This window comes from Cololabis saira, chromosome 2 (assembly GCF_033807715.1).
Source record: "Cololabis saira isolate AMF1-May2022 chromosome 2, fColSai1.1, whole genome shotgun sequence".
NCBI lineage: Eukaryota > Metazoa > Chordata > Actinopteri > Beloniformes > Belonidae > Cololabis > Cololabis saira.
Window position 1 is genome coordinate 6,926,344 of NC_084588.1, and position 72,089 is coordinate 6,998,432.

The 72,089-nt window shown below is 41.0% G+C and overlaps 1 protein-coding gene across 1 annotated transcript; it reads right to left on the minus strand.

The window, feature by feature from the left end:
• Positions 1–8,825: 8,825 nt before the first annotated feature.
• Positions 8,826–34,011, minus strand: vstm2b (V-set and transmembrane domain containing 2B). The gene is made up of 5 exons (XM_061708550.1): positions 33,340–34,011; positions 32,739–32,926; positions 31,920–31,949; positions 30,927–31,374; positions 8,826–10,545 (listed from the first exon to the last, which is right to left on the minus strand). Exons 1-5 carry the CDS (start codon positions 33,410–33,412, stop codon positions 10,457–10,459), a joined length of 828 nt encoding a protein of 275 aa, XP_061564534.1. The 5' UTR covers positions 33,413–34,011; the 3' UTR covers positions 8,826–10,456.
• Positions 34,012–72,089: the final 38,078 nt, after the last annotated feature.

A 72,089-nucleotide genomic window follows, 5' to 3' on the forward strand; every position in this document is an offset into this window, starting at 1 on the left:
CCAAATTAACATCAAAACCTGATACATTCTAAGGCCACGTTTACACATAGCCGGGTATTTACAAAAATGGATATTTCCCCCTCTACGTTGTGCGGGTGCTATGAGCCAAACCTACAGGGGGCAGTGTAACGAGAAGCATAAAGTCGTACTAGCCAATCAGAATCCTGGAAAAAAACATCAACAAATGACACGGGGCCAAACAAATTGTAAACACAGGTCGCACACATGACATTGGTGACGTTTCTGTTGCATATGTGACGTTCTGAAGCCTAAATGTCCGTTTCCCTCTGTTTACAAGCAAACGTGAAGATGGAGTTTTTGCAAATCTCCACTTTCGCCGGTTTTCAGAAATGACCATTTCTGGTGACTTTGAGCTTCGTTTTCATGTAAACGAACGGCCAAAACGCATGAAAACACCACAGATTTTGCTACGTGGAAACGGGGCCTAACATCAAAACTTGATACATTCTAAGCTGGACTCAACCCCATAACTGGAAAACATTTCATGCAAATCCATCCATAACATTTTTATTTCAATTTTATTTCTGCTCCTAACTTTCCTTTCTTTTTTACTTAGTAAAAAAACTGTTTTCCTGTCTGATGCCTGAGATTGCATTCTCATTCCTACACTTACTCCATGTTATTCGTAACCTTCCTCAGAATGATTCCTTCTTGGGTACAGCATCTGCAGATGCGGATGCTGTACTGGTCTGTTATGGTGGCAAGAGAGCTGATTTGGATTATAAACTTTTCAACCAGTTGATCTGTGTTAATCATTTTTCCAACCCTTATCTATGGATGTGAGATTTAGGAATATCTCTGGGAAGACACAGAAAGAATGAGAACACAAATACAAGTTGCACAAATGATTTTCTTTATTTATCTTTATATTAACTAACCCTTGGGGATAGGAGGGAGATCTCAGTCATCCGGGAGAAGCTCAGGCTCAGGTGTTTCAGATATGTCCCATCAGACGGAGGCATCCGACCCTGTCAGTCTGACCCCAATAAGCAGCAGAAGATAGGTAATCTATTAAGTGCCAGATCTTTTTTTCTTGTCATAAGATGATATTCCCTGGCTTTGTTGTAGGATTGTTGGGATTGTTTTTTGTAGAGAGCGGTAAGCCTGAATCGTGCTCCTTCACCTACCACACGATTTCTTACACTTTGATATGGGTCCCATCTGTGATCTATCTGAAAGGCCAAAACATACAAGGAAAGAAATGACAACACATATTAAAATGATTTGGTAACACTCTTAGATAGTCTTAAACGAGGTCACTTTGTCTCAAAATTCTATTCCAACTTGCAACACTTGACTACAGGCAGACTGTCATTCTCACGGAAATCATGTGAAACTCAGTTGAAAACAACAATAGACAGTGATACATGGGATGAAATTTTACTCCTACCTTCGGAAATATCCATATGCAACGGACTCAGAGAAATTTAATATTTTTTTTTAATATTCTACAGAATGTCTATATATCTCCATATATGTATAGTAAATATACAGCAGGGGCCTCACCAAACTGTCAAAAATGTAAGACTATTTTAGGAACAAGATTGCACTGTCTTTGGGAATGTGAAAAGATTGAACGTTTCTGTCAAACTGTATGTGATGAGGTTAGTGTGATAATCGAACAACAATTACAGCCAAACCCACTACTATGAATATTGGGATGTATCCCTGAATCACTAAGATGGCATAAAAACACTATACAGTTTTTTGCTTATGTTGGGCCGAAAGGCTATTATGACTAAATGGGTGCGAGGAGAACCTCCCTCGACACATCTGTGGAAGTCGATGATAGCGGACTATATTTCTTTGGAAAGACCGAGATTTGGAATTAATGGTCAGAGGAGCCTTTTTACAGCAAAATTCGGCAAGGTGTTGGAGTACCTGGGAACTGCCTAAATTGTTGGACTCACTAAGAATCATTGGTGTATATGTATTCTGGATCTGCTACATATTTCAAATTATTTGTATATATACTGCACTGGACATGTATAATTTTGAAAATGTATACTAAAAATAATGTTAAAAAAAAGATTTGGTAACTGAGAAGGTCATTCTCTTTCACTGGGCATTTTGTCAGTGAGGATTACTGAGATTACTTGAGTCTCGGTGACAGCCACTGATGGAACTGCTGTTGTGTAAGAATAGACTCACCTCAAGCTTACTGCAGTCTGAGTGCCTATGATTTATGAATGCATTCCCATAGAAAGTACTCCAACTTCCTATTTCCCAGTCCTAGAGCACCACTGATTTACATGTTTCCATGCTCTGACACACCTGGCTCAAATGTATGGGTCAGCACAAACTTGTCCAGACCTTGATAACAAGCTAATGACGGTAGCTGTACCGGAGGACCTGGATTGTGAAACACTATATTTGTCCATTAAAATGAGACAGTCACCCCAATGTTCCAGGGATTTTACATTTATTAATTTTTTAGAGTGGTTGTATGAGGTACTTATGAGAAGTTAATGTCTACTCTGCAGTAGACAGCTATCATCACAATGCTCTTAGCTCAGCTCCCAACAGAATTCTACCCTGTGTCTCAGAACTATGAGGTACTCGAAATGACAGTCATAGAGAAACAGATATTCACCATCTAAAACAGCTCAAACCTAATACAGTTTTATAGTGATTTGAGCACACACTTTATTGAATTTACAGCACATAACTTTTGTACCAGTGAGACATTTACTTTGTCACTGCCTTGTCAAATGAAAACCCTTCATGGCGCTCAGTGGCAGTGCCAAGATCATTTTGCAAATTATCGTGCATACAGTGATTCCTCACAGTTACTCTTCAATCCACTCCTCACTCTTCAACAACAAATCCCTGTAAACTTTATGAGCTTTGGATTCTTTTATAAGGCCCTCATTGAGAGAGCTCCTCTATGGTCGCTGTAGCTGTTAGCCGGGAGCTTGAATTATGCTTCTGCGTCATGGCTGCGCAGAACTGGTATTTATCTCTGTGCTTATTGTGTTTGCAGGGCTCAGTAATTACACTACCAAACATTAGGTGTAACTGCAATTTTTTTGTTCAGTGCTGAGCTTCATTATGTTAACTTTGTTATGCTCAGAGATGGCAACTGAATATAGCAGACCTTATCTAAGTTAGATAAAATTTGAAATGTTATTTATGAGTTCCAACAGTTTTTTTTTCCTATTCTTTCTTCCTGTCTTCCTCCAGCTGAAATTACATCAATATATCTATCCAGTTGAAAGAAGCAGAGAAGAAGCTGTGATCATAAAAATATGACAGGAAATACAAAACTATTAAGTGGACCAGTCAAATTAAATCAAATCAATCTTTATTTGTAAAGTGATTTTCATGCAAATATAAAATGCAACACAAAGTGCTTTACATAAAACGTTAAACATAAAACGTATTAATGCCAACCCCCCCCCCCGGCCCACACACACACACACACAGACAGACACAAGCACGCTACAGTTCACACAAGTTACACACACAGACACATACGCATCTATGGATGTGGATATGGCTGAGCACTGAGGATCCAGGTAGGAAACGGTATCAGGGAGCCGTCCACGACAGGAGGTCTCATAACCCACAACCACAGAGACCATCCCGGCCCGGGCGGATAGAGGAGCACCACAGCGGTAAAGCCGTGGTGCAGAGCTCCACAACCATCCAGGCCAGGACGACCCCCAGGACGACACCCCTGCAGGCCAGAGTCACTCCCAGCATGGAAGCTCCCCATGAGGAATCACTGGAGCTAAAAGCTATAAGAAAGCAGGATAAAATAGGCTATGAAGTTAAAATACACACTAAAAAGAGTTTAAAAAATATAACATAAAATCCTAAAAATAGGTCTAGAAAGCAAGACTTGCTAAAACAAGCACAAGAACAACTTAACACCATAAGACCTGGGTTAAAACAACAAGAACAGCTAGTTAAAACAAGGGTATAAAAGAAAGACTAAAAGGAATCAGCTAACGGCCAATTTAAAAAGGTGAGTCTTGAGCCTGCTTTTAAAGCATCATCAGTCTCTGCGGCTCTGAGATTCTCCAGCAGGCTGTTCCACAGACGTGGGCCGTAGTAATGAAATGATGCCTCACCGTGGGTTATGGTTCTGACTTTGGGAATGATTAAAAGGCCGGTGCCGGAGGACCTCAGGGTCTGCCAGGGTTTATAGGGTAAAAGCAAATCAGACAGATAAGAAGGCCCGAGACCGTTAAGAGATTTAAAAACGAATAAGAGAACCTTAAAATCGATCCTGAAGCACACGGGGAGCAAGTGCAGTGATTCTAAAACTGGTGTAATGTGAGCCCGTCTTCTGGTCTTCAGCTGAGTTTTGTAGTAATTGGAGACTAGAAATGCAGGGCGTTAGAATAATCAATACGACTGGAGATAAAAGCATCAGCACCTCTGTGTTTGCCCGAGAGAGAAATGGGCGGACTCTGGCTATGTTTTTAAGGGGATAAAAACCTATTTTTATTGTGCTTTTGTTATGATTCAGCTCAGTGTCAAAGATAACACCCAGATTCTTTACACAATGTGATGGTTTAAAATCTTGTAATTTTGGTAAAAGTTTCTCTCTCTTGGCTTCAGGACCAATAATTAAAACTTCTGTTTTGTCCTGGTTGAGCTGTAGAAAGTTATCTGCCATCCATGACTTTATTTCTAAAATACAGGTAAGAAAGGTATCAATTGGTTTTGTGTCTTTAGGAAACACAGCGATGTACAGTTGTGTATAGTCAGCATAACTATGGAAATTGATGCCTAGCCTCCTGATGGCGTTCCCAAGTGGAAGCTAAAAAGTATTGGGCCTAAAATCGAACCTTGGGGTGCCCCGCACTTGATTTTATAGGTTCTTGAGGAATATGTGTCCATACTTCCAAAAAATTGTCAGTCTTAGAGGTAGGAGCTGAACCAGTCTAAAACGTAACTAGAGACACCCGCCAGGTTTCTGAGTCTATTTAACAACGTGCGGTGATCTACTGTATAGAAAGCAGCACTTAGGTCCAGTAGCACCAGGACTGAAAGTTTCCATGTTACACCTGATATCATTAACAATCTTTAACAGGGCCGTCTCGGTGCTGTGGTTCGTCCTAAAACCAGACAGATATTTCTCTAAAACATTATTACTGTTTAAGAATTCACTGAGTTGGATAAAAAACAATTTTTCTAAAATTGTACTTAAAAATGGTAAGTTGGATACAGGTCGGTAGTTATTAGGAACATTGTCATCTAGATTACTCGTCTCAGGAAAGACACCTGTTTGAAGAGAGCAATTCATGATTGTTAACAACTGATCCTCAAAGAATCCTTAAAATGATTTTAAAAGCAATGTGGGAATCGGGTCTAAAAGGCAGGTTGTTGGATTCACTTGGGAGAAAACTCGACCAAGCATATTAGCATCAACTAGAACAAAACACTACAGTGTTTCCTCAGGTAAAATCAGTGGTTCAGGTGCGTTACACACTGTGTTCTGTTGTAATAAAAGACTTGATCTAACAGCATCAATGTTGCTTCTGAAGTGGTCTGCAAAGTCCTTGCATAGGAAAGCTGTTGGTGCTATGGAGGACTTGCTAAAATCAGCATTAACTAAAAGATCAATGGTGGAGAACGGGATTTTGGGGTTGTTTTTGTGATAATTTATGAGTTTTGTGAAGTGGGAAGGTCTTGCCAGTTTGACTGCGTTATTGTAGGTTATGAGTTGTTCACAAAGTATCTCATAGTGAACTGTAAGTTTGTTTTTTCTCCATTTCCTTTCAGCACTCCTGCAGATTCTTTTCAATTTTTTTAACTTCGTCATTTCTCCACGGGAGTGTTGGTTTGTTTCTTACAATTTTTGTTAAAAGTGGAGCCACTAAATCAAGACTTGATATCAGTTTTTACTTTTAAAATTGTCGACAATAAGATCATAGGGTGCAGGTAAAATTTCTACAGAAGCGCTGTGTAAAATCTCGATAAAATTTGCAGCCATTTCAGGAGTCAGATATCGTTTCGTCACAGTTCTCACTGGGGGTTCCTGTTGGATAAAACTGGTGATGTTAAAAAGACACAGAAATGGCCAGACACAGCCAAGTCGACAACAGAGGACACACCAGTGGACAGACCATGAGTTATGACCAAATCCAGGGTGTGCCCTCTGTTGTGAGTGGGTTGTGTGACGTGTTGTTTAAAATCCAAGCAGTTTAAAAGGTTTAAAAATTCATTAGAAATAGGATTAGACTTTTTATCTATGTGTAAGTTAAAATCAAAAGTTATTATAATATGATAGTGTGAGGTGTTTAGATTGACAGTAAGTCTGAAAATTCACTAATAAAAGAGGTAGAATGCTTGGGTGGTCTGTAAATTGTGATAGGCTACATAAGGAGTACTAAAAACAAAGGCGTGGTACTCAAATGCAGTATAACTGGGTAGTATGATTTATTTCATTATTAATGAGTTTACAGTAATAGAGGCAGTACCCCACAACCTTTTTTTACCCCTCCTAATAGAAAATAAAAAGTTAAAATGAGGTGGAGAGAAGAATGGGTGCATCAGTGCCCAGCCAGGTTTCTGTTAAAAAGAGACAATCAATCTTATCTAAAATCAGGTCATTAATAATCAAAGTTTTGTTTAAAAGAGACCGGACATTCAGGAGTGCCATGTTAATGGTCTGCGGTGAGTTGGGGTCCGTGATGGTTAATGGAAAAGGTGTCCGTGGTCTGGTATAAATGAGATGATTATGATTTACTTTACCCGTCTGGGTCTGGTGGAATCTGTTGGAAATGATGGGAGGAATGGAAAAAGTGCTCTGTGACTGAGAGCAGGTGGGAAGTGACGGTGGGGAAGGCGATGGCTCTGATGAGGGGGTGTACCAGGTGTGCAGTCATGCATGTGTTGCTGGCTGGACAGCATGCTGCAAATTACCTGCTAGTAGCCGGCTCCCCAGCCAATTCGGGTGGACTCCGTCCCGTCTGAAGATGGGCGATTCCAAAACAGATTAAAATAATCGATAAAAACTAAGTTGTGGAGTCTGCAGGCGGACTGAAGCCAGGTGTTGAGACCGAGGACTCTGCTGAAGCGCCCGGTTCCGTGAGACCGTGCAGGGAGGGGGCTGCTGATAAAAACTGACTTTGTTTTAAAAGATTTTAAAAGGCTAAAAAGAAAATCCTGTTTTGTCAGCTCGGACTGCTGGCGAGCCGTGTCGTTTGAGCCCACATGGACCAGAACCTGTGTAACGGAGGCCGGGAGCAAATGCAGCAGTCCGGGTAGTTTGTCCAGGATAACCGGAACAGTAGCACCAGGTAGGCGGTCAGTAACTGCCTACGGAAACTCCTAAGGAACCTCCGCTTGCCCTGGGCGGCACGGGCGGCGCGGACTGCGGGGAACGGTCTCCGCTCCATGCGGGGGATCTTGAGCCCGGTTGGGGTGTAGATCTCCTGAACGCCTCAGCATTGCGGCCTTCAGAAGCCTCCGACGTGAAGCAGAGGTCGATGGCAGCTCCGTGGCCGCAGTGGAGTGGCCCGCCAAGACACCAGGGAGCAACGGAGGGGATGTCGATCCGGCAGGGTGGAGAGTCCTAGTCGCCTCGATGTCCGACAGCCGAGTAATAGCTGCAGACCTGCCACCGGCCGATAGCGAGGAGGAGGCCACAGCAGCCTCACCGGCCGGGTTTTTTCCCCAGCTGTGACAAGACCTCAAAGCGGTTGGAAAGCGAGTGGGGTGGTGGGACAGCTCGGACTCCGAGTGAGGTCCTTGTACGGGCCCGGACCACCACCTCAGACCACGATTGCTGGTGGTTGGGAGTCTAGCAGGAGGACGGCCGCGGCCCAGAAAAACCCACATCCAGGCACTGGGTCAGCAGAGCCTCTTTGCTCTTTAGTTCATAGGAGAGCCGACGATTTTCCTCCAACAGGTCAGTGATTGTTTTATTTGCTTTCCTGAGCATTGGGTCAGCTCCATGAAAGTCAGTTACAGGGGGCATGGAGGTAGCCATCTAGTTTTCAAATCCAATCAACTCCAATTATTCCTCTGTCCTCCTGATGTTGATATGACAGTGGCAAATGCAAGGTCCTGGATATGCACTTGAATATTCACTGGTGTGGATTGGCTGAAGGAGCCAGGAGCCACAATGAATCATAACAGAACCCTTTCAGTCTGTGGTAAATTTCTTAAGGATTTCATGTTTTCCCGTTAATATATTAGTTTACTTTAAGTCCAACAAAAACATGTCTCCGAGTCACAGTTGTTGGTGTTCATGTTAACATGACGGGTAGTTAAATTTCAGGGGAAGTGCATGTCAGACTAAACCCTGGGTTGACTGGCAGCAGAGGCTTCACCGTCCGGTCGTACCATGATTTTGCTCTGTCCTTAGCATGATCTGTGGTCCCAGTGGAGTTTCAGAAGCGCAGCACTTTCCAGCACATCCCATTCAGCTGGGTTTGTGAGATCAGAGAGGTTTACCCGAACGTTTCCAGGTCGCATGACAATAACATGGGAATCTGCTCACTTGTCCTTTCTGCTATTATCAGTAATTTTGACTAGTAAAAATTAAACTCTCCTTGACGGAAGGTTGCATGCATTACTCATATGTGAAACTTCTGCTCATCAGCAGATGTAAATTTATTTCACATGTATTTCTACACCTTAAGTCCTGTTTCTGCTCAGAATGCTTTCTCACCGGAAGACCCACATCAAGGTTTGCTTGATTTGAAATGAAACCTCCCTTTTTGGGGGTCTCGATGCATTTGTTAGGTTTTTATAGACTTAATTTTCTATAGTCACGCGAGATGAATGAACCACACCAAGCACAAAAACAAAGTCAAATTCATTTTAAACCAAGTAGAGCCCAGAGGTGTGAAATCCCAAACACAAAAGCCAAAATATACCTATAAAGTACATGGTGTAAATCATACAGCACAGTATGAGCCTCCTGAGGAAAAGCTTCAGTGGATAATTCAACATTTGACAGACTGTTTTCCCCTTTTTGTGATATAAAAGAGCATAAATGTGGTCAGTAAAATATTTATTAGTTGTTTTGATGTGTAAAATGCATCTTTGCCAGCTTCATCAAACTGTACAGCATTCACTGTAGACCAGAAGCCATTGTTTGGTTTCTGCCTGCCTGTGAATCCTTTTTCAATCGTTGCTATCTTTGAAGTGGCTGAACAGCCAGAGCCTGGGGATGACCTTAACTGTTTTTTTTCTCCCCTTCAAATCTTGAGAGGAATGACAATACTTTGAACCTTCCAAGCTCAGATGTAAAAGTTCACCATATTGTTAACAATGACAGATGTCTGCTGAAGATCAGGGCATCAATATTTGAGAAACATCTCTCAGGCCAAAGTCTGAGAGAAGCATCTCTGCGGGGAGGTGGAATGGCTGAGTAAAAAAGGAATACATACTATGACATCTCAGTTTTGGTTATAGCAGAGCAGATCCACCTGCACAACACCAGCTTTAACCGTAGGTTTGTGAGGATTACAGTCAGTCACAGTCTACGTGTTTCCTCATAGTGTGGTGAAAGGGTCATGCATACAAAACGTTTGTAAGCCATCTTTTATTATAAAAACAATAAACCTTCATCTGAACTGCTGTTGCAAGTTACCAATAAATCTTTTTTGTGTCATAGAAATGAAATGTGTCACTTTTATCACAGTAGATTCAATAAAAATAAACATTTTTGGAGGTGGTTAACAATAACAATGGTAAGGTGTGCCTTATCTTACTCAAAATATATCAGCTTATCGTTTACATCATGGAACACAGCTATGGGAACAAATGTGTGTGTTTTCTGTCTGTGTGTGTTTACGTGTGCAGAGGAACGGGTGGACATTAGACTAACGCACATTTTGAACAGTAGCTTTGTATAATGAGGAGGCCTGATTTGGCTGCAGAGGAAAATGTCAGTGATCGACAGGTCATGCTCATAAAATCGCCGCCTCCAAAAGAAGAAAAACACAATATGGGGAGTGCATGTTTTTCAATACAACAAATGACTAATGACTACTTTCAGATGTACAGTCAACTCACAGTGCTGTGACATGTGTGGCTAGACATAACTCACAGTGGAAACGCTGCAAATAAGTGTGAGGATGTGAGTGTTTGAGGAGGACAGCAGATGAAGCAGGGCAGAAGCAGAACTGCACATGGATGCACAGGCTGCGTGTAGATCACTAATGATGCTTTGCATTCACTGCAAGCTCATTTCTCGTCCACTATCTGCTCAATCAACTGTCATATTGCTACAACTCCATGTCATGTCTGTTAGGCATCCTTTCTCCTCCACGGTATCCATCCCCACTCATCCAGCTCCTGCATCCTACATCGCATTTCTTTAGCTCCCTGCAGTGATGCGCTGCAACAGCATAAATTGAATAAATGTGACCTTTTTTTCCCCAGTGGGAACTGACTGCTGCTTGATTTCTGTTTGGTATAGAAAGCGAGAACTTGCAGGTTGAAATCATTTTTTACTGAAGTCTTTTCAATGGGCCAACAGTAGAGGGAGGAGCTTATGCAGGAACAGGAGGCTGATGCAGAGGAGGGGGTCCATCGTGCTCATCATGCTGCAGTCTGGATGAAGAAAGACAGGGAGAACATACGGAAAACTATTAGGACATTATTTTAGAGTAGAAATCACCTTCATCCTCATCCACTGCACCAGCTGAACCTGCATGCTGAGACTCTTGATAATAAATACCACAGAAAATTACCTGCAAAATTAGTGACCACCATCTATAACAACTTATTCCTTTTTAGGGTCATAGGGATCTGTTGGAGTTGCTCACGACACATAAAAGGCAGTCTGGTATTGAGCACAGTAATGGTGGATTCACACTGAAAGTGTCAAAAATCGCCTGACGCCTGGATAGCGCTGCTTGGTAGATTCACTGAAAGCCTATCGGCGCCTGCAGTGGGTGGGGCTTTCAAGCTGCGCTGCAGAACTGGAGGGAACAAAGTGCATATAGTCTACATATATCTATATATAGTGTGCACATCTTCAGTTTCCTATTTCACCATGGATCACACTTTGGGAAGCCTATTTTAGCGTATTTCCACGTAGATAATAGTGAGTTTGATGTTCCTTAACAAGGTTGGTCCTGGATCAACAGCAACCTTCGGGGGGCCGTTGGTCCCGGTGAAGCTGCAGTCTGTCTGCAGTGAGCACTGACACACGGTCGGAGCGGATTTGGTCATATTGTTTAAACTGTGTTTTGTGATTAATAAGCACGGTTTTTTATTATTTTGCGTTGGATCGATGTAGCAAATAAAATCGCTCGGACCATCCAGCTCCTCAACCATCAGTTACTGTTTCACATGAGCAGTTCAGGTAAAAAGGGCAGTCAAATCAGCAAAAATGGCAGTTTGCTGGATGAAATATATTAATTCCTGATAAAATAAGTTTGTTAGTGCACAGCTCTGCTCATGTACGCATGTGAATGAGGGTACATTTGTGTGTACATGAAAGTACAATCTGCATTGAGGCTTCATGCTTCAGGAATCCCGGTCTGTGATTGGACGCTGCCTCTGTGCTGCTCATTTGCATAAAGTTGCAATTTTTCAACTTCAAATTGACGCTCTGGACGCCTCCAACGCGCTGCTCCCGACGCCTCCGACGCCTCTGATGCCTCTGATGCCTCTCGCACCGCCCTTTCATAAAAAATTAATGGCAGCCGGATGCCCATGATGCTTGTGACGCTTTCAGTGTGAATCCAGGGTAAGTAATAAAGCTTTTCAGTTGTTATTTGGCACCATCCCTGCAAACATGTTTTAATGTCTCATCTCTTACCTAAATAATTCAAAAACTGTCTTCAAATTTTATTAGGGAGAGGTCAGAAGTACAAGCAGGTATTTTTACCCTTTTCTAATGTATGCAAAATGTGGTTTTGAAAAAAATAATCTCTAAAATCTCAGAGTACTTTTCTGCATCAAAAGTGCCATTGAATAAGTGTAAATGACCTCAGCCAAAGACACTGAAATGATAACATTATTTCCAATAGTAAAGACCACATAATTTCCATTTCTGCCGATACACTCTATTAAGAGTTCATACACGATGAACTCAGAAACATTAAAGCATCGGATTAACACCAAGCTCCTTTTATGTATGTTACAGTTTTAGGTGGCTTTTGTGTATTTTGTTGTGTATTTTAGTAAGTCTGTGTCAATGTGGTCATTGATAAGTGATGGTTCTTGACAAGAGACCTCAAATATCAAGGTTATCCATATTAGGCTGGTGCTCTTGCCCTTTCCACTATAAAATCACAATAGATTACTTCAATCATTAAAGGATATTATGGGCTGCAGAAGGGGAAATATTCAAATAATTAACAAGCTTGCTTTGAGGACCATTAAACAGTTCAAAGCCTTTGATCGCATTTTTGTTGAATGGCGAAAAAGAAATCCTCTGCCAATCTTTTCTCCTAGAAGCAGTGAAAGCAGGGAGAAAGCAGCGACTTAGCCTGCCATGGATGCTGATTTTAATTCAAAATTGTCCCCTAAAATAAACTAAAATATAATTTAACTTGGGTCATAAATATGTGGAGGGAGCAAAACTGCCCTTTTAGTCAATGCCAGTACTTTGAAGTGGATGCTTTGTATGATCCAAATGAGCATAATCTATTGTGGTTCCGGGTGTGTGTTGGTGTAGGACGGGAAAGGAGATGTACCAGTTTTGTGAAAAACCATCATGACTTTTGAAGTATCAGACTTTTGCAGGCTATGGAAATTCCACCAAAGGCAGTTTGCTCATTTTTTCTGTGCAAGATAAACAAAAATCTTTCTTTGATTGGCTACACAAACATAAACAAACCATACATCAATGAATGACAAAGAAAAGGTTTACTGAGGTTCTGGCATAGTATACGTATAAAGTGCTGCGTTTATGTCTCAAAATTGCTCAAAGAACAAATGTTTATAAACTCAAACGTGCACATGTAACTTGATTTAGTTTGAATATCCTGCTCATACGCAATGTTTAGTACCATCGGCTAGAGACAGACATTTATGTTTAATATGCCACTCGAGTGAGCTATGTTTGGCAGCTTGTGCACGGTGGACTGATGATCACAGTGTGTATTTGTGAGTGTGAGGTGGGATCCTCTTTTGTTATATGGCCCTTGGTCATACGTGCAATATAAAGTGCAGATTTGCCTTAATTATTAATGAAATTTAAATGCTGCCTGTGGTTCAGATAGAATCACAGCAGCGGTGGCTCGTATTGGGTACACACTCTTTGTCCGACAGGAAAGAACATTTTCTAAAGATCAAAGAAGGCAAACTTCGGGTGGCAACACGGGGAGAAACACAGGACTAACCAAAGTCAGTGTGTATTTTTTCATGTGCCAAACTTTTTTTTTGGGGGGGGGGCGCGGGGGGGGGGGGCATCCGCTGCTAAACCAGGAAGCAAGAACGCATGGAGGCACACGTCGAGCACTGTAAATCTCTAACAAAAACCACAAACGAAAAACGAAACCAGCACGGAGCCGACCAAAACACAAGCAGCAACTGTCCCAAATCTCGAGATCCAATCACAATCTGAGCTAAGCTACCGCAATTAACTAACCCCAAAAACTACAGAGCAAGCATGCAGGTGAACAAGCCAATGTGTATGTCTATGCGTGTGTGTGTGTATGTATATGTCTGTGTGGCTATGTGTGTGTGTGTGTGTGCCAAACCTTTAGACTGGAAGACTTTGTTTAAATGTCAACCATAAACCTGCCACAAGTGTTTAGCATTGCCACATTAAACAATTAATAATTGTCTCGTAAGGAGGGAACCTCCTCTGGTAAGGAGAAAAAATTAAGTAATATAAATACTTATCAATCTAAAGTCGTAACTTCTCACTGAAGGAATTTTACCTTCTTCTTTCCATCCAAGCTGTCTACTAAGAGAGTTCTGCCATGTTACCTGCCGATGCTCAATGTGAGGTCATCACCACAGTTAGTGCCCAGGAAAACCATAGGTTTCATCCAGAGAGAAAAGTACAGGATGGGAAATTGTCTATTTTGAGTCAATGTTGCCTTAAGAACAAGTGTTGCATGTCTACAAAATGATGCAGATTTTGTCTTTGTAAATACTAGCTTGTGTGTAGGGAAAAGCACACTCATGGGTTGTGTGTGCACATCAGTTATGCACATGTGTCAGCGCTCGTGGCTTGGAGCAGCAGATAAGGGACCGAAAGCTTATCAGGCAGGTAGCTGAATTAATATTTTGACTCACCACTACAGTATATATAGAAGCTACCTTTCAAGACATTTCAGAATAAATAAATAATACAGGCTAGGTGCTACAGATTGTAATGTATTTTCTGGCTACTCAACCAAACAGATGGAATGGAACCAAGCATATTGAAAATGTGGGTTTTACACAATCATGAGGAATGACTCACCGTATAACTATAATTATAGTCTGAGTCTAGCCTGCCATGATCAACAAGGTGATATGGACACAATAATTCAGCCCTCTTATTTGGTAAAGTTTGTCTTAGTGCTTCTTATGCTACTTCGAGCAGCACAGCCTACATCTCAGTTTGATGTCCTCAAAAGGCAAAACATTGGAATGCCATCAATTCAGTTCAGTTAAGTCTCTTCAGAGATTCATTGTCAAGGTGTATTGCTGTTGGGAGGAAGGATCTGCTGTAGTGGTCTGTGGATCTGAAAAAGCCTCTGACTGAAGACACATTTTTTTGCTGAATCAGTGTGTTGTGAAGAGGATGCTCAGGGTTGTCCATGATCTTTTTCACTTTATGAAGTATCTTCCCTTTGCAACATCATCCCCAGAGGCTCCAACAGTTCCCAGAACAGAGTCAGTCTTCTTTATCAGTTTGTTCAGTTTCTTTAAGTCAGCGGCTCTGATGTTGCTCCCCAACAGATGACTGCAGATGTGACTGCACTCTCCCCAACAGACTTATAGAAGATATTCAACATCTGTCTGCAAACACTGAAAGACCTAAGCCTCCTTAAGAAGTATAGTCTGTCCTTTTTTATAAAACAGTATCAATGGCGTATATCCAATCCAGTCTGCTGTCCAGGTGAACACTAAGGTATTTATACTCCTTCATGAGCTTTGCTTCTTCTCCCACGATGGAAAAACAATTCGACCTAATCCTGAGTCTCCTTAAGTCCACAATCACCCCCCTTGTTTGGATCACATTCAAGATGAGATGATTATTCCCACACAATCGCACTAAACGATCGACCAGTCCTCTGCAGTCAGTTTCTTCTCCATCACTGATACATCCCACAACTTCAAAGTAATCAGAGTACTTCTGCAGGTGAAGAGACTGCAACTTGTACAGGAAGTCTGAGGTGTACAGCATGAAGAGGAATGGTGAGAGTACAGTCCCCTGGGGTGCTCCTGTGCTGCTGACTACCTGGTCAGACACACAGCCATTCACTCTCACAAACTGTGGTCTTTATGTCAGGTAGTCAATAATCCAGATTGTGTGAAGATATCCACCTGTGTTGTCTGGAGTTCTTTTGCATAGTAACGCAGGCTGGATGGTGTTAAATTTACCGGAGAAATCAAAGAACACGATCCTCACAGTACTGCCTGCTTTGTCCAGATCACTGTGGTTTTGTTTAAGCAGGTGTGCGATGGTATCTTCCATTCCAACCCATATGATGACAAGCTAACTGCAGTGAATCCTGGAAGACGCTTGTTTGCTTATTCACCTGTGCCAATAAAAGTCTTGGCCAAGGAGTGGCCAACAAACACAATCGTATGGAAGTGAAGATGTACCGGTATGTTACCATAACGCAACCATGTGAAAAATGTCTCCACAGACCCTCATGGGATATAGGACAGGTCATAAGTGTTTGCATCCTTAACCCTTGTGCTGTCTTCGGGTCAAGGAGGGAGGAAGGGAAGTAGGGAGGAAAGAAGGAAGGAAAGAAAGAAAAGAAGGAAAGAAGGAAGGGAGAAAAGAAGGAAGCAGGAAAGAAAAGAAGGAAGGAGGAAAGAAAAGAAGGAAGGAGGGGAGGAAATAAGGGAGAAAGGAAGGAAGGAAGGGAGGAAAGAAGGAAGGAAGGAAGGAAGGAATGGAGAAAAGAAGGAAGGGAGGAAAGAAGGAAGGAAGGGAAAAAAGAAGGAAGGAAGAGAAAAAAGAAGGAAAGGGAAAAAAGAAGGACGGAAGGGAGAAAAGAAGGAAGGAAGAGAAAAAAGAAGGAAAGGGAAAAAAGAAGGACGGAAGGGAGAAAAGAAGGAAGGGGAAAAAAGAAGGAAGGAAGGAAGGAAGGAAGGGAGAAAAGAAAGAAGGAAGGAAGGAAGGAAGGAAGGAAGAAAAGAGGAAGGGAAGAAGGAAGGAGAGAGCAGGAGGAAAGAAGGTACAGGAGAATGAGGTCATTTTGACCCAAAGACAGTGCAAGGGTTAAAATGTGTCCTGCTTGCAAAAAAAAAAGAAAAACTCATTGTGTGGCCAGTATGGTGGCCAGCCATGTGTTCCAGGTGGCCACAGCCACCCCAGGCCACCCCCCAAATCTGCCACTGCCTGGACTACACCATTAGTTGTTGAAAAGCACCGCAATTCCGCTGTCCCTGCTTTTTATGCTCCTCTTTAAGTCTCTGTCAGCCTGTATCCTCTGAAAGTCGGGTATAAACATGATGAAGTCGGGGGATAGGCTCCTGCAGCCTAACTCAGTGAAACACACATTACTGCATTCCCAAAACTCCATATTTCTCCTCATTAGTGCTTCAAGCTAATCCATTTCATTAGTAAGAGATCTGAGGTTTTCCAGAATAACAGTTGGGACTGCTGGTTTAAACTTCCTCTTCCTCACTCTCCCCTTTGCACGTGGTCTACTGCACTATGTCTCCTCTCCAGCTCATAGGGGATCACAACAACTTATTTATTGCTATGATTACTCATCATAACAGGCAATAAAAGATGAAGAAGTAATAAAGGAAATCCCTCAAGCAGCATTGCATCCAAACTAGAATGAAAAAAAAAACCCAAACCAATGACATGAATGATATAAACTAGGTTGAAAAAGTAAAAGAAAAAAGAAAAAAGAAAGCAAAACGCTAAAACATACTTTTATGTCTTAACATTAGACCAAGTTGGGGGTTTCTCTTTTGTTTCCTTCCTGGTAAATATGAAAATAAAAGCAGTGGCTGACCTTTTTTTTTCTCATAAAAACTGAAGTTAAAGTTTTATATTTATTAAAACCTCAAGATTTTTAACTCATCAACTCACTGAAAAAAGTAACTTTTTAGTCCAATAAAATACATTTAATTTAAATGTATAATATCTACATGTTGATATTAATAATCTTTAAGAATTAAATCTTTCTTAGTAATAAAATTAGTATCTATGCACTTTTTACATGTTCAATTTCTTATTAATATCAAACCTGTAACACATTCCTAGAAAAACCTGGAGGGGGTATTTAGGGCTAGTATTAAGATATAATAAAAGACAAACATTAAAAAATTACAATAAAAGTATTTCAAACAGGTGACGTAAATTGATTGGGACCACGCAATGTTTCACTGATGTATTGCAACCTTTTAATGATGATGTACTAAAGCAACCTTGATGAACGACTAAGGTCTTAAGTAGTAAGGATGGATAAATAATCTCAACTCTCAACAAATGCATAAAAAGAAAATCATTAAACCCTTAAATACAGCACAAAGCAACCTTTGACAGTTTTAGCTCAGAGTCCCCCTACAACATAAGGTCACTTTTACGATGCTGTCTAAAATTCACTGATGTTTGGTCTGCCATTTTCTCATTTTCCTTATTGAGTCTTTTTGGCTGTCTCAGGATAAGGATGGCTTTGGTGAGAGAATTGTGGAAATATTAATCACTGTAGGTCTTGATCGGCTGTTTCACGTCGTACAATGTGAGTGATAGCACGACCACTGTCACCCTGGTCTTGCGACCAAAGACTGCCTGATTTGATTTTCTGACCGTGCCTGTAATCCTACGCCTACATTGACTAACTACCCAATAAAATTGTAACTGGAAATTACTTTTAATGCGACCCAGTGCAAGTCCTAAAATACTTAAAAGAAACTAAGCTTATGAGATTTGGTGGAGTAGTATAGCAGAAGTAAACACTATGAAGGCACTGCAAGTCATTTGTGATGCTTTAAAACAATGTTGCTAATTGAAATATTAGAAGGAGTTTGCAGCAATATCCTTCAATTGTGCAAAAAACATTCAAAAGACAAAATTACTCTGGAGGAATAATTCAATGAAGTTCAATATCTGTGATTTCTGATCTTTCAGATAGTGTTACATCAAAGACTCTCATAAATCAATAGCTAATACAACAACATAGGTTTGGGATTTCTTAAGGAAACTTTTGTGAAACCTAATAGTATGGAGTATGCTACAATGATAAAAGCCAATTAAAGCTGGAAGCAGCAATGAACGGGCCCTCGCGCATGCAATTTCCACCAAAGGTCAAGGACTCAAAACCGAGTCCAAAGACACCACCCATGACTCTCTATGTCAAACCATTCAAAGGTTATTGCACAAAAATAGGGACTATCACATATCGACCAATCAGAAGAAGGGGTGGGGTTAATTCGCACCAATTAAGGTGAAGGAGTCAAAACCGACTCCGATGACACCACCCATGACTCTCTATGTTAAACCATTCAAAGGTTATTGCAGAAATGGGAACTATCAAATATCGACCAATCAGAAGAATGGGCGGGGCTAAATTGCACCAATTATGTTCAATTACTCAAAACCGAGTCCGATGACACCACCCATGACTCTCTATGTCAAACCATTCAAAAGTTATGGCAGAAAGTAGGGACTATCAAATATGGACCAATTAGATGAAGGGGGGGGCGCGCTTTTTGGCGTCTATCGTCGCCACGGTAACACTTTTGACTGAGAAAAGGAATGTGCATCGTCGCAGGATCGAGACGCACATTTTGATGTATAACACACCTGGGTGCACGTTACGGTTCGGGCGAAGAAGTGGCCGAAGAAATGGCATAAATTGCGTCCAAATTACACGATTAATTCAAAATGGCCAACTTCCTGTTTGGTTTCGGCCATGGCGCCAAGAGACTTTTCTTTAAGTTGCGACCTAATACAGGTATGTACCGATTTTCGTGCATGTACGTCAAACTGTATTGTGGGGCTTGAGGCACAAAGTTTTCTAGGGGGCGCTGTTGAGCCATTAGGCCACGCCCATTAATGCAAACCATTAAATATCAAATTTTTCGCCAGGCCTGGCTTGCGTGCAAAATTTGGTGACTTTTGGGGCACGTTTAGGGGGGCAAAAAGGCCCTCATTTCGTCGGAAAAATAAAAACGAGAATAAAAATAAATAAACAAAAAAAAATTCCTACAGATACAATAGGGCCTTCGCACTGTAAGTGCTTGGGCCCTAATAAAAACTTCCCTGTGTAAAAAAGCCTTACATGAACCTTGTCCAATGATGGTACAGATGCCTCTGGGCTCAAAGGCATCTAAGATGGAGCCACCGCAAGGTGGTCATTTGTTTCTGGAATGATGAATAAGCACTAAACATATTTTTTTAAATTAAAATAATATATGTGTGCAACAAAGCTAAAAACAGAGTTGCAGATGAGGTTAATTCATTTTTTGGAGCAATATATGCTGTGGAAGGAGGCTCAAGACACACCTTTTTAGCTTGGCTTTTATCTGACCTTTAATCCATTTGAGTGACTTTGTATTTTATGTTATTTATTATTCATCTTAAGTTTTGTATAGATTTTTCTAAAATTTTACACTTTTTAGGCATTTTTTACTTTCTCTTAATCTTTTAGTTTTTAGCTCCAGTGTTTCCTCAGGGGGGTCGTCCACACTGGGAGGTGTGCCTGCTCCGCCCATGGGGGTGTCGTCATGGGGGTCCCTCAGGCCTGGGTAGCTGGGGGAGGGACTCCACCTTCTGTGTGGGGTCTGTCCTGGTCTGTCCGGGTTGGGGGGGTCTCTGTGGCGATGCTCCTTGTGGTCGTGGCCGGTGGAGCCTCTCGGTGTGGACGGCCACCCATAGGTAGTGTTTTCCTCACCTGGATCGTTAGTGCTAAGCCATGTCACCAGTCCGCTTATTGTGTGTGTGAGTGAGGGTGTGTGTATGCGTGGGGGGTGGGGTCGTATGGGATGTTTTAAACTGTACTTTTGATTGTTATTTTATCTCTGTATGTAAAGCACCATGAGTTGCACTTACACTGCATGAGTTGGTGCTATATAAATAAATAAAGTTTAAGTTTAAGTGTTTAAGACAACATTTTGTCCAGGTGCATCCAGGGGTGAAAGTAGGCCTCAATGGCCAGGAGTTGCATTTCAATTTTGATTCTTTGATTGAATGTTGCTCCAGTAAAAGAGGAGAGCAGATGCTTCTCCAAAACCCATATTCAAAGCCACTCGCAGTGAAATGTTTAACAAGAAAACACATCTGCTGCCATCTAAAACAGCCCATCATCTCCAGACGCTGTTCCAAATGACCTCTTAGTTGTCCGTGTTGTTGTCTTCAATTACAGCTAGCTAAAAGGAGCACTAGCTTCTTTCACCAAACTGCATCTGCATCATTTAATAATTCTACTAAGAGACACTCCCAGTGTAACATCCCAGTTAAAGGTATTACCATGGAAGACTTATATGTACTTACTTCTTAACCATAATAACTGTCCACCTTCTTCTAACTGTACAAGCATTATCACTAATGGTGCAACAGAATATCAACCTCTATTGATTCTATTTGTCCTTTCCTTTCCTTCACAGTCCACAGTCAGCAACAGAGACTCTAATGCAGACATGTGCAAACTATGGCCCCCGGGCCACAAACGGCCCGTTAGGCTTTTCAATCCGGCCCGCCGGACTCGTCCAAATTATAGTAAAAACCTTGTTCATTTTCCACCTTTCCCTGCAATGCCCACGTTTCCCCACTAGATGGCGCACTCAAACACATGGGCCGTTGTTGGAGAGTCGCATATTTCATTTAGTTTCATGTCGCCATTCGAGCTCTTCTGTAAAAAATCGCGAAGGACAGTGACTCAAGAGAGCACGGCCATGATAATCCATCCATGGTTTTGGGGGGTTTAACACAATTACACAATTGAGCTTTGAGTATTTCGTTAGTAATAATATGTTTTAAATGTTGAAAGTGATTCCATTCATTTTTTAATAAATGTTGATTTCTTTAACTTTGTACCTTCGATTGTATTAAAAACAGAAGTAATCTCCAGGTTGGATAAATCCAAATGCGTATACTATGCTATTTTAATCTATTTACATTTTCTTCCTTCCTGTATTGTGCAAAATAGTGTGTAAACGCCATATCTTGCATATTCCTTGAGACAAACCTATTAACTAATAAGGGCTATTTTGCATAATTGAAAGACAATCCTCAGTGCAAATTTAATAAATCGGGTTGTATATTTATTTGCGTGTCATTACTGTGCTATGAGGTTTGCACACACTACATCCAGCCCAAACACTCCATCCAAATGCTCCTGGTCCCTCTGTCAAATTTTAGAACCCATTGTGGCCCGTGAGTCAAAAAGTTTGCCCCCCCTGCTCTAATGTATCTGGTCATTGACTACTTTATACAGTCAGTGCTGCATAAATGCATGTTTAAATAATAAAGTATAATCTGTGGTGGTTTCTGTGGGACACAAAAAGTAAAACTAGCCTTCTTTCCATCACATTTGGCTTTTGGGCCGTTAGTGTGGCTGCAGAAGAGAAACATTGACCCGGTTTCAGATGATGGAGAAGCCTCCACAATGATGAGCACGGCAACAAGGTTTAATTAGTAAATTTAGTGCCCCAAGTCAAGAGAGAAAGTTCATAATACAGCACTTCCATCCAGTGTCTGCCTCCCTGACCACTGAGGTTGAAAACCCAGTGTTTAAATATTTAGATTATTCGCTGTGGCTTTAGCTTGCTTGTCACAGGTGTTCTGATAGCACATGTATATGGCGCTGTCACATGGCCAACCGGGCTGTCTATCACCATCCCCTTGTCAGACTGATTTGATCCTCTGTGCAGAGTTTGCAGCCATCCTCGCACTCCTGATATGATTTTCTGCATCGCCAATTCAAGCATCACTCATTTTGTCCCCATTACACCTCTGTTAACTACCTCCCAAGGCTGACCAGAGCTGGAACAGCAGTGGAATGACATGTTATTCTGTTCTTTGCGATTCTGTGGGTGTGACTGGGACTAGTATCTGCTTTCACTCTAGGGGACATTCCTTCCTTTTTTAAATAACAAAAAACACATTCTGCATATATTACAAGGACACAACCAAGGACGAAGAGGGTATGGGAACTGGACTGGCCTGACTGCAGTCCTGATTCTTCCAAATAGAGAATGCCTGTAGAATTCTGCAAATAAAAACAACCCATCATCCCCGTACTGTTGCACACATTGAAATATGTTTGCTTATACTTATATACCTATATACTATAGTAGAAGTGTGGAACGTTTCTTCTTGATGCGGGTGTTGAACAAGACCAAAACACACGACAGCTTGGCATAAGGAACACTGAGGAACCTTGTCCTGAATAATGAATAAGAAGAGCCTGAGCCACAGAGCTTTAGATGTAACCCTCGCTCTGCTGTCATCAAGGCATTAAAGATCAAACTCTTAAAACATAGCACACACTCACTAAGACGCAAATAACTGCATGTATTATCTCTAGCTTCTTTGATATTTCACCCGTTAGCATTGTTGAAGTTACTGCATGACAATGTTAATGCAAACATAACAGGAACATAACAGGATCTGCATCCTTTTCAAATTATGAGCCCCCTAGCGTGTCAGTGGGCATACACCCTTCATTTCTTTATAGTGCTTTTATTGTGAAATATTTGCAAGAAGCTGTTGGGGGACGCTCATTAACTTGTAAAGTCCAAGTTAGCACTCGAAAATGCAATAATGTTAAAAAAAGAAGAGGAAAAAAAGTAGACGATGATGGCTCGTATTAAAAAAAAAGGCAGTTTGTTCCGAATGTAGCAGACTCTGATCCATCGGAAACAGACAGTAAAGACTTATATATCATGTTGGGATTTACAGGAACTGATTGGGACCCTCAGCAACTTGAACTTTGCGGGGGGAGGGGTGTCCTAAGAGTTGATCACAAATTTGCAAAAAGGTTGAGAACCACTGCTAAGGAATGTGTCCAAAATCACCCCTTACGCACTAATAGATTTTTTTTTAAGTGCTGTTCAAATATATAGTGAAGACTTTTTTACCCTACACAGAGCTCTTAATCTGTCCCACAGTGCATAATGAACAGCGTACAACTGGTCTGTGACATTTTATCTTTAAGACAGAATTGATTCGGTGAAAAACGTCAAAATAACACTAGTAGTGCCTGAAAAGGAATTCATTGTATTGTTCCCTGTACAGAACTCACTAGTGTGACTGTGGAATAATGCACTATAATAGTGAGTGTAGGTAATTTCAGACACAATCAGCACTTCTATTTTTTTAAGTAGCAAAAACAGTTCTGCATGGGTGGGGCGGCTCGTGCCATGATCCCACCCCGGAGATCCAAACATCCAAACTGCAGCCCTGTCTACTTGTTACAGCTTATTAGCCATTCCCGATTATCACTAAACCGCTTGTTTTGTGTTTAGACTTTGCAATTTGCAATTCGGTCTTTTAAAGTGTATTCTAGCTTCCACCAAAGCTACTCACAATAGCACTTTTAACAATAAAATGCGTTTATCAATATTATCCCATCTTAAACACAATGTTGTCTCATTTTTAACTGCTTCAACTTTGGTCTTACCTCTAAATTATTCATGCTATGGTCTTTATTTACAGCTTGTTAAAATGAGTGCTAATGAGTGCTAGCTCTAGTTTTGTGTTTCGACTTCATGTTAATTGACGGCTAGCTTCTGTCAAGGCGCTGCAGATCTGAGTGATATTCAGTTCTGTGTAAAACATTTAGCATATAACGTGTTTGTAAAATTTTAAACACACTCTCAATGACAAGGAGTAAGTGATTCGGAGCTAAGTAAATCTGTGTGCTCTGCTAGCATAGACATCAGAGTTGTATGATGGAGTGCTTGTAATGCTAGCCACTAAATGCTCTCTATCTCTTTCTCTCTCTCCCCTGCTCTCTTCCTCTCTCCCACTATGGCTCTAAAACAATGTTTCATAATGTTAATATACTTAAGATAAAATGTGCTAGTAAGTGCATCAACGCATCCTTTTATCATCTCAGACAGACAGGTATGGTGAGTCCATCAACTGGAACACCCCCCCACCCCTTTAGCCTCGGAAATCTCTTGCATTTTATATTTAATACAGTAGCCCCGCAACCACCCAGCGATGGTCAAACAACCTGTCAGGAGGGTATGCCGCTGCGCACAAGATGAATCACCTAAAGCAAATTTGATACTTTCAGCAATAACAGACGATATCAGACTGTATTTGAATTTGCTGATAAAACTGCCTGTGAACAAATCTGTTCACGTTTCTCTGCTCAGTATCTGGGCAAGCTGTTCTATGTTCTCACATCAGATCATTCTCTAAGCTTATAAACTAAACCTCCGGGATTAAGTTGACGAATCCAACAGTAATGTTACCACAAAGGTTCTTTAATCTTTTGGATAGTTTGTAATGTAAGTCTGCAGGTAGACTGAACTCTTTTGATGCAGTTTCAGGAATTTTCAGAGACAAAAACACTTCCCTGGTAGGCACCAAACAGCCACAACCCAAGACCCTGCATGGGCCGTGGCGGCCCAACTTGCAGTGGAAATGCTCACCCGAATTGACTGGACCAGTTTAAACTGTACTGAACTGTACCGGACCGTACCGAACCGCTCGGTGGAAAAGGGGTTTAAATGTTGAAATAGCCCAGGATAGGCCCAAGCGTCTCTGCTAGCTGTAATGATTAAGGTCCACAATTAGTCATTGAATCATTAGTCATTGAATAAAATGCAAATTAATTACTTAAAAATCATACAATGTGATTTTCTGGACTTTTTTTTTAGATTCCATCACTCACAGTTGAAGAGCACCTATGATAAAAATTACAGACTTCTACATGCTTTGCAAGTGGGAAAACCTGCAAAATCGGCAGTGTATCAAATACTTGTTCTCCCCACTGTATGAAAGTGAAATTTGCACGGTTGGGGTATGTATTCCTTTGGCCAGACATGACCCAAAAGCCCAAACAAAATGCAAAGTTTGTCTAAATTTTGTCCTGGTGGACATGTTGAGAAATGTAGGTAGCCTAATTAATCCTCGGTCAACGCCACCCTAAAATACTAATTGTGGGATAAAGACAAAGGCACGTATTTGCAGTTTTGAACCAGGCTTTATTTATAATCTGAGAACTTGCTTATCTGATGTTTAGCCACCTTAGCAGCTGCTGAGGGCTCAGTCAGGCAAACATGCTCGGTGACAGTGATGGAGTATTGGCAGAGAAATGAAAATATGAGAGGCAATTCGAGACACATGACAGCTTAATTCTCTTGATCCCTGGTACCCCCCTCCCACACTAATTGTTTCTGCCATTCGATCCGATCCCATCGCAGGAAAGTGACAGCTGCCTGCGTTTCTTAACACTCCCCCCCTCCTCTGACCACTCTACATTGTTATTAGTGCGGATAAGGCAGCAAAGGTAATCTTTTAGTTCTGCTGTTCTGCTATGCTTTTTAACCTTTATCAGTTGACAAAGGCTACCAGAAGATCAACTGAGTGCAAAACAAAAAAAGACTGATTTATCTGGTTTCCTCAAATAACCACTTCAGCTGTATTTAAAAAATCCGTCTGCAACCGAGGCCAGCAGCCCACCTGGCTGACAGTTCACTCAGAAACCAAAACGTGAAAATATCTGTGCCGCAAGGCGGCAATATTCATTACCGGCCCTCTCTGGCTTCCTGCGCTGGTCGTGTGCACCTCAAGTCTAATCCATTCCACCTAATGAAGTGTTGGTCCAGGGGAGGCACTAACGTCTCCCTTGTATTTACTAAGTCCTCCGAACTGTTTTGCTGGCTCATTTACAGCAGTATGCCAAGGAACATTTGTCTGTGGGTGCATGCCACTGACATAAACTCCTCAATTCATATCAGTCCTGCTTGCTTTTTTAGCCTTTTTCCAGCAGCCCAGACTTCAGTGGCATTCATGGTCTCGTGGAGATTCAGTTCTCAGGCATGCATTTATTGAGGGCAACCACTCATTTACAGTATAAACCATCATCATGAAGCAAATATAATACCCAAAAACCATTATGTGTGCAACAACTGGAGATAAAAAATAAAACATAAATAAATAAAAAGAGCTATAAATAAATAAAAGTGAAATATAAAACACAGAAATACTAGGACGAATATGGAGTAAGACATTTTAATGAAAGGAAAGTAACATTCTTCTACTAGAATAAACCATCAGTGGTATCCTTATGAAAAGTTTGCCATATTATTGCAGAATTATTGAGAGAAGCGCCGATTCATAATGCCACATTAAATGACGTCGTAGAGCAAAGAGGCCAACACTAGATCATCTAGATTAAGATTAGTGAAAAGAACTCTGCTGTCAGCTATTGTGCTTTGGTTGTATGTAAATCGACTCCATTGTGGGGTCACCTTTATTTGCTTGGTTTCAAGAGGAATTGGTAAATGGCAGTGCCATTTATATGCTTCCACCAAATGCTCATAAGGCTGTACCTCTGGGATCATTAAACTGATATACAGCATCTACATGCATCTGTGTCAGGCAGTTATAATTGTACATCTTTCCATGCACCATGGGTACATAATACAAGGCTGTTTGGTTTTCTGATATAATGAGAGGTAAATTACTGTAATATATTGTATGTGGAATACATCTCCATCCGTCGTCCAGCTGGGAGCTGAACTGCATGACTTCTCTGATACACATGTCCATTGTGTGTTTCATTTTGGTTTTTTTCTACTTGTCTACTTTTTATACCTGTTACTTGTTCTTACCGCCTTAACGTAAGATGCTACCGTTCCTGCAGAGAAATGAATATTTCTCTATTCAAATGACAAGAAAAGGCAACCTTCAAATACAAAGACCTCTCTGGACAGAATCTTTTTAACCAGTAGGTTCAACCAAAGCTAACTTTAAGGATGATAGTTTAAATCTCACATTTTTCTAAAGGTTAAAAGAAAGCTTTAGTTGCTTTATTTTTTATTTCATTTTTTATTTAAGGTGTAAAAAGCTATATTTTTATTCCAGGTTTATTCAACAGGCTGAATCTCCTTGGAATTAATATTTTATATTTTATAGATTTATTTTTTTATCAGAAGAAAATACATATTCCTTAAACATTGTGTGAATCTTGAAAGGTTCATAAAATCTTTTTTATATGTGCAACACAATTTCTCAGACTAACAGTTATTGATAGAAGTGAATTTACAAATGTGTAATTAGTGCAACAAAGATATTTGTCAACATACTTTTGTTCACAGCTAAATAAATTTAAAAAATACAGTTTTTTTTCATTTTGTTGGGGTTTTTTTATGGCAAAAAAAAGCACAATTTTAGTATCTTTATTTGACAAAAGTGACTATATAACAGCACAGAGTTAATGTGGAATCCCATGTCAAAAGCTTTTTTTATATCTATTTCTTTTTGCCTCGTAAAATTACGTCTGTTTGTTTGGTCCTGTCACAGAAACAGGAAGCTTGTCAAGGAAATTTGCACATTTCTAACTCGCATATCTAAACATATCAATTGTTGGCTGTTGGCTGCTGTCGATTTTTTTTTTTCATCATTACATTACAACTTTTGTTATATTTTTGTTCATGCCCAAAAAAGGAATGTTTTGTTGGACACGAGCATAACTTGTGCCATGTTTGCCTTTAAATCTGTTTAAAAAGGTATGAAAACATTTAGGTTTTCAGTTATAATTGCATAAATTGTCTATATTTCTTTGCTTTATATACTGTCTTGGGGTTACATTTTCTTAAAATGCTAAAAGACAAATTCTCAAAAAATGGGAAAAAATAAAAGTGATTTCCTCCCTGGATCTGTTTGGTAATTCTGCCCCACGATGTTTCTGAAAGCAGTTCTATCAGCATTCTGGGAGTTGATTGGTCCTTACAGCATCATTAGCTGCCAATACTTGCTGTTGAATCTCAATATAATACTAGTAGTAATATGTTGCATAAGTACACAGTCATATAATTCATGCAGCAGCTGAAAAAACTGTTTTAATAACTTTAACCCAAATCGATATCGGAATCGAATCGGATTGAATCAAATCCTGATAATCGATTCTGAATCTTAAGAATCGGAATCGAATCGATTCTTGACATTTGAATCGATCCGCAGCCCTATATTTTATGGTAACTCCTTCTTTCTTGAGATCACCATTTCGTCACGGCATGAGAAGATGAACACAATAAGAAGTGTAACGTCCCCAGGCCTCGCAGTCCAGTAATGGAAGCAGATTTGGTGACTGTGAGCATTTATACTGCATCAGTAATCATCCAGAAGACAGCAAACAGATGCAGGTTACATAAATACCTGGACACGTGACCACACAACTTCACCTCACTATCTCGTTGTTCTTTTTTAATGGTCTTTAGATTACTGCTGTGTGCACCATAACAGTGGGCTGAAATCTGTGAAAGAGACTCCAATATTTACTGTCAGTGCTCCTGCAGGTTTTTCACTGGCCATGTGTTTGGTCTTAACAGTCTGCTGTTGGGCAAATTGTGAAAGGCAGGCCAACATTTCCTGGAGGAAATGACAACCTGTTAAATTATAATTTCTGAATACACATAACACTGAGGGAGCCAATTCGGATCTAACTGACAAACTTGCCACATCTGAAATAAAATGATATTGTACCAATTAAACTGAACACTGCACTTTTTGCTCATGTCTCCAATAACTGACAGAGGTACACACATTTATTTTGTCAGATTTATCGCACTATTTTCACCTCTGTGTGGATTCAATTTGTTTTTGGCGTAAATAAGACCTCTAACACTTATCATGACCGTGCATATGCAAACCGAGGCAGAGATTGTCGGGTTTTTTTTCTTTTTGAGTAATTATATTTAAAAGAAAAGGATGTTGTAATTACAAGTAATAAGTATGCACCATGCATATTTTCTCTAGAGTGCAAGTCCTTGCTATTATTGCCCTATGGTTCATACTTTTTTAAAGAGTAGGGGTGTAACAATATATCGTGCCACGAAATTTTGCGATACAAAAACGCGATACGTGTCGTGGAGGTGACAAAACTGTAGCGCGATATTGGGTTATTAATATTAATATTAATATATTGCGTTTACTAGTAACATCCTATTGGTGCGGCGGGATCACGTGAAGACCGCGCCTCGGCCCGCGGACCAAAATCTTACTCCGCTCAGAAGAAACTAGTACCGTTTTGCGGTCCCGATCACAGGACTCTTGGGGGGTTTTGAGCTCCGAACTTTTACTTATAAGGCGAGCATGAATCAATCTTTTTTCTGATGTAAAGATTGTGTCGTCCCCAAAGGTGGGAGGGATGAAACGATAACGGGTTCACCTTACGGCCTCAGGCTGGAGCAGGTGAAGCTCTGAGCTCTGGCAGAAGCTAAATAACAGTCATGTTGCATTTTGAGTTTGGGACCTTTCATAGTTTAGTTATTTATTTTATTTTAGTTGTTACATTTCTGGAAAAGAAAAAAGTCAAATCATACATGAGAGAAACTATTCAGTTTGTGGCAAAATATTTTTCCTTGTATGAAATTGAAGATGCATAATGCAAACCTGACATTTACTTTTAGTTCAGTTTGTGGAAAATGGTTGTCCTGGCTTGCTCTTTAAAACTTAAACAGTTATAAAGCATTACAAACTGTAACAATAGGGCAAACGCACCGCTTGGTTTTGTATTTTGTGTCTTTCAAATAAAAGACCATTTGTTCCAGTCATGTTCCTCATTCAAGGTTGTTAAAAAAATACTGAACGTTACACCCCTATTAAAGAGACACAATGTCTTCGACTCTCATGGCAGACATTTTCTCAGTAAAAGGTAGCTAAGCATTCATGGAGGAGAAGCTGCATCACTGCTGAAAAAAGCCGCATCCCTTGTCCCTCTGAGTGACTGTTCACAGTTGGAGAACTCTAGAATAATGACACTCTGGGAGAACTCGGTTCACGCCAAGAACATCAGACAAGATGTCATCTTTAAATACATCCAACACCTTTGTCGGAGCCCAGTCATTTGGCAACATCATAGACAAGTGGAAGAATAAAATGCTTGAGTGAAGGAAACCACAGACCGTATCATCATGTGATATTTGCATGTTTCAGTGCTGCACAGAGTCTTGTCATCTCATCCAGACTGGCTCCTCACTGAATCAGCAGCACAAGCCTCCAAAAGACTTTGTTGAGTTTTAATTATTCACAAGTACACTTCGGAACTGGAGCAGGGGAAGAGCTATGAGGAGGTAGATCCCCCCCCTCCCTCCCCAATCTCTGCCCATACCATCTGCCAAGCTCCTGGCAGAGGTTGATATAAATAGGTGTTCATCCATACACAACTCAACTTAAGTGATCCTTGTTTTTAAATTGGTGTGACAGATGTAGGAGGTGTCCCCTGAAGACGGACAACAATGTGCTGGGTTGACACATGATCATTAGGGGATGCCTTACTGTCATGCACTCACATAACTCCAACAATATAATTATCTCTCCTAAGCCATATGTGCATGACTCATCAAATGTGGACAATGCACATCATCTTACAAGAACCCTCATTACTGCATACACATTTGTTGTCTCTGATTTCAAAGAAGTGGAAACTAAGCTGACATCAAACTTGATCAGTGTGTAAAAGGCAATTGGTTAGAAGAAAAAGGAAAAAAAGGGTCATAAAGCACAATCTTTCACTTGATTTATGAAGACATGTGAAATCTGAGACACAGACCACTGCAGCAACCACTGCTACCGGCTGAACTGCATGTGTGTTTTATCCATGTCATGCGTATAACCACTAGGGGTCACTGTGGCTCCGTTTCACTCCCAACTCCCCAACACTCACCAGCCCCTTGCTGCTGTCGGAGTATGGCTGCAGTCCCTGGCAGCGGCGAGGCTGACGACTTAGCCACTGAGGTGGTGGTGGTGGTGGTGGACGAGATGGAGGGGAGGAGGTCGGCCTGGGCCTTCTGGGGCACCCGGTGCTTCCCCTGTCCCGATCTCACGCCTCCGGCCAGCCCCTGGCCGGGTTTGGAGGTGGCGCTTCCTGCGGGGACACCTCCGAGAGCCGTGTTGGTATTCCTCAGGGGCCAGCGGTTCTGGATGTGTGACACGGCCTCCTCCGCCACCATGCCGCCGCCCGCTGTGATGTGGAGCGCGGCGTGGACTGTAAATTCCTGAGTGTCTTCGGCCCACAGATCAGAGACGCGGCACTCGTAAACCCCCTCGTCTTCCTTCTTCACCTTGGACAGGCTGAGGCGGTGGGAGATGGCGTTGCCCTGAACGCGCACAGTCTGCAACCCGAAATGGAGAGATGGAAGCAATGAACACCTAGAAGATGGAAACTGATTTCGCTGTGCATTAATCATCAGCTAAATGAGGGTAATTTTGTGTCTTATGACTGGAGGTGGAGGCACAGGCACCGGAAACATGACCGTATATTAGCTGCTCATCAGAGCTTCAATTATCCCTGATAAGGAGGCACTTTACCTTTACTAAAATGTAACATTCTGAACCCAAACCTATCACGTTGTACTAAACAATCACAGCATCTATAGAGGTTTGAAAAAATGTAGATAATTGATGCATGAAAGCCAAATAACAGGCAACTAATATCAATTCGAAAAAAATTGCATAAATATGCATAAGGAGGCTCCTTGAGCTTAGATTTCCACATGCTTCAATCAATATTTTATTTACAAAACAGAATAAAATCCATATTTCCAATGAAAGAGGAATATATCTTTTTTATCTTGTGCATTTTTTTTGTCAACTAAACATGGACATGGTTGATCACATGCTAAATACTCTGATATCAGACTTCAAATCGGATACTTACACTTATTTTTGTGGCTTCTCTGAAAGTGTCCTAAAAAGACAAAGCATAATGATTTGGATACACAGTTAGGAAAAGTAATTTTGATAAAAATGAACATTTTGAACACAGGATTGTTGTTTTTCTGGTGCAGAGAGCAGATAGCATGAGCAGAGCTGGGTTGTGCACGCCTCAAAGACACCATTGATAACCTCTCCCCCTGTCCCTCCTTTCGCTCTGCACTCGTCTTCCCCACTGCATGTGCTTAAACCACGGAGGAAATGCCACAGATGTGATTGTCCCTGAGACAGCCGAAATGCTGAAGGGAAGAGTAATTCCCACTGCGTCCCTGCCACAATATCGCATCATGGCAGCTCTAAGCAGCAGACCTGAGGAGAATGTAATGGATTTGAGAACCAACAAGTGTCCTTCTCACAGCGCAGACCAACAAACACGTTCAATGGCTTATTGTCTGAGCATGAACACAAACAAAAGCTTGCCATGGTCACACACATATCATTCTAATGTTATAGAAAACTGATAAAAAACTGCATTCTGTATGGATTCATACCAAACACAAGCTTCAAACACTGCTGATTGTTACATTAAAGTGCAGCAAAACCGGACCTCCTGAAGATGGGACATACTGTCTGCATGAGGCTCACCTCACAGGTCTTTGCGGCCTGTGGATTTATAAAATGTATGTGCCTATACTTTCTGATGCTGGGTAAAAAAATTGCCTAAAGGGCATAGAGCAAACCATGTAAAGCAGCAAGAAATACATGTCCTAAGATATATCTGATTGGGCGGTGGTGGTCCCTCTCTGGTCTGGGGTGCAGGTACCTTGGCTCTGTTCACTGGAGCGCTGATCTGCAGCTCCTCAGGCAGTTCTTCGGGGCCATCTTCCTTCAGATACCACCACTGAATCTCCAGAGACATGGGTGTCGAACTGACAGCCTTGAAAGCGCAGGGCATCTCCACATCCTCCCCTTCGCCCACACTCACATCTTTAGGGACTTCAATAAATGCCGCTTCGGTGTTTGGAAGGAAAACACAGCAGCACAGAGGCAGAATAACAGATTAGCGAACAAGTAGGTGATGTGAAACTGATGATCTTTACCTCCCGTACGGCTGATATGTGCTCTGCTGTAGGCCTACCATCTTCACACTAACTTCACATTTCAAATCTGTCTCTGTTTAATCTGATGCGAGGATTTTTTTTACATCTCTCACATGTTCAGTCGCCCTTGCTGTTATTGTATGCTTTAATCATTTCTAACAGTTTTTTTTTTTTTTTCTAAGGGACAATCTGTCCAGTAAAAGGTGCAGGCTTGCTTTTCTACATTTGCAGGGAATATTTAATCCTTCGTGTGGGTGGCATAGGCTATTTCCAACTAGAGCTTTTTAAAAAAAAAGAGCCAGCAGTCTGTGTCAGTTCACTTACCATTTGCACAAATCATGAAGGGCAAATTGAGAATGAAGTAATATAGGAAGCTGTAGAGTCCTGTTTTTTCCATGTCACAGAAAGGCTCGACACACTCAACACAGACACGAAAAGGTCATGATTTTGACCTGGTTTGAGATGTTGACCACCTGCTTTAGAAAAAAAAACTCCAAATATGGGCAGGAAAAGAAGCTCAAGTGAAGCACAGCAGCTGCATCAGCCGCGCAACATGTAGATCCAGAGCTGAGCTCGAGCTTTTATCAGCAGACATGTCAGAAAAACGCAGAAAAACAGGGAGGACTGGAAATAATGACGGGAATAATTCTGGCAGGAGGCAGTTTTTTAATCCTTCAAGCGAAAGCGGACGCTCTTTTATTCCCCGTCTGCGAGAAAAAAGCCAACTTGGTACTCCAGTTCTCCATCATCATCATCCCCCCGCTTCCCTGATGGACGGCTTTCCCCTGCGCTGCTCCGACTCCCATCACATCCCGGTCCGAACACGGCGCTGGAAACTGCGGCAGCCGGACAGTGACACCGGTGGGGGTGGAAAAAAAACTTATCCCCGCCGGAGAACAGCGGTGATTATCGCCGTAAAGAGCGAGCGTTTGTCCGTGTCTCTCCTCTCCGCTCGCAGTCACGGACGCGGAATCCTCCCACGCGTAGCGGTGTGTCGGGAGCGCATCGCAAGGAGGCGCAAGTGGATGGACTCCCCCCTCAACCCCCGTCAACCCGAGACCCCCCCGCTGGTTCTGCTGCTCCCTTCTCCCCGGCTCCACTGCGCAGTGACGTGTCCCCGCACACACTGGAATACATGTAAAACAACACATAAGATCAATATTGAAGGGAACAACATCATCACTTATTTTCAATTCAAAGAAAAGGACTTATGTAGGAGTATTAGGGCCAAACTAAGACAAAAAAAAATTACGAAATTACGAGAATAAAGTCATAATATAATGAGAATAAAGTCGCAAATTTACGAGAATAAAGTCGTAATATTACGAGAATAAAGTCATAATATTACGAGAATAAAGTCGTAACATTCCGAAAAATAAAGTCGTAATTTATGAGAATAAAGTCGTAATATTATGAGAATAAAGTCGTAGGCTAATTTATGAGAATAAAGTCGTAATATTATGAGAATATAATTTATGAGAATGATTCGTAATATTATGACTTTATTCTCAAAATATTACGACTTTATTCTCAAAATATTACGACTTTATTCTCGTAATATTATGACTTTATTCTCATATTATTATGACTTTATTCTCGTAATTTCCATTTTTTTTTTGTCTTAGTTTGGCAGGAGAAAAATAAAAATAATATTTTAGAGGAGGAAGATTTTTTTTCATTAGAAAAAAGTTGAAATGTCGAAAATAATGTTGACGTAGCCTACAATTTCGAGAAAAAAGTCGAAATGTTGAGAAAAAAGTTGAAATGTTGAGCAAAAAGTTGAAATGTCGAGAATAATGTTGAAGTACAATTTCGAGAAAAAAAGTCGAAATGTCGAGGAAAAAAGTCAAAATGTTGAGCAAAAAGTTGAAATGTCGAGAATAATGTTGAAGTACAATTTCGAGAAAAAAGTCGAAATGTTGAGAAAAAAGTTGAAATGTCGAGAATAATGTTAAAGTACAATTTTGAGAAATAAGGCGCAAGTGGATGGACTCCCCCCTCAACCTCAACCCCCTGCGCTGCCTGCTCCCTTCTCCCAGTCTCCACGGCGCAGTAACGTGTCTCCGCGCACAGTGGAATAAATGGATGGACTCCCCCCTCAACCTCAACCCCCTGCGCTGCCTGCTCCCTGCCTGCTTAAATATATTTAATATTACGACTTTATTCTCAAAATATTACAACTTTATTCTCATATTATTATGACTTTATTCTCGTAATTTCATTTTTTTTGTCTTAGTTTGGCCCTAATACTCGTCAGCCTAATACTAATACGTAAGTATTAGGGCCAGGCAGGAGAAAAATAAAAATACGTAAGTATTAGGGCCAGGCAGGAGAAAAATAAAAATAATATTTTAGAGGAGGAAAATTTATTTTTCATTAGCCTATGCACTTCGAGAAAAGTCGAAATGTCGAGATAAAAGTCGACATGTCGAGAAAAAAGTCGAAATGTCGAGAATAATGTCAAAGTACAATTTCGGGAAAAAAGTCGAATTGTTGAGAAAAAAGTTGAAATGTCGAGAATAATGTTAAAGTACAATTTTGAGAAATAAGGCGCAAGTGGATGGACTCCCCCCTCAACCTCAACCCCCTGCGCTGCCTGCTCCCTTCTCCCAGTCTCCACGGCGCAGTAACGTGTCTCCGCGCACAGTGGAATAAATGGATGGACTCCCCCCTCAACCTCAACCCCCTGCGCTGCCTGCTCCCTGCCTGCTTAAATATATTTAATATTACGACTTTATTCTCAAAATATTACAACTTTATTCTCATATTATTATGACTTTATTCTCGTAATTTCATTTTTTTTGTCTTAGTTTGGCCCTAATACTCGTCAGCCTAATACTAATACGTAAGTATTAGGGCCAGGCAGGAGAAAAATAAAAATACGTAAGTATTAGGGCCAGGCAGGAGAAAAATAAAAATAATATTTTAGAGGAGGAAAATTTATTTTTCATTAGCCTATGCACTTCGAGAAAAGTCGAAATGTCGAGATAAAAGTCGACATGTCGAGAAAAAAGTCGAAATGTCGAGAATAATGTCAAAGTACAATTTCGGGAAAAAAGTCGAATTGTTGAGAAAAAAGTTGAAATGTCGAGAATAATGTTAAAGTACAATTTTGAGAAATAAGGCGCAAGTGGATGGACTCCCCCCTCAACCTCAACCCCCTGCGCTGCCTGCTCCCTTCTACCAGTCTCCACGGCGCAGTAACGTGTCTCCGCGCACAGTGGAATAAATATAAAACAACACATAAGATCAACATTGAAGGGAACAACATCATCACTTATTTTGAATTCAAAGAAAAGAAGTTATGTACGAAAGAGTAGCCTATTTACGACTATTAGGGCCAAACTAAGACAAAAACAAAAATGGGAAATTACGAGAATAAAGTCATAATGTTGCGAGAATAAAGTCGTAATAGAATAAAGTCGTAATATTATGAAAATAACGTCGTAATATTACAAGAATAAAGTCGTAACATTACGAGAATAAAGTCATAACATTACGAGAATAAAGTCGTAATAATACGAGAATAAAGTCGTAATTTATGAGAATAAATTCATAATATTATGAGATTAAATCGTAATATTATGAGAATATAATTTATGAGAACTCTAACAGGAAGAGCAGTCTTCCTCTCCTGTGTTAAAATGAGGAATATTGAGCATCTTGTAAAGATATTTATAATATATTTAATATTACGACTTTATTCTCAAAATATTACGACTTTATTCTCATATTATTATGACTTTATTCTCGTAATTTCATTTTTTTTGTCTTAGTTTGGCCCTAATACTCGTCAGCCTAATACTAATACGTAAGTATTAGGGCCAGGCAGGAGAAAAATAAAAATAATATTTTAGAGGAGGAAGATTTATTTTTCATTAGCCTATGCACTTCGAGAAAAGTCGAAATGTCGAGATAAAAGTCGACATGTCGAGAAAAAAGTCGAAATGTCGAGAATAATGTCGAAGTACAATTTCGGGAAAAAAGTCGAATTGTTGAGAAAAAAGTCGAAATGTCGAGAATAATGTTGAAGTACAATTTCGAGAAAAAAGTCAAAATGTTGACAAAAAAGTCAAAATTTGATGACGATATTGATTTGAAACATGTATCAAACATATGCAGTTGCATAACTTCAGAAACGTACCCTTAACGTTCCACTCCAAGGATGTGAGTGAGTGAGTGAGTGAGTGAGTGAGTGAGTGAGTGAGTGAGTGAGTGAGTGAGTGAGTGAGTGAGTGAGTGAGTGAGTGAGTGAGTGAGTGAGTGAGTGAGTGAGTTAGTTAGTTAGTTAGTTAGTTAGTTAGTTAGTTAGTTAGTTAGTTAGTTAGTTAGTTAGTTAGTTAGTTAGTTAGTTAGTTAGTTAGTTAGTTAGTTAGTTAGTTAGTTAGTTAGTTAGTTAGTTACGGCTGCTGCTGCATAGCTGTCAGTCGCTCTCCTAACTGGATTTGATGGACCAGAGGAGACATTTACACTTTATTCACGAAATTGTATTTCAACATTAAACTCGACATTTTGACTTTTTTCTCGAAATTGTATTTCAACATTATTCTCGACATTTCAACTTTTTTTTTCAACATTTCAACATTTTTCTCGACATTTTGACTTTTTTCTCGAAGTGCACAATAAAAAATAAAAAAATTCCTGCATGGCCCTAATACTCTTCCGTAGTTATGCACTATTGTCAATCTTTATATTTTATTAGGAAAATTTCACATCCATAAATGTAAATTCCAAAACTCTTCTCCACTATTTAAATTATTTTTGATTGAAGTTAATTATTATCTCAAGTCTCTTAAATGAATTACAAATAAGAAATGTATATCAGTGATGGATATCTATTCTGAGATTTTCAATCATTGAGCTGTCACAAATATTTTCATTTTATATGAAATATTATAAAGTCTGTCACACCAAGGTTTTGTTTCTTGTATTTTTTTTTCTTTTTCTTTTTTTCATTTTATTTATTTCTTATTTTTTTTTCCAATTGTATTGTTGTTGTTGAACTGAAATGTCTGCTTGTAAAACACGCATTCTGAGATAGTGACTGGTCTGGACCTGAGTTTTACTTCAATTAAAACCACCAGGAATCTGGGCAAAATAACAGATGACGACAGAAGCAAGGCAGACTGTGGGCTGTCGGCACGGCGCAGGGCCGGGGGGTCCGTTATTTTGAAATAAGTCCACACTGCTGACGTCACGCTTGCATTAATTGTCGTTATCTTGCCTGAAACAGCGCTGCCAGTTTCACTCCCGGGTTTCACTCTCTTCTCATCACCACGCTAGGCTTAGCCGACTAGCGCAGGGGTGGCCAAGCCGCGGCTCTTTGCCCGGTTTCATGCGGCTCTTGTGACTTTATTTGATAGGTGCAGTCAAAGACAGACACAGCAAAATATGCCACGACTGGAATTGAACCCGCATTGCTGTACAGGGGAAGGTGTACATAAGTCGCCTGCTCAACCCATTGAACTAAAAGGGCGCACGCTCGGGTTGGATTTTGCCTTTGTGACGCAAATAACTTGGAGGGAAATATTCAATCACAGCTGAGGGGCGTTCTCTGGCGCAACGCGAAGTGATGTATTGCTTTTATAAAACGGTTACCAAAACGGTATCATATGTAAATATGAAAGAGGAATACACAATCTATTTTTAATTAATCAGAAATACATATTATACAGTAAAAATAACCCCATTATGGAAAAAAAATAGTCCCATCTCTCCAGATGTCAGCTCTGCATGTCGTCTTTTGCTTGTCTTTTTTTTCAGAGACAGGCTTTTGTCAATCCATTCATCCATCGTTAGTCCTCCCTGGAGATCAAAGTTTACCGTGAACATGTTAAAGGAGCTTGAGGCCGGATTGTGGCAGGATTTATGAAAAAAATCCGTATACATTTTAAGTTTTCTAGTAATAATGTCAGATGAAGCGTTCCAAACCAAAAAGAATGATTCCTCTAGTGTATCTCTCCTTTGCCTTGAACAGGCTGTGTGCTGCAAAATGTGCTGCAATTCGGTCCCGAATTCCCCGCGCTGTCCTGCAGATGTGACGTCACATGACGCTGCATGCGCGTTCTCCCCGTTTTCCCGTGCCGGCTTCACTGTTGGCTGCAGTACCCCCAACGGCCGTCGTGGTGAAGTGGTGGCGCTAGAGAGTCTCATTTCTTAAAAGGAGCCTCAAGCTCCTTTAACAAAAATAAAAAATAAACTTTAACACCAAATACTTTTTGCTACCTGCTGTAACCGTCAAAAAATATGTAACAGTTGGTTGTTGTCATGGATACATTTTTGCTTCCCAGATGCGGAATGATATGCTGTGATAGGGCTTTAGAATAGAAGCTGTGGTACATGCTCATCATACCACAGTTAACAACCAATCAGATTGCAGGATTCCACCTTTCTGTTTTATAATGGTATTTTTATGTCTCAGTGAGAGCAGGGAGTGAGGGATTATGGGGCAGTTGATGTGCATGTGTACGATGTGGCTCTTTGCAGTAACACAGTAACCAATTGTGGCTCTTAGCCTCTGACTGGTTGGCCACCCCTGGCTAGCGGCTAACCGGAATGTAACAATGGGATTGTTTATGTTGTTTCAAACGGACGGCTTCAGGTGAAGCACCGCACATGTGTAGTTGATGTTCCTGCGATGAGACTAAAGCGCGGAGAAAAGCCCGGCCGGCAGACTTTTGTTTAAAATTGAATTTCTGTTGCAAATAAAACCTGTCTTCCAATTCATTGCATTTTTCATTGCATTTTTAGCCAAGTTATTTTTGTGGTAGAAGTATCGGATCGGTACTCGGTATTGGCGAGTACACAAATTAAAATACTCGTACTCAGTGTGAAAAAATTGGTATTGGGGCATCCCTACTCTATTTGATTATATTCAAAATTAATTTAATTTCTATACAAAAAACAATAGATAAAAGATATCTTATATATATATATATATATATATATATATATATATATATATATATATATATATATATATATATATATATATATCACACACACACACACACACACACACACATATATATATACACATACACATGCACTTTTTGGATATGACATATGAGTAAAAGATACATCCTAGGATGCACTGGGACACATCATCAGTGATATGCCTGATATACTCATCGGGGGTTTCGGGTCTTTCAACAATCATACCCCCTCCTTCAGGTGACCCAGCCGGGGTTGATCAAGCCCCGACTTGTGTCCCAGTAGCATTGGCCCACAGATCGCTCCTCCTGATCCAAAGCCATCTCGAGGCTCTCTCTGCTGCCTCCATGGTGGACTTGATGGCTTTCCTTTTTGCAGCCCCCGTAATGGCAAGTAGCGTGAACACCTTGCACAGCGAGCGGCCAGCAGACCCTCTACAGCCTACTTCAATGGGCTCACAGCGTGCCTTCCAGCCTCTTCTTTGGCATTGCTCGACCAGCTCCTGGTACTTCGACCGCTTCCGCTCGTTCACCTCCTCTATACGGTCCTCCCAGGGAACTGTCAGTTCTATCAGTAGCACCTGCCTTGAAGACACTGATGAGAGCACAATGTCTGGCCTCAAAGACGTTGTTGTGATGTGGTCTGGAAACTTGAGCTGCTTGCCCATGTCCACTTGTAGAGCCCAGTCAACTGCTGAGGTGAGGAGGCCGGCTGCTGGTTTGGGCTGTGACGGCGGCTGCTCTCCAGCCCTGATAAAGGCAATGTTCCTCTTGCCAGGTTGTTGCTTGCTGCTGTTGCTTTTGGCCACGATGGTGAAGATGGCTTCAGCAACTGTCTTCAGCACTTGGTCGTGCCGCCAACAGTAGCAGCCCTCCCCCAGGGCTTTAGAGCAGCTGCTTAAGATGTGTTCCAGAGAGCCTTTCCTGGAACACAGCGCACAGGCAGGAGAGTCAACCATGCCCCAGAGATGGAGATTGGCTGGGCTGGGTAAGACATCGTAGACAGCTTGGACCATGAACTTGATGCGCTGGGGTTCAGCCTGCCTGAACTCAGACCGGGTCACCTTTCTCTCCAGCGCTCCCTCCCATCTTGTCCATGCTCCTTGCTGCATATACACATATATACTGTACATACACACATATATACATATATTGTTATGTGACCGCCCATAAATATATAACCTCAAAGCTATAAGCTTCAGTAAGTCGCTTTCTAAATCACTGCAGATGTGATCTGGTTTAGGGTTATTAGCATCATTATTTCGTGATGCTGAGTTTTCCTAGTTGCATATGCTGTTGTGGACTAATGTACGCAACTACACAAAAACTGAGATAATTTGTCCTGATAATGATGCTTTAGCCGCAAAGTGACTCGTGATGCCAGTGTATGCTTGTTTAATGTGAGGTCTTTATTCATTGGGAGAAAATGACAATGATGAGTGGTTGTAGCTGTTTACATGGGAAACAGCTCATCTGCAGGAAGGTGTTACATCACAGAGCCAGACCAGGGTGCAACAATCCAGCCTGCTTATTTTATACAGTTCTGACATGGCAAACATCTGATTTGATGGTTTTCATTCGTAATAAGTGTCTTTTATGTGAATGTGACAACCTTTTGAAACAGATAATGGACAGATCTGTTCAGCATGTTTCCTTTGTATCTTCAACAGAAATTATCATATTTGGGAGACAATCCAGAATCAGGAGATTTGGTTGAGATAGGAATGGTCAAGATACATTACTGAGTGTATATGTGTGTGCATAAATCAATAAATAAAGCAATTTGATAAAATAACAAGAAAAGTTTACCACTATGCCATTTTCAGCCAGGTTTGTTTTACAGCAACGCCTTACAGTGGCTACTTATGGCTGTTTTTTTGTTTTTCTCCAGTGTTTTTATGTAAATGCCATTCATTAAACATTATGTATGCACAAAACCTGTTTCTGTAGAATTAAAGCTACAAAATGCAATCCAAATCTCTGTCTGTGCTCCAGACCACAGATTTCAGCATTTCCATTCGTATAATTGTGGGACAGACACACTGGCCAAAAACAAGCCAAACATCTGCTAACATCTGACATCTGTCTACCATGCAAAATGATTTAATTTCCATTCACTACCCCATCAAAGCACTAGTGGTGGCTTGTACTCCTCAATTCTGGCTTCTTTCAATATTCACAAGAACACTAGAGTGCATTATTTTAGCACCATTGCCTGAGTGAAAATGTTAATGCACACATGAGTTTCAAATGCTACTATGTTGCTAACCAGCTGTTTTACACATTTTACAGTATACAGTGGTGGTTTGTGTTGTTCCTCTTTGAAATCCTGCAATATACGGCACTGCTAACGTTGTTAGGTCTGACAACTTACCATGATTTAAGAGGAAAACAAGAAACAAGTTGCAGGCACCGGTAGATGATACCATATACAATGAAGTATATTTGGCAGTTTCTCCCAAAGCAAATTTGTCAGCCTTATAAAAGAGTTTGATTTTATTTGAAAGGGTTATATTTTAAAGATTATAGTCCATGTCGTCCACAGCACATTTTGAAACACCTTTGAAGGGTGATCCCAAACCTGCTCGTGCTTGTGCAGTGTCTTGCCAAAACCTGATTATGTAACTCTGAAAATGAATTACAGCATTAAAACAGCATTAAAAAAGAGCAATATATTTTGAAAGTATAACTTACAGTATGTGGGGTTTTTCTACATTATGCAATGTTATAGCTGCAGCTTTTGACTGTCATTTAGTTATTAACAGTTACTAACTTAAGTCTCAGTCCTTTGCACTCTTTAAATTGTTATTAATGTAATTGTTTATTTTAAGACATCTTGTAAAACAACCAGATTTCATGACAAATTGTAACAACCAATAGAAAACTTCAGAAGCATCTTTAATTGGAGTGATGTTTTACTTTCCAAAAAAGCTTTCATTTTCCATTTTTTATATTTCTGCCTATAAAACATGTCGTTTTATAGAGAAAGGTTATTTTGTATGGCGTATAGCCTATCACGTCTTTCATCAGCTGATAGGATGACTCAGTATGATGTATTATTGCTTTTTCTGGATTCTCATGTCTGAGCGCTCCTACTTTTATCAGCAGTCATTGACACAAAATTTCCAACCCTATTCCATTAAGCTGTTGCCTAAATGAATTTATTGGAATTTAAGGGACAAAATTAATAAGGGACATGGCTCTCCATATAAACCACAAGCAAAGATGCCCCGAGGATCAACTATGTTCAATGAGAAATATGAAGGAATTTCTGTACAACAGCGTATACCTTTTTTCACTGTACTGTAGCTATTTCATAAAAAGGAAGCCAACAAGATGAACATAATGTGGGCAATACCAAGTACCCCATCACTGCTTCTGTAGGATATTAGGCTTGAAAGTGCAGCCAAGTGTTGCTAATCATTATCAGTATTTATGTCATTCTAGATATGAGTAACCGCTCACACCAAAACACTAAGTTCTTTCTCAAATCAAATAATCAGGTAAGTTTCGCGATACAGTGACATTGCCTTGATATGTCTTTGTTTTGCTTGGTTTCAATTTGTGAGTTTTCTAGAGGTACATTAGCGCTGTGTATTTGTTTTTGTGTTAATTTAGTGTAGGTGTTCACTGGTGTAATGTATAATATTGCTGAACCATTTATCTTTTGCCTACTTAAACTCTTAAAGCTTAATATCTAAATATCAAAAGCCTACTGTCAGCTTCAGTTAAACGCGATGCAGTTAATACTGCACAGTTAAAAAATCAGAGGACGTGAGAGTTAAAGTTTACCCTCATCTTATAGTTTATAATGAAAACATACAATGGTGTTTTTTTAATTAAAAAAAACATTTATAAATGAGATCATTATCGATATTATTATACTCCATGGAAACAGCTTTATCAGGAATTCTGTGATGGTGTTTCTTTCCGTCCATATGTAGGATGTAGATGAGAATGTAGGGTGCAAGAGTCAGGAGAAAAAAAGACAGGTGGAAAACTAAAAGAAAAGCAACACATTACAAGACAGGAAGGCACACACACACACACACACACACACACACACACACACACACACACACACACACACACACACACACACACACACACACACACACACACACACACACACACACACACACACACACACACACACGCACACACACACGCACGCGCGCACACACTCTAGGGGTTTCTAACTTTTGCACAGGACTGTAACCACATGAGCAAGAAATTACTTTGTACTTTGCGAAACTTTACACTTGATCTAATCCCCCTTCAGGAATGCTGTTCACAAATGCACTATGCAAAAAAAAGCCCTATATTAGATTTGTCCACATGCTGCATCAGTGTCTCTGAGGCATCTGAAATGGACCATCATACTTTTCAAATGTCATACCACTGCTCAGGCTTGTATTTGATTTCCTATCAGTTGTGAACGCACCTCCAAAGGATCTACAGTAGGTCTATGTGGCGTCCCCCAAGGTCCATTGCTCTATTCTATAATTGTAAATGATTTACCACATGTACTAAAAAGTGCATGTATGGAAATCTATGTGGATGACACTACAATGTATGTCTCTGCAGAAAATGTAGTGTGTATTACAGTAATAAGCTGTTGCAAAATGAGTTGATGATGGTCTCCAACTGGATTACTGAAAACAGGTTAAAATTGAATGTTGTTAAAACAAAGAGTATTATTGTTGGTTCTAGATAGATGCTAAGATCTAATCCTGAACTAAGTCTTGCTTTGCATGATGTCGTTATTGAGCAGGTCAGAAAGGCCAAGTTGTTGGGTGTGATCATTGATGAAACACTTTCCTGGTCTTCACATATCAATAAAGGCAAGATTTAGACAAACTACAGCTCACACAGAACAGGGCGGCACGCCTCGCTCTCCGCTGCTCTGCTAGGAGGAGTGTTGAGTGGATGCATACCGCATTGTCCTGGATAAAAGTTGACCAAAGGCTGGCGTGTAGCCTCGTAACATTTTTGTTCAACATCTGGAATATTGGTAAACCAATCAATTTGTTATCACATATAAAACCCATCAATACTCCACATGGCTATAAAACCAGATCTGCTTCTGGTGTTCACTTTACTCTTCCTCTACCAAGAATCAATGTACTAAAGAGGGCTACAATGTATAGAGCAGTAACATACTGGAATAAGCTTCCACCACATTTAACCATGATAAACAATAAAGCTAGATTCAAAAATAAATTAAGAAAAGCAGTACTTAGCAAGGAAGTCAGTTTTAGTTAGTTGGTTTATTCTGAAATTCTTGGTTTATTCTGAAATTCTGAGTGTGTAAAATGGAATATGTTTTGTTGTTTGGTTCTGGTGGTTTCAACAATTTAAGGGTTCAATTCTGTTACATCTCAGATCATTTTCATTTAGATTTAGTTACGTTTTAATTGTAAGGATTGTATTTTATTGTTTTATGTGTGCAATGTTGGACCCCAGGAATAATAGTCTTCACTGCAGTGAGGACTAATGGGGATCCGTAATGAATAAATAAATAAATAAATAAATAAATAAATAAATAAATAAATAAATAAATAAATAAATAAATAAATAAAAATGCACACACATGCACACACACCCACGCACAGTCACTATAGAGAACTGCTATCGTGGCCATGTAAGCTAACATTGTGACTGGCCACACTCACCCTGCAAAGGAGAGGTCTCCTACTGGTCCCTGGCGGTGGGTCAATGCAGTTGCATTTATAGAGGTAGCTGGTAAGTTATCCTCCGGCGGGACGCTGGCTTTTTCCTCGATTGCAGTGAAAAATGTATCTAATTCTGTTATTTTTGCTTGAACATCATCCTGGCTCTTTTTAACTTTGTTGTAATTTTACAACATTGGGTGATGATGGCCAGGATTTCTAGGCGCAGCCAGGGGTATCTGGTTTGGGAACCTCAGGATTTCATCTCTGCTTTTTGTGGATGACGTTGTCCTGTTGGCTTCATCGGACCGGGACCTTCAGCATGTGCTGGGGCGGTTTGAGGCCGAGTGCGACGCGGCAGGGATGAGAATCAGCACCTCCAAAACCAAGGCCATGGTTCTCCACCGGGAAAGGGTGGCGTGCCTTCTCCGGCCTTCTCTGGACTTCTCCACCCACCCGGATCGGTGCAGCGTCTGCAGTTATGCAGTTGGTGTACTGGACTGTCGTGGTAAAGAAGGAGCTGAGTCGAAAGGCAAATCTCTCGATTTACCGGTCAATCTACGCACCTACCCTCACCTATGGTCATGAACTTTGGGTAGTGACCGAATACGGATACAAGCGGCCGAGATGAGTTTCCTCCGCAGGGTGGCTGGACGCTCCCTTAGAGATGAGTTTCCTCCGCAGGGTAGCTGGACGCTCCCTTAGAGATAGGGTGAGGAGTTCGGTCACCCGGGAGGAGCTCGGAGTCGAGCCGCTGCTCCTTCACATTGAGAGGAGTCAGCTGAGGTGGCTTGGACATCTGTACCGGATCCTCCTGGACGCACGAGTTCCAGGCATGTCCCTCCGGGAGGAGGCCCCAGGGAAGACCCAGGACACGCTGGAGAGACTATGTCTCTCGGCAGGCCTGGGAACGCCTCGGACTCCCCTCGGAAGAATTGGGGAAAGTGTGAGGGAAGTCTGTGCATCTCTGTTGAGGCTGCTGCCCCCGCGACCCGGTTCCAGATAAGCAGTGGAGAATGGATGGATGGATGGGTGAGGATGGCAATTAAAAATGACATGTGCACATTACAAGGGAGCAGTGCACGTCTCAAATGTTACTCAAAATAGTTACTCAAACCTACTAAAAGCATGTATTTGAGTCACAATTTTTAAATGTTTAATTTTAAAAATTGGTTCAGATTTAAGTCAGTCTCAATGAATATATTAATTCTTATTGTGGTATTTCAGTACTTTTAGTAGCAGTATTTTAATCTGTGGTTGTTTTTTTCCGTTTGCTTAAATATCTCAAAGGCCGACACCTGTTGTTGAAGATGGTTGTTCCAGGTTCAGGTACAAGTGTGAATGCTTCGGAGTTTGGATGTAACTGGTCTGGGGGGAGGTTCCTTTTCAGAATGTGAGAGTACATTAGACTAGCCAGACAGCAGTTTGACTTCAGTGCATTTGATCACATAATTGCGATTCATTTTTTTGAATTATAAAAATTCTGTTGACTTTAAATTCAAACTGGCATGTGCAACTTTGAGATGGAGTCAGACACCAGTGATTCAGGTGATGAGGAGGTGGATGAAAGTGCAGGTCAAGTGTGCAAAGAGAATGAGGCACCCACTGATTGTCCACCTGATGAGGACATTGCTGGCTGAAAAAGGATTTTTAGTCCCAATGCTATACTGATTTCTCCAGTCCAAATGTCACCAATGGTGTTTCCCTCCACACACACCACTGGAGTTCTTCCAGCTGTTCATGTCAGAAGACATGATCCAGGGTCTGACAGAAAATGCAAGAGTATAGCTTAAAAATAATGGAACATCAAAGACTAAAGCAGATTGGCATGTACCTGAAGATGAGTCTGACTCAAAAGTCTGGAGTCCATATGTACTGGGAAACAGACACAGTACTCCTCTTTCTAATGGAGTGTCACACAACATATTCTAAGAAAAATGCCGGACAGGAGATGATTTTCCCGATGGCATTTCCTTGATTTCCCAGCGGAGGCAGAGTACACTGCAGTGACATGTATTCTAATGCACTCTGCAGTAATCTCTGGTTTTCAGGGCAATGGAACTGCTTTTTGGACTACCGTTGCACATTAACATTAGACATATCTTTCTAATATACACTCTTTGTTCTGACAAAATACTTTTTTTTTTTGTTGAAAATATTGATTTTACTTTTAGTTATGTGTAACCCACCAACACTGCAAATGAACCGTTGGCTGTTCAATATGTGCATCCTGACTGTGTGCAAATACAGAAATTCTGCTCCCATCGAGCCCCTATATTGCATTACATTTCTGTCAAAACTTGTAATGTAATAACCCTAAAAACCTTTCTGCAGAGGCTTCCTTTTAACAACATCTGAAGGATGAATTTGGCATTTTCTTTTGCCTTAACCATCTCAGTTGGACGCTTCCAGCCTTTTAACGCTTTAATAAACGTCACTTTATAAACGTGTTGCCTTAACTGATCCAAACCACAAGATTACACTCCTAAAATTCCTTGGCTGAGATTCCCCAGCTGGCGTTAAGCTTCAGTGGCTGATGGGCCACCTCTCCCACACAAATTGCAGTTGGATCAGATTTTCCTTTTGGGGAAAGTTGGTAACATGTGACAGTGTTGTGGCGTAACCAAACTTTGTCATCATCAGTGTTCATCAATTGATCGAAGTAGAGTCGAGCCGAATCCAAATAAAACAGGTATAAGCTTTTTAAATGGAGAAATTCTCTTTAGAAACTGAGCCCCCTAAGCATGCATCATATTTAAAAATCATATCACTCATGGAAATGTTTACTAAACCTTATGCTTACCTGCTAGCAAAATTAGGAACATTATTTATAGTCCTTGACAGGCCTTTTTTTTTGTACAAAGCAACTTGCAGAGAAACAAAAATTGCCTTATGGGAGGTTTAACTGAGAAGCAAACAGCATGCATTTTGTAGCTGGTGCCATCGGCAACCAACAGAGTAGCTAGCCTTATTTAACATCATCAGGTTATGAGATGAAGGTAAATTTGAACCTGAGTTAATCAGTCTACTCCTCTACCCCTGCGATTAAACTGAGCAAAAATGTATTGTAGCACAACTACAGTACTGTAAAGTTGTCGGCATTGTCATGTTGATGGTTCTTTTACAGATGGTATGCTTGTAAATGCACTTTTAACCAGTACATGAGCAAGCAACACTCTAAGGCACTTTCTCCAGGCCTCTCTTCAGTGCCTGTAGTTTGGTGCTGAACATGACACATGTATGGCATGAACCGATGGTACAGTATATGGGAACATACATCTTGCACAAAATTAATATTTAATGCAATTTGTATCTTGTCAAAACAGGGCATATTACATAAAATGAAATGGATTCTGCAGACTCCTCTGATTTTAGTTCGAATGCAGTTCACGTCAGTCGAGTCATATCACAAGTCCTTAAAATTAATGCTTGAATCGGATTTGAATCCGCGTACTGGTCTGCCATGAGATCTAGATGCTCCAAAGATGAAAAGGACCATCTACATTATTAGGAATGAGTCCAAATGCCAGGTTCTATGATGAGATTTTATCACGCCGTTGGCAAAAATAATTCCCTCTTGTGTTGGCAGCATTAAGGCAAAAAGTACTTTGAGATTTCAGAGCAGCATATGTTGCCTTCCAGTGTCTTTCATGCATTTTTCAACAACACAATCCAAAACAACATTCAGTGTACATCAAGGCATGGCTGCAGACGAGGAGGGTACAGGTAACAGAGTGGCCTGACTGCTGTCCTGACCTTACCCCAACAACGGTAAAAAGTGTTAAAATCAACCAGCATGGCTGGCTCCAATAAGAGACTGTGAAATTATTAATGACAATATGTCTTTACCACAGCACTGCAGTGGTCTAGGCACACTGTTCTAACAACAAGTTATTTATATCAGGATGCTTTCACCTGAGAATATTAACACCTTTAAGAAAGTTAACCACTTTCTTTCATGTCCTTAACACACAACTAATTATTCCATTCCAAAAGAGAACTTGTATAATAAAACGACGCTGTAGAAGAATTTGAAAAAGCGAGTCATTATTAATGTAGAAATGAAGATTACTTTTTTGTCTACAACTTGCAGTAGTCTGTTTTTTTTAACTGGTTAGTTTACATTTTTTGCACTGGTGTGAATGAACCTTCTGCTTGGTCGCCCTGTGTCAGATGTTTCACCTAATTAACCAGTTCAGTTGAATCTTGTGTTTTTCAACTATGAGCCTGCATAATATCAAGTTTATTAGAACTCAAGGAGGAAGATGCTTTCCTTGACAACAAAAATGAGGAAGAATTAAGTACTATGATCTTATGACGGAAAAGCTCTCTAAAAGAACTATTCATTTTAGATTGAAATGTGTTGGCTGCAAAGGCCATGACATATGACTCATCGTTTTCATTCTCAGTGAGTGAAGTGTTCAGTTATGTTCTTCTGCTCATTAGTCCCACATTTCTCTTTGATTTGTCACACTTCTCTGCTACCAAATGTAAGATATCACTGGCAGGATTTTGAGTTTTTTTGCCTCTGTCTTTTTCAGTCCAAGGTATTGTGATTTATGTTATTTTACTGACGTGAACCTGCTTAAAATTCCAGATCATCAAATTTTGTGGAATTCTGTAACAACAGAAACATCTGTTTGTGAGTACAGCAGCTGGTTGGCTAAGTGTGGCTTCTGCAAAACCACTAGATTTATGCAGAAATAAAAGGTTAATTCAACACTTGCGTTAGATTCGAGTTTTGTGATAGCAACCTTTCATTTAAAGGAGCTTTTGGCAGGATTTATGAAAAAAATGTCTATACGTTTTAAGTTTTCTAGTAATAATGTCAGATGAAGCGTTCCAAACCAAAAAGAATGAGCCCTCTAGTGTATCTCTCCGTTGCCTTGAACAGACTGTGTGCTGCAAAATGTGCTGGAATTCGGGGGCCGAATTTCCCGCGCTGTGCTGCAGATGTGACGTCACATGACGCTGCATGTGCGTTCTCCCCGTTCTCCCGTGCCTGTTGGCTGCAGTACCCCCGGCCGCCGTCGTGGCGAAGGGTGGCGCTAGAGAGTCTAATTTCTTAAAAGGAGCCTCATGCTCCTTTAAGAATTCTCCTTTTGTTTTTGCCACGTGGAAAAAAATTATTAAGAATAAATGTTCACATAAAATACTTCTAATTATGTATTTCTTAAATAACATTTTTCACTTCAAATACCCAGTAGTTCACCAAACAAATCAACCTTTTACTTGCAAACAACCAGTTATCTCATAGTTTTATGTCCAACACTATCTGTTGACTTTGGCCTAGTGTTCCTGTATGGAGCCAAATCAAGGCCAAAAGTTTTGCTAATTTGAAAATAAAATTTTAACCTGAAAATTCTTTTTTACAGTTTCAATTCTATTTTTTTCAGTATCAGATATTTTTTTCAGTTTCAAATCTTTTTATTTCAGTTTCAAATCTTTTTTTCAGTTTCAAATCTTTTTTTTTCAGTTTTACGTCTTTGTTTTCAGTTTCACTTCTTTTTTTTTCAGTTTCAAATTTTTTTTTCAGGTTCAGACTTTTGGCCCCGATCTGGCGTGGGGGGCGTGGCATCAACTGAGAGGGGCGTGGCATCATGAGTGACAGCAGAACAGAGACGGCGGGGGACGTTCCTCAGTCATGTTGCCTTCAGGAAACGTAGGTTTCAGAAGTTATCAGTAGAAGTATGATTCAACACTGTATTTACACCATATTCACGTGATTGGCAGTGGAAAAAACTGATATTAGTGACACATTTCTGTTTAAAAAGCTGTTTTAGACCGTACTTGGTAGTATGTGGAAGTGGGAAATGTCAAACTTTAAAGTGTGGCTGTTGAACTGTACAGTCTGGCATAGTTTATTGCTTTTATACTGCGATTGGTGCCAAGTACAGGTTAAAACAGCTTTTCAAACAGAAATGTGTCACTAATATCAGTTTTTTTTTTTTTTTTTTTTCCACTGCCAATCACGTGAATATAGTGTATACAGTGTTGAATCAAACTTCTACTGATAACTTCTGCAACCTACGTTTCCTGAAGGCAACATGACTGAGGAACGTCCCCCGCCTTCTCTGTAATGCTGTCACTCATGATGCCACGCCCCTCTCAGTTGATGCCACGCCCCCCACGCCAGATCGGGGCCAAAAGTCTGAACCTGAAAAAAAAATGTGAAACTGAAAAAAAAAAGAAGTGAAACTGAAAAAAAAAGATGTGAAACTGAAAAAAAAGATTTGAAACTGAAAAAAAGATTTGAAACTGAAATAAAAAGATTTGAAACTGAAAAAAAGATCTGATACTGAAAAAAATAAAATTGAAACTGTAAAAAAAAAATTTCAGGTTCAAATTTTATTTTCAAATTAGCAAAACTTTTGGCCTTGATTTGGCTCCATATTCCTGTGCTTCTTTAAAAAAAATATCTTTCAATCTGCCTGGAAAAAGAAGGAAAAAAAAGATCATGGTTTGAAATTTCATAAGCATTGGAGCCTTACCTGGCACAGTGATGAAATGCATGATTTGCTCACTAATGTTTGAATTTCTGTCAGCACATCAACTCCTTTTTCAATTGCAAAAGTGTTTGGAATTTGTATTCTTGATATACCTGTAACTCTTTATGTAATAATTGCTCTAGGGTCAGGTTATGGGTCTCTGGAAAGCACCTAGAGACATGGTTTGTTGTAATAGAAGACATATTTAAAAGTAAGTGAATTCAATTTAGTAAGAAAGTCAATAACTGCTACAAGTGCATATTCAGAGGAAGTGATTTTGAGAGTACTGTCTCCACATGAGTCTCAGTTTAGGAATATTCAACAATTCCTGTCCATGCCTCAGCACAGTCTGAAGGGTTTTGTTTTCTGAAAAAAGATGTCAAAGAATGGAAAAGAATATTAAAAGGGAATATAGCAAGAAATAATAGTGAGAAAGAAATGTCTTTGTATCGTCGTTAAAAAATGATGGCTATCAAACAGTTGATTGCATATTTGATTCATGATCTCTGTTACAGTTTGGTCGATGGTAGAATTTAACTTTACAGATTCATCATGCAAACCAGAAATAATTCACTCTTCACTCTTGTAAACTGACAGTTTAGTCAGGCACATTGAGTTAGCGCTCTAACAAGTAAAGAGACATCCACCAAAATCACAGCTCCTTGCAGCATGCGACAGGCTTCGACTAGCACTACTTAGGCTATACAAATATGTCAACCTTCGGCTATATGAGAGCAAATATACGAGTGATGCACTGCAATCAACAAGTTCAGATCATAAGTGGGTAGCTAAAACCACAGTAAGGCCTGCAAGGATGCAGTGGATTGGTGCTCTTTGTTTCAGTGTTTTGTATATCTGTGTGATAGTATTGCTTCTTTCATCTACATTCTGTCGTTCAAAAACATATACAGCTGGCTTGACCTTCTTAAGATCAGAGTTAACAGAAGTGTCACAGCAGAGTTTCTCCACTCATATGACATCCCAGTGAGGAGTCCTGACTCGCTGTAAATTGTAATCCCCACGGGCAGGCGATGGAGCCGGCATCGGGAGAGGGAGGAGTGCAAAGTTGCAGGGCTTGCCCGGAAGCTAGGCTAAGGAAGTAGCCTGTAAAATCCTCCTCATAATTTTCCTCACCTCACCAATGCTAGATCCCTCATCAATAAAACTGATGAACCTGCTACAGGTGGCAACAAACAACATCTTTAAGAACAGTTGCATTCTACTGATCACGGAAACCTGGTTTCACCCATTGATTCCAGACTCTGCTATCCAACTAGAAGGTTACACCACACAGCGCCAGGACAGGACCAGTGACTTTGGTAAGAGCAGAGGAGGTGGAGATGTGTGTGTATGTAAACCACAACTAGTGCGCAAACTCAGTGACTATGGATAACCACTGCTCCCCTGACTTGGACTGTGTGACTATGTGAATGTTTAAAGACGACCCATATACCTTCCCAGAGAGTTTACCGTGGTCCTGATCACCATTATTTACATACGGCGCTTTTACACTAGTACCTACTCAGCCCGACTCGACTCGCCTCGACTCGGTTTTGCACTTACCCACTAGGGGTCTAAAGTGGGGGATTGGGAGTCAGACGTCTGAGTCAGGATGTGACATCGGCGAAAGAGCGGCTCGCGGCTTCTTGTTCATTTTATTCGACAGGCAATGGCAGCGCAAAAGTTTGTTTGGTGATCCAACTCTGAGGTGCAGATGTTCATAAACCTGGTGGCTGAGGAGATAATTAAAAAGGGATCTAGACGGGCGATAAGAAACAATATCTACCAGGAGCTCTGTCACTTCATAGCTGCTCGCGGCTACCAACGGACTTTTAAGCCGCGCCGATACAAACAAAAAAAAAAAGCGCTACCGCTTGAAGCTTCTCTCACCCTCATTTTTTAACTTGGTATCGAACACAAGCCACAGACCCAGCAGCACATCTATCATCTCCTCCAGGTTCTACATCTTTAGTGTTGTTGTCTTCTTCGTTTAGATCACACAATGAAATACGTCACAGCAGCTTCATTTCAACCCTCCTACTTCTGCTCCAGCTGAATTGTTATGGAAAAGAAACTTGGCCGAGTTGAGACGGGCTTAGCTGAGTTGGGTAGAGCCGAGTAGGTACCAGTGGAAAAGCGGCAATAGTGCCACATACTAATACTAATATGGCTACCGGACTTCAGTCAACTGACCAAACATCCATGCACATCGCTGCAAGGGACCATGTGGTATTATGTGCTCCCCAAATTCCACCGCCACATGGGGAAACAATACATTGGACAAAGTCTTTATGAACATTAAACATGAATACAGGGCATAACCGCTGCCTTGCTTTGGCCAATCTGATCACGTATCTCTACTTTTAATTCCAGCATACACACCATTCAAGGAAAACTACTTCTACCACCACAAACACCATTAAAATCTATCCAGACGGGGCCTCTGAGCAGTTACAAGACTGTTTTGACAGAACTAATTGGGACATTTTTGACCACTCAGACCTGGGGGTGTTCAGTGACAGCGTACGATGTTGATTTAAAAATTGCGTAGATACTGTTACAGTAGATAAACACATACGGGTTTACCCAAACCAGAAGTTTTGGATGACCAGGGAGGTCCAAAGGCTGCTGAAAGAGAGGAACAGTGCCTTCAGATCTGGTGACAGGGCTCTCTACAGTGCAGCCCACACAAAACTAAAGGGCATCCGGAAGGCCAATTATGACTACATGCGGGAGAATGAGGAGTACCTGGATAACAACAAGCAGGTGTGGAGGGGAATCCAGCAGATCACCAATGGCAAGACCAGTTTTGGAGCTGCAGGAGATGTGTCACTAGCAGAGGCGCTCAACAACTTATTTGCCTGATTCGAGGTTAAATCATCAGGAACTTCTGGACACCATCCACAAATCGAAACTAAATCTACAAGGTGGAGGAGCACGATGTGAGGCGCACACTGTGGGCCGTCAACCTATGGAAGGCAGCAGGCCCTGATGGCATCTCAGGACACGTGCTGAAGGACTGTGTAGCTCAGCTGGCCGGGATCCTCACCAGGATATTCAACCAGTTTCTATTCCAATCCACCGTCCCTGCCTGCCTGAAGTCCTCAGTCATAGTGCCCATCCAAAGAAACAGACCATCACTAGTGTCAGTGACTACAGGCCTATATCATCCAATGATGATGAAGTGCTATAAAAAACTCATTAGAAACCGCAACCAATCATTTATCTCCCCTGGGTTCGACCCATATCAGTTTGCCCACAGAGGTAATAGGTCCACTGAGAATGCAGTGGCCACTGTTCTCCATGCTGTCCTGTCCCACCTGGAGCAGCAGGGTAGCTACGCCTGGATGCTCCTCATTGACTTAAACTCTGCTTTCAATACCATTCTCCCCCACAGACTGGTACACAAACTAGTACAAACAGTAGTACAAACACTTTATATTAGAGTCCTTTCTGAGTGACCAAACACAGAGTGTGGGCCCTGATTGCCACAATAACACCATCATTAAGTTCACGGATGATACCACAGGCTCATCTCTAAGAAGGGACGAGTGTACAGGAATGAAGTGAAGTGGCTGTCAGAGTGGGGCAGGAGGAACAACCTGCTCCTCAACACTGCAAAAACAAGAGAATTGGTTGTGGACTTTAAGAAAGAAGTCAGACAGCACAACAGACTGTGTGGAGAGGGTTACAGACTTCTGCTTCCTGGAGGTCAGCATCAGGGAAGACCTGACATGGGAGCCCACACTGTTGAGCTTACTAAGAAGGCTCAGAAAAGAGTCTATTTCTTGAGAGTTCTCAGGAATGATAACATCCCTGAGAGACTGGTGGTGTCTTCTACCGCTGCACAGTGGAAAGTGTGCTGAGCTACTGCCTCTGTGTATGGTTCTCTAGCTGCACAGCAGCATGAAGAAAAGAGCTTTTCTCAGGGTCATACAGGCTGCCGAGTGACTGTCAGCTGCCCTCTTCCCTCTCTTAAAGAACTGCAAAAATCACACTGTCTCAAAAAAATTGAGAGGATTATTCAGGATCCATCACATCCTTGACACTGACCTGTGGAATGTCTGCCTTCGGACAGACATTTCAGTTCCTTAAAAGTGAAGCCAATTACATTCAAGGACAGTTTTTATCTCACAGCCATCAGGATACTAAATGCTGGCATGTTGACATTCAGTTTGTGACTTCATGCTCACAGTCTGCAATTGACCAGTACGCCAAAGTACGACAAGTACGATAAGTTCTCATAAGGCGTATCATATGCCACAGTAATTTTATATATATATATATATATATATATATATATATATATATATATATATATACATATATATATATATATATATATATATATATATATATATATATATATGTATATATATATATATACATATATATATATATATATATATATATGTATATATATATATATATATATATGTCCCTGTCTCATCTTCAGCTGGTGCAAAGCGTGGTTTAGGAACCACAATGAGATGCGTCTCTTACGGCACTTTTCCACTAGTACCTACTCTGCTCTACTCATCTCAGCACGGCTCTACTAAACTTGGCCTGGTTTCTTTTCCATAAGAATTCAGCACCTGGAGCAAAAGTAGGAGGGTTGGAGCAAAGCTGCTGTGACGTATTTGATCGTGTCGCCGCCGTCAGGGTCGCTCTTTCGCTGATGTCCACATCCTGCGTCATTAGTTAAAAGGTGTATTTTTTTTTAATTTGTGGCTTGTATTTGTATGTACTTTATCTGTTCTATTTCTTATCCTCAGCACTTTGGACAGCGGCCACTGTTCTTAAAGTGCTTTATAAATAAAGTCAACCAACCAGAGTATACGTTAGCAAAGTCTAGCTGTACCTGTCCGGGATGCGCACACAGAGATGACGTCATGCAGGTCCTGGAAGATGCCGAGAAGCAGATGTAGTGATTCATAAAAGAAATGAATGAGTTTCGCAGCAATAATGTGTTATTTAGACGCTGCATCGTCTGTGTCCCGCTGTGCCCCCATGCGCTACAATTATATGGAGAAGCGGCTCGCACAAAACTCCTAATATCTTCCGAAGGACTCCAAATGACACCAAACTTGCCTGGGTGAGTATACCACCATAAAAAATGCCAGAAATAAGGTCCAGGTTGTAAAAAACGGAACTTTCCCTTTAACTTTAGTGCTAGACGAGAGGCTATATAAACTGACTCATTATCAGAGACTGTTGTTTAAGGAAAGTAACAACAGTATAGTACAAACACTAGTTACATTCACTAGGCAAACAATTAATCATGTGTGTGAAATAGGAATTAATTGGGAATTAACGATGGAAACTGAGTTCACTTCTGCTGCATCAACCCTTAGGTGTGGACAAAATGATTTGGACTTTGTGAATTTGAAGTGGGAGCTTAAGTTAGAATAAACATTGTTTTTTTGGGTGTTTGTACTGCAGTAAACATCCAAAACAGACTGAGACTAAAGGAATCCCCTTTAATCACTACCAAATTTATTTGACAACTAGTAGTCGGTGTGGTATTGAAAGTCTTCACTACAGGCACACGTTGCAAAGATTGTCTGACTTTTTTTCTTAAGGGACTACAAAAGCAAAAAACCCAAGTATTTTTTTCAATGTAATTGGGTTATTATAAAACAGTTGAGCTTCCTTGCTCTGTCAATCCACACAAGTCAATTTACTCAATGAGTTGAAAAAAAAACTCTGCTTTCCTCCCTATGGCAAATCTCACTTCCATCTTAATCACCTCCTCTGAAAGAAGCTGGACAGGAAAGCACACATCCTTTAGTTAAGAAAAGTAATTTCATACCAAATAGGATACAAAATGCTCCGTGCATTTATCTCAGTAGCCACACTGATACAAATCTAATTTGTGTCTCTGTCTTTCTCTCGGTCTGGCTTTACCGCTCCCTCTCTCCTCTTATTCCGCACTCGCTTTGGCAGAGACAATATTCTGCTTTGAACATGTCAACAGAATCTTTCTTTCGATTGTAGATTTCTTTTGGATCAAAAAAAAGTATGAATAATAAAAGACAAATTGTCTCTTTCAATTTGCACAACATCATCAAACAGAAAAATTTAAAAAAAACAATTTCACACGAATTCACACAATTCAACATGTTCTCTTCATCTTGCTTCTTTGCTTGACGGAAATGCTTCCCGAAAAAAATGTTCAAGCTACCTGGAATTCGGTAGATAAAGTTGTTAGCTGAAATAAAGAAAGAAAAGAGTGGATTAAACTTCTAATCTGGTTTAAAAGCTTAAAAGATTTTACATTATTGGGCATTGTAACATGGAAATTATAATTATTTCTGTATTGAAAACATTCAATAAGCAGTCCCATAAAAATGTAAATTCAAATGTGAATAAAACAGAATCCAATGATTTGCAAATCCCATGTACCCATACTTTATTCACATTAAAACATCGCAAGCAAATGGAATATTAATACTGATGAAATGTAACGTCTTAAGAAAAATTAAGGTAATTTAGTTTTCAATATTATCTATAGACATGTTAACCCAGACCCTCCACCCCACCATGGGATGCTCTCCCTGCATCGCCTCCCTGGTGGATACTTGAAATAGAGCTCCTCAGCGGCGCCACTTCCGCTTTGGAGTGACAGCACAGTGGCATTTCCTAAGATGGTGAGTGAGCTAGGAGTTAAAGCTGTGTGTATTAATTGACAAAACAGCATTAAATCGGACATGAAATGGTGGGTACCTCACCATATGCCACAGATGTTTAAAGGAAACATGAGTCGATAGAGTTAGGGTGGAAAAATGAGTGGGTGACTGGATGGTACGTGAAAATGGTACGTTTGGCCTTTGTGGTTGTTACTGCCTTTTTCCTGGCCTGATTTAAGATGTTCTCTTCACCTGACTACAGGGGCTTTTGGGTAGGAAAAGTGAGGAACATTCCTGGATCATATTCATATAAAGCTTCCGCTTTGCTTTATTGGGCACAATTTCTGACCAATGAAAGAACAGTTGGTTCACGCATGGCATTTGTTAACAGCTTTGAACCGCTACAGACGGTTGCCTTGTGAACACAAACCCCACAAACAAAAAACAAAACAACTGTATCGATTTAGCCCCTGAATCGGAACAAAACAAACTGGGCACAGGTCTGAAAGCAACCTAAATGTCTTACCTTGTTCATTGTTGAAAAGTCCCTTTAACAGTTCAGACTTGTGATGGGAACCGTCAGGACAATGGCTGCAAGCTTGCTCATGGAGGGATACAGCTGGGCCACTCAAATTGGCAACACTGATTGGGCACCGGCCCCAATTAACTTAAGCTTCTGATATGTACGTAACGTTAGCTGACAATACATATTTTGAAAATGTCTATTTAACTTTTTAAATCTATTATGAGTTATTTTCAGCTAATAAGTCTGCCTTTTCTCCGGTCTCTCTGATTTCTTTCACCCTATTTTCAACCTAGTGCCTGACGTGATGTCACTTTCAAGACCGCGCTCTTGCGAGTAATTAACATTGTGTTAGCTTATAACAGTGTGTGTGTGTGTGTGTGTGTGTGTGTGTGTGTGTGTGTGTGTGTGCGCGCGCGCGCGCGCGCGCGCGCGCGTGTGTGTGTGTGTGTGTGTGTGCGTGTGTGTGTTTTGTGGGGTGGGGCTAACTTTTTTTTAGGATAGAAAAAAATGCTTGAAGAAAGCTGTCACAGATTGTAACACTGAAGGAGGATTTTTTCCTAACGGCTCAATTATCATGTTGTCAGATTCCCCACCCACTTCTCCTCCCTCTTTTTTGGCTTTTTCATCATCAGTCCAGCAGCTGCCATGACTGAGTTTCATGATCATTAGACTTGGCTGCTGCTCACTAACCATTCTCACGCTATGTTCACCTACAAATAAGACATATTGGTTTATCTGACTTCACCAACCCCAAGAATCAAGATCACAGTAAGTTCTTTCATGAGACCAGTTATCGGTTTTTCAAGGTTTTCCAACTCTGACTAGGTAAAATGTGATGCAAAACTTAATTGCAAAACTTAACTGATAACATGAAAAGTCCATAGGATGCCTATTTTTAAGAGGTTAAAAACGGTTATACAAAACCAATGTGAAGAATGTAAAAAAAGAAAGTTCAACACTGCAGACTTTAGTTTGCAGGCTTAGCAGTTTTGGTGACTTTTATTAAGTTTTCTTACAATTAAAGCTGCAAGCAGCGATGAACGGGCCCTCGCACCCTTGTGCACGTTCAGGCTGCAGTAGAAGCTTGTATGACTTGCATGTAGATAATTCAGGCCTGGACATTTAGCGGATGACACCACCCACAACTCTCTATATCAAACCATTCAAAAGTTATGGCAGAAAGTAGGATCTATCAAATATCGACCAATCGGAAGAAGGGGCAGGGCTAATTCATGCCAATGTAGGTCAAGTACTCAAAACCATCTTTATCACAAACCATTCAAAAGTTATGGCAGAAAGTAGGAACTATCAAATATCGACCAATCAGAAGAAGGGTGGGCACGCTTTTTGGCGTCTATCGTCACCACGGTAACGCTTTTGACTGAGAAAAGTAATGCCCATCGCCGCAGGATCGAGAAACACATTTTGATGTATAACACATCCGGGTGCACGTTACGGTTCGGGCCGCAATAACGGCCGAAGAAATGGCATAAATTGTGCCAAAATTACACGATTAATTCAAAATGGCCGACTTCCTATTCGGTTTCGGCCATGGTGCTAAGACACTTTTCTTTAAGTTGCGACATGATACAGGTGAGTACCGACTTTTGTGCATGTACGTCAAACCGTATTGTGGGGCTTGAGGCACAAAGTTTTCTAGGGGGCGCTGTTGAGCCATTAGGCCACGCCCATTAATGCAAACCATTAAATATCAAATTTTTCGCCAGGCCTGGCAGGCGTGCAAAATTTAGGGGCCAAAAAGGCCGTCATTTCATCGGAAAAATAAAAACGAGAAAAAAATAAATTCTACAGATACAATAGGGCCTTCGCACTGTTAGTGCTCGGCCCTAAATAACATTTCAACAATTTAGGAAGAACAGATGCAGATATATTATTAGATTAAAAGTCCTAACCCTTTTTGAGGTAATTGCAAAAATGTAAACTTGACATTCCTCTGGGAGGGAGCTCCAGAAACTGACCAAGGACATGCGGGAAATATTAAATCTCTCAGCTGGCTGGGAAAAATCCTCACTCTTTCACCCAGAGGACAAGCTGGAGGACGAGGCTTGTGTGAGAAGGGTCTGTGAAATCACTGCTCAGACAGTTGTCCTCGTGGTAATGTTTAAAGCTTGATTACTACAGTACCACTCCAGTTTTAGAAGAAAGACAATAGGGTCCATGCAGCTCCTCTGCTTGAATTCTAAACAAGTAGAGACTTCAGAGCTTTAATCAGTTGCCCCTTAGATAAGCAGTTTTCTCCACCGAGATGTCTCATTTAGATGATTTTCAAGGAAAAACCCGAAGCTTTACATGCTCTTGGAGAGACAGTCACTGAACAAACACTCTACGAGTGGATTGGTCTGTAAAGAGTGATTATTTGCATTTTGATCACTTTTACAAAAAGTGCATATATATATATATGTATGTAGGGATAATGCCCGATGATGTCACATTAACATAAATATATGGACGACGCAGGGGCGTGACCGTCCAACGCGAAGGACGGTTTGCCTCCGCGAAGTCCATATACTGTATCTATGTTAATGTCCACCTCGAAGAGCATTATCCCGCTTATACCACGGTCACTTACCAAAAAACATAAATATTAAATCAGTTATTCATGCTTTAATGTGTTTTCAGTTGAAATCATTAGTTTTATAACAAGCCACAGCTGAGTGGCTGAGCAGACTATTTAATCTCTCGTCTGCAGCCGTTGGAACCTGGTAAAGTACAACGTTTTTTAACAAGCCATAACTCAGTTTCCTTGGTAACACCTGAGGGTTTGACAAATACCTAGAACAATCACTACCGTCCCGTAAGGTCCTTATGCAATGGACACAGTGTTGACTTCTCCAGTAACTAGGACGGACCGTAGATACGACTTAGCAACAGGCTATTTTCTTTTCTCTCCTCTTCTGCATCCCAGTCATCAAAATTGTTAAATTCACCAAATAAATTAAAAGAAATTACAAAATCACTCATGTCGCCGTCCTGCGGTAGCCGGCTCTTCTTCTCTGAATCTCTGTTGCCGTGGTTACCACCTGGCAGTTGATCCAGCGCAATGATATTAAAGATATCAGGCAATTTGACCGAATTTGTTTTCTAGGTGTAGATTATCAGATTATCACTTATAATGTACACCAGCCAATCATAATCAAGTATTCACACAGACCATGGTATATATATATATATATATATATATATATATATATATATATATATATATATATATATACACATTTTCTATACCCGCTTTATCCTTTGCAGGGTCATGGGGGTCTGCTGAATCATTAATTGACCTCCTTCTTGCTGTGAGGCAACAGTGCTAATCAGTAAGCCACCGTGCTGACTATATATATATATATATATATATATATATATATATATATATATATATATATATAGGCTATGTATATATGCCACTTTCCGTGGTCTTCATAAAAAGTGAACCAATGTCTTCCTCGTGAAAAACCCTTAGTAAACCTGAACTATAAATGTGTCTGCCAATAGTTGCTTGTCCTTATTTATATGGGAGAATACGTGAGAATGATTACTGAAGCAAACATGAAGGCAAACTAAGACAAAGTATTGCAGGGCTCCAGCAGTCAGATCAAATGCTTCTGCTTCTGCTGTTTGTTTATGACTTTGGCTATGAATATTAATCAGAGCTGTATAGGCAACCCGTGGTGCTCCTAAATTGATCTTGTCTGTTTGATGGTTTCAGTCACACGTTAGGGAGCCAAATATTAGTTTTGTAGCCATTTTCGACTTTGGAAATGCACCGACGGGTCAGAAAGTGACAAGACAAACATATCGCTTTAACAGACAAGTTTGACAACGAAAATCAATTCAAACTTCTTTTTATTATCTTAAGAGTATTTTGGCATCAAGGAATCATTCTTGTGCATAATATATGGCTTCTAATTTTTAACATGCTAAGACCTGATCCAGGATGCTTGTTCCTATGCGTTATGTGGCTTGGGTCTCGATGAGCTAACAAACGAGAGCCTTTTAGTTTTTAAATTCGTCATCTGGTCTATACTGCGGATTTAATAACTTATTCAAACATCAAGGCAGGTTTTATCAGTTAGGATCTATTTTCAATGGTGGAGAAACCCACATTTTGACTCTGGTGAATATTTGTACCAGCAAAATATTTGAGTGGAAATGTCAATTCATGACAATGAAGGATACCAGGAATGCGTGGCTAATTAGGGCCCGAGTACTGACAGTGCGAAGGCCCTATTGTACCTGTAGGAATCTTTCTCGTTTTTTTCCTTCTTCCGACGAAATGAGGGCCTTTTTGCCCCCCTAAACGTGCCCCAAAAGTCACCAAATTTTGCACGCAAGCCAGGCCTAGTGAAAAACTTGATATTTCATGGTTTGCATTAATGGGTGGGGCCTAATGGCTCAACAGCGCCCCCTAGAAAACTTTGTGCATCAAGCCCCACAATACGGTTTGACGTACATACACGAAAATCGGTATGTCGCAACTTAAAGAAAAGTCTCTTGGCGCCATGGCCGAAACCGAACAGGAAGTCGGCCATTTTGAATTAATCGTGTAATTTTGGCACAATGTATGCCATTTCTTTGGCCGTTAATGCGGCCCGAACCGTAACGTGCACCCAGCTGTGTTATACATCAAAATGTGCGTCTCGATCCTGCGACGAAGGGCATTACTTTTCTCAGTCAAAAGCGTTAACGTGGTGACGATAGACGCCAAAAAGTGCCCCCCCCCCCCTTTATCTGATTGCTCCATATTTGATAGTTCCTACTTTCTGCCATAACTTTTGAATGGTTTGACATAAAGAGTCGTGGGTGGTGTCATCGGACTCGGTTTTGAGTCCTTGGACATAATTGGTGCAACTTAGCCCCGCCCCTTCTTCTGATTGGTTGATATTTGATAGTCCCTATTTTCTGCTATAACTTTTAAATGGTTTGACATAGAGAGTCGTGGGTGGTGTCATCGGACTCGGTTTTGAGAACTTGACCTTCACTGGCATGAATTAGCCCCGCCCTTTCATCTGATTGGTCGATATCTGATAGTTCCTACTTTCTGCCATAACCTTTGAATGGTTTGATATAGAATGTCGTGGGTGGTGTCATCCGCTAAATGTCCAGGCCTGAAGAATCTACATGCAAGTCATACAAGCGCTTCCACTGCAGCACACCTGAACATGCACAAGGGTGCGAGGGCCCGTTCATCACTGCTTGCAGCTTTGGTGCATGTTTTTCTTTTTTTGCTGTTTTTTATTAACAATGTATGACAAACATGACATATGTAATGTCTGACATCTGATACAGTAGAAAATTATATATTTTTTCTAATGTGTTATCATTATCAATGTATAGAAATGTGCTGGCCGTAACAAGTTTTGGTAACTACACTTTGTAGGACCTTTGCAGTTTGGTTGACCTTATTCATGTGAATTCTAGATATTAAGAACAAAGATTTGAATTTCACCCAGTAAACAGGTACACCCTTCGCAGGGCCACATATACACAAACAACCAGACACACTCACACTCACACCTACGGGCAATTTAGGATCACCAATTAACCTACCACGCATGTTTTTGGACTGTGGGAGGAAACCGGAGTACCCGGAGGAAACCCACGCAAGCAACAGTGCTAACCACTAAGCCACCGTGCTGCCCAGTAAACATACAGTACATTTTCTCTTCTTAAGTTTGTTACTGTTTTCTTCATCTAGATAGTCAAAGTGTAGTGGAAAAGCAATAAATAAAGCATTAGACTGCTGTACATCAGAGGGACCCGCACCTGTTTTATCTGGCATTTGCATCATTATCTTGAATATTTGGAAATATTTGTTGAGATGACAGTCGACAGCTTTTACCACTGTGACAGGTCATTTTGACATGAATTCTGCTGAGGCCTTTTCATTGTAGAACACTGTAAAAATGAACACTGAGATAAAGTCTGTTGATCATTATCATCACATCTACGTCACTGTTGTCCTGTCAGCGGTGTTTCTCTGCAGTAACATGAGATCCATTCAGCTGACGCAGAAGGTGTGAGTTACCTTGAAAGAGATGAGGCTGACACTTAAATGATGAAGACAAAACTGCTATCTGTCACAATTTAAAAGTACTCGCAGGCAAAGCGGGAGGCAGTCTGTCGCACTGTAACCTAACGCTAAAAGTGTCCATCACCTAAGTACGAACATGAGTGCAAGTATTGACAACCACCTTAGACTGGTTTGCTGCACTGCTTACAAATGTAATTGAAGGCAGGTGCTTCTGCTGGCCTTAGATTTGCTGAGTATTTGCTCTTTCAGCTTTCCATCAGCACTCTCAAGTCCCATGTGATCCCTCAAAACTTTTGGGATGCTACCAATGAATCACATGGATTCACAACAAAAATACCCCAAGAACAGCACAAAACAATAAGAGTCAAGAAATCAAGCAACCTCTCAGCCTCAACTGCTCTTGTCATCATGTCATCAAGTTGAATCCATGATTTGTTGTTATGCAAATAATTGTTGTAAATGTGCATTTGTATGTACACAAATACAGCCTGTTTTATCCCTCGTGGCTGTCAGGACTGAGATGCTACAGTATATACTAGTGTCAAACTGTGACATTTACATCATAATTACATCAAAATCTTTATGGATATACCTGGGACAACTCTAGAGGGACCCTGGGTCTAAGAGGCTGTCATCATCTTATGATTGACGAGCTCAGACATCTATCCATCCATCCATCCATCCATCCATCCATCCATCCATCCATCCATCCATCTTCTTCCGCTTTTCCTGAAATGGGTCGCAGGGGCAGCAGTCTAAGCAGATGCCCAGACGTCCCTCACCCCAGACACTTCCTCCAGCTCTTCCGGGGCAACTCCGAGGCATTCCCAGGCCAGTTGAGAGACAGTCTCTCCAGCGTGTCCTGGGTCTTCCTCGGGGTCTCCTCCCGGTGGGACATGCCTGGAACACCTCCCTAGGGAGGCGTCCAGGAGGATCCGATACAGATGCCCAAGTCACCTCAGCTGACTCCTCTCAATGTGAAGGAGCAGCGGCTCGACTCCGAGCTCCTCCTGACTCACAGAGCTTCTCACCCTATCTCCAAGGGAGCGTCCAGCCACCCTGCGGAGGAAACTCATCTCCACCGCTTTGCACTCAGCTTAAAACCACCCCAGCACATGCTGAAGGAGGTTCCTGAGGAGGCTGAGGCTCCTGATCCTGATTAGGTAACGTATTGCTTCGGTATTACCTCACTTCCTGTTGTTTGAAGTCTGCTGCCGTTACACGGTGTTACAGGCTCTGATTCCTCCAGACTTTTTTTTGTCCAAACTTAGATTGTTTTCTGGTAGAATAATACTATATCTGGTAAACTTCTGTATTTAATTCAACACTCGCACATTTTTCTCTTCCATAACTTTCATTGTCACCAATCACGGTACACTTTCTGTCTGTTAGCCTCTTAGCATGGCCTCCTCTTCTCCAACCGTTTCCCCCCCTTGCTGCTCAGTGTGTGAAATGTTTAGCTATTCTTCTGCCTCCTTTAGCGAAGACGGTAAGTGTCTGAAGTGTAGTTTATTCATAGGATTGGAGGCGAGGCTCAGTGAGTTAGAGGTCCTGTTCCACCAATTAGACCATAGTCCAGTAGACTCATCAGTTAACCATGCTAAAGTAATTAAATTCAATTTATTTATATAGTGTCTATTACAACAGAAGTTGTCTCTAAGTGCTTTCCAGAGACCCAGAACATGACCCCCGAGCAATTATTACATAAACATAACATAAACAGTGGCAGGTAAAAACTCCCCTAGTGGGAGAAAAACCTTAAGCCAAACAGTGGCAAGGAAAAACTCCCCTTGGAAACCTGGACCAGGACCTGGATCATAAGGGGGGCCCCTCCAGCCGGAGACCAGCTCGGCAGAGCAGGAAAAGAGAGAACAGACAGAGAGAATAAAGAACAGAGAAAGGAGAGACACTGAGGTGGTCAGAGGGTAGAGTCTGCAGGTGAGGATGTTAGCAGGCATGTTTTGCCGCATTTTGTAATAACGGTGCATTTTGTAATAAACGTCCAAAATGTAATAACTTTGTGTTTTCATTTTGTAATAAAGCCGCATTGTGTAATAAACTACTGCATTTTGTAATAAACTACCTGAACGCATTTTGTAATTAATTTTGCCGCATTATGTAATAAGTTATTCCATTTTGAGAAGATTATTAGAAAATGCACTTCCAACTTTTTTATTCTCTAGAAAATGTAATAACATGGTGCATTATGTAATAACAATTCTTAGGCATAGTTTATTTGTTTGTTATTGGCCTATATAATTCCAAACTTCAAATAGGCAACTAAAGTTATATATGGAGTATTATACATAGATTTATTGGGCTACATAGCTCTAAGGGAAATTGCATAAAAAAACAACAAAAGTCACTCTTGTATAAATTCATTGTTAAACAAACAACAATAATAGGTATTATTACATAATGTGCCATGTTATTACATTTCCTAGAAAATAAAAAAATTGCAAGTGCATTTTATAATAATCTTCTCAAAATGCACTAACAAAATGTATTACAAAATGGGGCAGTATATTACAAAATGCACCGTTATTACAAAATGCGGCTCAACAAGGCATCTACCAGACATCCATACAGACAGGTAGAAGCAAGCAGTGAGATGATCAGAGGGAGGGACTGCAGGTCAGCATGCAGCTCCTGAAGCTCCGGCCTGCAAACATACACTTGGGACTTCATGATTGGGCCGGAGCTTCGGGAGCTGCATGCTGGTCTGCGGTCCCCACCCCTGGTCATCCCGTTGCTGCTTCCACCTGCCTGCTGTGCTGTTGCCGTCCCTGACCCACCAGTCTGGCCCTCGGCAGGAGGGTCCCCCCTTATGAGCCAGGTCCTGCTCAAGGTTTATTCCCTCCTAAAGGGGAGTTTTTCCTTGCCACTGTTTGGCTTAAGGTTTTTCTCCCACTAGGGGAGTTTTTACCTGCCATTGTTTATGTAATAACTGCTCGGGGGTCATGTTCTGGGTATGGGTCTCTGGAAAGCGTCTAGAGACAACTTTTGTTGTATTAGACGCTATATAAATAAAATTGAATTGAATTGAATTGAATACACAAAGGAGAAAAAGAGGTGGGGGGCAGACCAGCAAAACAAACTACAAGAACGATGGACAACAATGATGGCTATGAGATACTTATAATTAATAAAAAATGGAAGAGGAGGAAGTTGAAGATAAGGAGCCAGAGGAGGAAGAAAAGGAATCAAAAGAGGGACGAAAAAGAAAGCGGCCCAGATTCAAATTCTTGTCAGAAGCAAGCCGGCCATTCAGGTCTAGCTACTCAAAGCCATGTGTCAAGGAGGAAATAAAGATATTCAAGGATCAGCTGTCACAGCCTACAAACAAAGAGACTGTGTTTGAATTTTGAGCTGCACAGGGAGATTCTGTTTATCCAAGCCTAAAACCTATTCCCTTAGATCTTCTGGCCATGCCAGCATCTCAAGCATTTGCTGAGAGAGTGTTTAGCATTACAGGTGACCTCACTCGTGCCCGTCGAAGCAGAGCAAGAGCCATTTTAGAGCAAAGCGCTTTTCTGAAAATAAATCAAGGTCAGTAGGCTAATTTTTCCTGTACAGTAAGCTTTTACTGCTATTAATACAGATACAGATATCTGATTGTGATATTCTGTTTGTTCTTGTTGTGAGACAGCCCCCCTTTGATTCATATTAAATTCTCCTTTTAATGTTTTAATTTATTGAATTTTCTACAGTGTTTACAGTATTAACAGGGTGGTCTTATTTATTTTGTTACAAATATTTAAGAACATGTTTGTTTCATACTTTCAAGTATGTATAACTCTGGTATAACTTACAACCTACCTTACCGTACCTCAAGAATCTTTATTTTATTACATTGTTTGGTCAAGTTAAAGATAGATTGGGGTTGTATGATGTCTGTTTCGAAATAATATGCATCTTAATTGCACTGGCAAACAAGGTCAAGTTGAGCATATATGTTCTTCATCCATCACTCATATTTGTGTATATGTTCATTGCACTTCTGTAAGTCAGCAAGTTCTGAAAAATAAAGCCACAGAAGTTGAACGTTTTTGTTTTTGGCTTTCTTTGAGTAATGAACATTGATTCGACTGTTACCACTTTATTTGTGTGTAATGTACAATCCTTAGATGAGAAGTATTTGCAGTTGGGTGAAACCTCATGTTTGAAAAATTCCTTTCATCCAATGTGGCAATGTATTGAACTTACAGATCTTTTGCTATTTTCACAATTTATGTGTAACACAGCCATTTCCAATACTTATTGACCTAAATCAATTTGTTCAAAGACTATACTTCTTGTTTTCTTTTTGTGGATTAAAACAAGACTAAAACCTTATAGAAGTTTGGCTGACACGTTTTATAATATATATATATATATATATATATATATATATATATATATATATATATATATATATATATATATATATATATATATATATATATATATATAAAAATAATACAAGGTCAGGCCATCTGCTGCATGTCCGAAATGAGAGACACACAGGTAAACACACAACGGGCACACAGGCCTTTGGAATCTGCAAGAGATAAAAACCAACAAACAGAAATGGGAACAGGCAGAGACACAAACAGCAACCATTCCAGGTCTCTAAAACTAAATCAGGACTAGGCTACTGCGATTATCTGTCCCCAATACTGTAGGGTGAGCATGTAGGTGAGTATATGTCTGTGTAAATGTATGTGTGCAAGGTGAAAACAAGGCTTTAGCTGAACTACAACTAGAGTGGTGGAGGGAGGGCACAACCACGCCACTCCAGAGACCAGAAGCTGACAAGGAAGAAACCTTAACCCAGGCCACCAGCAGCCAGCAGGAGGACCAGAAGAGGGACAGGAGGGAACCCCCCGCCATCAAGCCTCTCCCAGCAGGCAACAGAGGGAAGCCCCGGGCGGAGCCCCCATGACCACGAGAGGTGGCATCCAGGAAACCCAAGTCGATGGACAAGGACCCAGCCAGTCACCAGCCACTCGGCATAGGCCGGAGAGACGGGACCACCCCGACACCCACCCCGATGAAAGCGAGAATCCCACAGCCAAAGGCACGCCCAACTGCAAGGGCAGTGGGGGGGAAGTGGAGAGGGGCACGGAGCGCGAGAACCCGAGAACCAACAAGGAGCAACCCAGACAAGCCCAACAGCAAATACTCCCAAACCCAGGCTAGACAATGGACACCCATTCACACAGATACACTAACATACACTCACTGACAAATAACTGGACTATCATTCTCTCACCACTTCCATCTCCCCCTGGAGGTCAACATATAACATGAACGAGTAGGGACACATTTTTGAAATTTGGTACATATACAAAACACCTGAAGTGTTTTTCGTCTGCAAATTTTGGAATATGGCACGATTCAGTCACCAAGTGACTTTGTCATCTTGTTTCTTACACGACCTGTATTTGCACGACCTGATAGTACCTTGTGTTCTTATAGAGCTCTCCGTTCTCAGAGTGCAGGTTTACTCATAGCTCATAGTAGAGCAGTGGTTCTCAACTCTGGTCCTCGGGACCCCCTGCCCTGCATGTCTTAGATGTTTCCCTGCTTCAGCACACCGTGATACAAGGAGCTGTGTCATCAACAGAACTGTCCAGACTTTGATGACAAGCTGGTGACGACTGTTAAACAGAATCAGGTGTGTTGATGCAGGGAAACATCTAAGACATGCAGGGCAGGGGGTCCCGAGGACCGGAGTTGAGAACCACTGTAGTAGAGTATCCAAATGTTGATTTGGAGGACGGTTCTTCTGCTATCAGGCACCATTACTATGAAACCAAATTCCAAATCTGGGTTCAGGAGGCTGACACCACCTCCACCTTTTAAAGTAAACTTAATCGTTTCTGTTTAGTAAAGCTTATAGTTAGTGTAAACCTAATGTGTTAGGACCAGTATTCATAGCTGCAGCTACAGGACAGTACTAAAACAGTTTGTCTCAAACATAGCTTTCTTGTAGATATTCTGCTATAGGCCTACGCTGCAGGGAGACACCAACATTATCCACTGAGTGGTGCCCATCACCCCTCCTTCTCTTTCATTTCTTCAGATCAACCCTCAGTTATTAATTACAAGTATCTCATAACCATCTTTGTTCTCCATTTTTCTTGTAGTTTGTTGTGCTGGTCTGCCCCCTCCTTTTCTCTTCTGTGCATGTTTGCAGGCCAGTGCTTCTCTGTCTGCCACCCAAAGCAGCAATGCCCCCCCAGGCTAGAGGCCAGCCCCCAACGCAGAAGCTCCAGGCCCACACCTCAGCCCACACCTGGAACAGTCTGGAGAGCCCGCTCAAGGAAAGTGGCCACCACCCAGGGAACTCCCAACCACCCCACCCACCACCACGAGGTAACGACCCCCCACAGACCACCAAAGTCCCCAACAGGCCAGGGACAGTGCTCCACCACGATGACCCCTACCCCCCAACTCCCTGCCCACAAGAGCCACAAGAAGCCCATATCCCAGCGCCCCCAGTCAACCCCCAATTCCAAGAGTTACAGGATCACCACCCACCCGACCCCACTAGGTGACGAGGCCCATAAAAGGGGACCAGAGAGAATAGAGTTCTGCCAAATGAAGTTCTAGTGGAAGTAGACATTATCTCATTACTTATATGATCTGACAAAAGATTCCTAAATTGATAAATACATAAATTAGACTTTTGTTTCCAGTTCATTAGGATTCCAGTTTTTTGCGATACATAAGGCAGTGAGAACCAAGTGAGCCAAGTTAGGTTCCATGTGGATGTCACCCAGGTGACCCAGTA

Excerpts from the sequence above, each read along its gene's own strand:
- vstm2b (XM_061708550.1), bottom strand. The coding sequence starts at position 33,412 with ATGGAAAAAACAGGACTCTACAGCTTCCTATATTACTTCATTCTCAAT. Across the intron at positions 31,375-31,919 it reads GAGAAGCCACAAAAATAAGT|ACTGTGCGCGTTCAGGGCAA; the intron begins GTAAGTATCCGA and ends TTCGGGTTGCAG. Across the intron at positions 10,546-30,926 it reads CCGACAGCAGCAAGGGGCTG|ACTGCAGCATGATGAGCACG; the intron begins GTGAGTGTTGGG and ends TTCTTCATCCAG.